Source organism: Adiantum capillus-veneris, chromosome 19 (genome assembly GCF_014529385.1).
Source record: "Adiantum capillus-veneris isolate H3 chromosome 19, ASM1452938v2, whole genome shotgun sequence".
Classification (NCBI taxonomy): Eukaryota; Viridiplantae; Streptophyta; class Polypodiopsida; order Polypodiales; family Pteridaceae; genus Adiantum; species Adiantum capillus-veneris.
In genome coordinates, this window is record NC_140949.1 from 142,316,130 (window position 1) to 142,388,218 (window position 72,089).

General features: G+C 42.7%; 1 pseudogene; it reads left to right on the plus strand.

The window, feature by feature from the left end:
- The first annotated feature begins 31,689 nt into the window (after positions 1-31,689).
- LOC147434995 (uncharacterized) lies at positions 31,690-54,128 on the plus strand (annotated as a pseudogene).
- Positions 54,129-72,089: the final 17,961 nt, after the last annotated feature.

The following is a 72,089-nucleotide window of genomic DNA, read 5'->3' on the forward strand; positions in this document are numbered from 1 at the left end:
GCGCTTGAGAGCCTGAGGCTGCCGCAAGCATGTCTGCACATTAGTCCTATCAGTCTTCCATAGTAGAGTGACAAGCTCTACTTGGTGTTTGGGAGACGTCGTCTCCGCAAACTTGATCTAAGCATGCATACTACTTCATTTTTGTGCACAAATAAAGAAAAAGAGAGTCTTATAAGACAAAAATTTTGTTTATTTTTAACATTTTGTACATTTGCTTACTCTTGGGAAGCATTGTAAGCATTGACAAGGTTTAGGTTATCCTTTAATTGTATGCCTTGCATCCATCTAGCATCTTCAAAAGGACAATTCTTAAACTTAATAAGATATCGTCGGATAGTCTTACTGCCTCTTAGTACCTTGTCTTCATGTCGGAGAATGGACTCGGGCTGCAGCACCTGTTCTTGGTCCTCGATCTCCGGTGGGTCTTCAATAGTTGGTTCTTGAGGTGGCTCTCCTTTGTAAGGCTTTAATAGGCTCACATGAAAAGCATCGTGTATGAGACAATGATTGGGCAACTTGAGTTGATAGGCCATCCAATTGATTGGCCTAAGAATCTGAAAGGGACCATAGTACCTTTTTGCTAGTTTAGCATAGTACTTTTGGTGACCCGTAGGATTCTTGCCCGTTGTGTGCCTTAATCGAGCCTTGGGAAACTTTAACAAGACCCAATCGTTTTCTTTAAAGTCTTGGGCTCTTCTGTGCTTGTCAGCAGCAGCCTTTTGCCTTTGCTGTGAGATAGAGATAGCATCCTTAATCTTTTGGAAAGATTCTTGTAGGTCTCGGCTATACTCATCTGCAGCGAAGATCTTCCCATGTACCTTAAGTAGCAAGGGACTTTTTGATCTTCCCTCAATTACCTCGAAAGGTGCTTTTCCCGTGGAAGTATGTACAGTGTTATTGTAAGCGTACTCCACTAAGGGTAAGTACTTCTCCCATTGGGATCTTTGATCTACTTCCGTTACATAGTCTTTTAGTAGATCGAGAATGGTTAGGTTAGCTATTTCACTTTGGCCATCAGTTTGTGGATGATAGGCCGAAGAGAAGTTTAGCCTTGTTCCTAAATTCTCAAAGAGACCCTTCCAGAAATTACTGGTCATTCTAGGATCTCTATCCGACACTATGGACATGGGCAAGCCATGGTACTTGAAAATTTGTGAAATAAAGAGGGTTTCCATTTGATGGGATTTGATAGTCTTTTTGACAGGTATAAAATGAGCTTGTTTACTAAACCTGTCTACTATCGTCCATATTCCCGTATTCCCATGGATAGACTTAGGCAATCCAAAGATAAAATCCATGGATATGCTCTCCCATGGTGAATTAGGGATTGGCAAGGGTTGAAGCAATCCAAGGTGCTTCCCTCTATCAAATTTTGTCTTTTGGCATACCACACATTTGGAAACATACTCTTGTATGTTCACTTTCATGGTAGGCCAATAGAAAAATGTTTCAATTCCCTTTAAGGTAGATTGAATATCTCTATGCCCCGCATAAGGTGGAGCATGAGATTCATACATTACTTTCTCACGTAGTGAGTTAGTAACGCATAGTCTATTGCCATAGAGAAGATAACCATCTTGTAAAGTAAATGGTTCTTCTTTCTTCCCTGATGCAAGGGCTGAAATCACATCTCTAAAATCGGGATCAATAGCATACTCATCTATCATTGAAGATAGATAATTGTGAGTTGCTATGGAAACCGCATTCACTCTCGGCCGTCTTGAGAGTGCATCAGCTACTTGATTATGCTTGCCAGCAATGTGAGCAATACGAAAATGAAATTGCGAAAGGAAATTTTCCCACCTCATTTGTTTGTCGGAGAGCTTGGTCTGCGTCATGAAGTACTTAAGACTTTGGTGATCCGTTCGCAGAATGAAAGGAGTCCCCAATAAATAGTGCTTCCATGAGTCTAAGGCATGTAGAACTACAAGGAGTTCCTTTTCGTATATGCCTAGAGCTTGCTCAACACGGTCGAGCCTTCGACTCTCATAGCCTATGGCGTGCCCTTGTTGGAGCAAAACTGCTCCAAGGCAATCACCACAAGCATCGCATTGGACCTCAAATGGTTTTGAGATATCCGGTAGTGTAAGCACAGGTTGAGAGATAAGCTTTTCTTTAAGCTTTTCAAAAGCATTGTTCTCATTAGAAGACCATGTATACCTAACTCTTTTCTTTGTTAGGTCATGTAATGGTCCCGCAATTTGTGAGAACTTTTCTATGAAGTGTCTATAGTATGCACACATACCTATGAAGCTTCTTAGTTCATGAAGATTCCTTGGTTTAGGCCATCCTTTTATTACCTCTAACTTGGATGGATCCATTTGGATGCCATCTTGAGAGATAATGTGACCTAAATACTGAATCTCTTGCAAGAAAAATTCACTTTTCTTTCGATTAACATAAAGTTTATTCTCTCTTAAAACTTGAAATATTACCTGGAGGTGTTGCTTGTGTTCCTCCAATGAATTAGAGTAGATGATAATATCATCAAAGAACACTCCAGTGAAGGTTAGATGAGGCCTGAACAGCTTCTCCATCAAGCGGTTGAATGTGGTTGGTGCATTGGTCAAGCCAAAAGGCATGACAATGTATTCGTAAAGACCAAATGTAGTACAAAATGCGGTCTTTACAATGTCTTGATCAACTATCCTTATTTGATGATAGCCACTTTTTAGGTCAACCCTACTGAAGTAGGTCGATCCTTGTAGCTTATCAAATAGGTCTTCTACCCGTGGAACGGGAAACCTATTCTTGATAGTGATCCTATTTAGTGCTCTATAGTCGACACACATACGATATGTGCCGTCTTTCTTTTGCACTAATAGCACAGGTAAGCAAAATGGAGATGAGCTTGGCCTAACCATACCCTTCTCAACGAACTCATGCACTTGCCGCATAATCTCCTCTTGTTGAGCTTGAGAAACTCTATAAGGAGGTTTATTAGGCGGTGAACTTCCTGGAAGAAGTTCAATTGCATGGTCATCATTACCTCATTTAGGAGGTAGCTCACAAGGGATGTCGTCAATAAAAACATCTTGAAACCCCTTGAGAAAATTGGATAACTCTAATTCCTTTTGGTTGCTTTTATTTTCTTTTGCTAAAGCATTAGGTTCATTTTGAGAGTCTTTAACAAAAATCATGTACACGGAAATAGAGCTCTTTATTGACTTGTTGAAAGCTGGTGTATGTACAATGGGGATGGTGTTACCCATTTCCTTAGCATCTATATACATGTCTTTTTCCCTGAACTTAAAGGAGATTCTCCTTTCGGAAAATTTAACATCGGCAGCCAGGCGGTCAAAACAGGGTGCCCCTAGGATTACATCCTCATGCTTGAGAGGAGAGATAAAGAAGTCCTCTTTGTCCACATAGCCTTGGACATGAAGCCTCAATTTCCCGATTAAGGGAGTGACTGAAGCTTCTTGCCCCTTGAAGGCACTGTCTGCGAGTAGGACATCTCCCATCTCGTAGGATTGTATTCCTAGCTTGGTGGCCAACTCTATAGATATAAAATTGTGAGTAGAACCAGGGTCAAAGAGAATAAAAGCATCATGTTCTCTTACCTTTCCCCAAGCATGGCATAGAGGAGATCCTTTGTGGTGAGTTTGGTGAGTGTCCTCCTCTTGGATTTCAACCAAGGAAGCTCTAGGAGGATCTTGGCGGTTGTTCTTTTGGGGACAAGCGCGGTATGCATGCCCTTGTTCGCCGCACTTGAAACACCGTTTATCCTTACGATAACGCTCAAGCTCTTCAGGAGAGAGTTTATTCTTACCTTTGTAAACTCCCTTCTCTTTAGCTTTGTTGGAGTTGCCCTTAGGAGACTTTTGGACATTGTCCTTCCTCTTAGGCTCATTGGAACCCTTGTTTTCCGGGGGCTTATTATTTCTTTTTGCCCCCGTTTGGAAATTGATTCGAGAGGTGACCATAGTGTGGTGTATTACCACCGATATGGTACATGGTCTTTGGGAGTTGACATACTCCGCCATTTCTTCGGTTAAGCCCGCACAAAATTGTTGCTTTTTCTCTCCAAAATCCAACTTTTTGAAGACAGTGGCTTTGAGTTGTAGGTCCCAAAACTTGTCTACATATTTGTGGATAGATTCATTGGGAGAGAGCTTTAAGCTTCGCCATTCGGTGAGTACTTTGTCTTTGGCATCGGTGGCCAAAAACTGCTTCATAATGGAAGCTCTTAAAGATTTCCATGTTCGTGGAGCTTCACCGTTGGCTCGTAGGCTAGACCACCATTGTCTGGCAGACTTTTGAAAGTGCATAGCTACATGGCGTAGCTTAGAGGACTCCGTGAAGCCCTCATCTCCAAACGCCGCATCAAATTGTTGGATAAAGGCCAAGACTTTGTCCATAGCACCAAAGGTACCATCATAGGTAAGGAAAGAGATGCTCTTCCCTCCCTCTTTGAATTTCTTCAACTTGGACGACCTCTTCCATGCGGCATAGGATTTCCTCTGGCCTCTTCTTTTTGATGGTTCAAAGGTTGCACCATCACTTTCTTCAGAAGGTGAAGAATTTGAAGAAGGTGGAGAAGAGGGTGAACTCTTTCTCGCCTTTTTCTTGTCTTGATCTTTGTCATCTTCACCATAGCTTTCATAAGAGGAAGAGGATGAAGAAGATGAAGAAGAAGGTGTCCTCTTTCTCGCCTTTTTCTTCTCTTGCTTTTTATCATCCCTCTTTGAATTATGGCGTGGAGAAGAGTGTGATGGTCTTCTCCGCTTTGGTGGTGATGGAGAGCGTTTAGCCCGCCGTCTTCGTGGAGCCATCTCCGTCGAGGTGGCGGGAGACTCGCTTCTTTCTCGTTCCTTCGGTGGAGGCTCTTGAGTTCTCCTTTGGGAAGGAGATGCATCATCAAGAAGTAAATTATTGAGCCCTTCATATGGATTCTCTTCTTCTTCCCGAATCGGAGAGAGACCTCTTTTGGTAGTTTCACAAGGAGGCTTCCTAGGTGTTCTCTCGTCATGGTGATGAGCTTGGAGAATCCCGTGAGCACGGAGCTGTCATTGCACTTCACTTTGGAGAGATGGATTGCCCATGGCTTGTTGAAGCCTAGAAACAAGATAGTTAACAAGCATTGAAGCATCATTAGTAGCTTGCTCATGAGCAAAATCAAAGTTATCAACATTAATTTCACTCTCTTTACTATTGTCATCCATTCTAACAACTTTTAGGTGTACTTTGGCACTTCAAGCCCTAGTTGCTACTCCTCTTTACCCCTTTAGAAAAAGCACTCAAGCTACTGTACCCGTGGCTCGGATACCATTAATTGCAAGGAATAGAAGAGAGGGTCTTTCGACACCAAAACAGCACCGGCTCTTGTCAAGCTTCTAATAGCTCAATAGTGGTTAAGTCGTAGGCAAGCCCCGTAGGACTCCACTATTAAGACCATAGCTCTCGATGGTGATGCCCCGTTAACTGCACGAAGGCAGGCGCAGTGCAAGGCTGAAAAATCCCTATTCTACTTACTCACAGGCAATTAATAATACCAACCATTTGTAGCTAGCTTGAGGACCTCCCTTCTTGAGCAAGAAAAGAGAAACCTTGAGCTCTGATACCAATGTAACATTTAATGGACTAATAACTTATGTGTAGCGGAAATTAGCATGAACATAGTGGGCATTTCATTAGAATATATTCCTAATGAGAATTACAAGAGTGCTTGGGTGGAGAGAGAAACAAAAAGCATAACACCTAGTTAGATAGCATCGACAATACTTTCAAAAGAGAGAGAAATTAAGCTATTGACAACAGTTGAGGACCGAATTTTCATGGAGCCGGTCCCCCCTCCAAAAGGCTTTGTATTATGGTTTCTCCCATCAAGAGAGACATTGTACAATACAATTCGTTGTGTTCCTTCAAGACTAGCTAGTGCAATGAAGATGGAAACTTCATGCACTGAGCAAAACACTTAAAAAACACAACTTGAATTATCCCCGCTCTCAGACCCAAGACCTAACACACCTTCGAAGATGGTGAGAGCTAGCAGGGTATGAGAGTAGATTGAGAGGAAGAAGGAGTATCTTACGAGAAAGATGTACATCTCCTCACATAATCACTCATATGTAGCATAGCTTAGCTTAGTAATTAGCTTGGTAGAGGAGATGAGCATGCATTGAAGCTTGGATCTTGGTTGGATTTGCATCCACATGCCAAGAGAGTGTTGATGTAGGCTTCTATCTCACAAGCTTGGAGTAGGTGATGAGTTCTCCATTAAAGCTTGGGAAGAGATAGTCTTCTCTTTCTTCACACATGAGCTTGTGTGAGTGTGTGTGTGATAATGCCTTGCAAAAATCAGCCCCCTCTCTCTCTTGGGCGAGCCCTCTTGCTAATTGCTCTTGCTGAAGCCTCATTGGCCCTCCCCAAGTCAAGCCAATTACAATTAAGCAGCATAAGTGATAGCCTTCTGACATGTGTCCCCCTTTCCCCTTTTGTGAGAGCTTTAGGTAATTAAATAATTGAACTAAACTCTCATTGGACCCCTTTGCCTCCTGGCCAATAGGAATCAGGCAAGCCATGGGGCTCCTGAATGCTCATTGGACCCCTTGGGAGACTGCCCAATAGCCTTCTAGGAGACTTAATTCTCATTGGTTTCTTTTATTAAATGTTTTTAAATTAATTAAACTAGATTTACTTTAGCTTAATTCTCATTGGTCCACTTCAAGGGTCATCCAATAGAAATTGGGCAGACCTTGTGGGTATCTGGCCTAGGGAGCTGACATGTGTCCCTCATTCCCTTTGTGTAAAGGGAGCCTGTGTGTGTGGCTTTCTCTCTCATCCCCTACCTTTAGGGCTCACCCCCTCCCATGTAGGGATGTGCAAAGACTTTTAGGGAACACACAAAGCATCCAATTTTCCCTAGGGTTGACCTTTGGACACAACCTTTGAATTTTGGAACCTTAGCATTTTGGAAGTCTTAATGGGCTGAACCTTAGGGTCTTTTTAGCCCATTGTTGCACATGGCTCTTTTGCAGATGGCCCCCCCTTTGGATCCCTATTTTCCCTCCTTTGGATCCCTACTGTGGCCGGTCTGCTAGCTTAACCAATATTCTAGCTTTTTCTCCCCTGGCCTTCCCCACATTAAATGATCAGTTTAATATGAGAAAATCATTTAGGAGAATTAGATATTGATTATTATGACATTGTATGCTCAAATCTGGATTTGGAGTGAAAAATCACACAGAAGACATCCTACGCGTAGGATGTCTTTTTGGCCTGTTTGACCCCAGACTTGACCCACTGCTTCCCCTTGATGTCAGCAACCTAGTGGTATGCTTGGATTTCAAAAGTCCCCAATTTTAGTTGTTCTTACCTTTTTCAGTCAAAAGTGCTAAAGTCCACTTTGAAGCCAAATTTTCTCACCCAAATGAGATGAAACCCCTCTCAGTCACTCAATATTTCATGCAGGTCATGCTCATGCATCCATCATATGGTTTTGGTCTTAAAATAATGCTTTGGCACAATTTGGGTAGGATGTCTGGCAATTTAAGTCTATCTGGCCTTATCCTGTCAAGATATGGTCCAATTTTCACTTTTCAATTGAAAATAGGGTAAAACCCACCTTCTGAACACACTGGTAAACTCAAAATCCCAAAATTTCCACCAGATTAGCATGTAGACATCCTACACGTAGGATGTCTCCTGGCTTGAAATTAATTTTTTTCATGACAGAAATGCTCCTGATGCTCTGCAGCTCTATCAGAAACACTCACAATAACTTTTGGACTTCACTTCAGCTTTCAAACACACGTTTGAGTCTTTTTGCGTCTTTTACAAACTTGTGATGAATTTACCGAGCAAGTATACATGCATGAAGTGCTCTAGATCCTGAATCATGATGTCCTACTTACTCTACTCCTACTCATCATGTGAAATGGTGTTTTGGTTGCTTTCTGGCCTCTCCGGACTCTCAAGCTCTCCTCTCACTGCTTCTACCACTCCAACTTGTACTCAAGAACTCAACTAATACCTAAAACTATCTTAGTCTACCTAAATCTACCTAAGTAGGCCAGACTCACACGCTCCCTAGACTCCCTCTAAGACCTAGAGAGTCCTCCACCCTCTGATCCTATCTAAATGCAAAACGAGACACTTGGCAAGCCAAAAATCCCTATCCTCAAGGACTAGTCTCGGTCACCTACTTAAGGTTTTCGTCCCTGACAGTGGCGCCAATGCTGGACGGACGACGGACGTCAGCACAACGAGAACTCACCTAACAAGATTTGTCAGCTAAGGACGAAGCTCGACCCACAGGCGCGTGGAAGCAAGTATAAGGTGTCAACCTACACTCAACCGACTCCTAACTAATTCCTACATCTCTACCCAATGTTTAAGTCGCAGCCTTCAAGAGTGCATAAGAGGAAACTTCCTACAATGCTTTCTAGAGCCTAACACCCATCAAACAATCTCGAAACACCACAGAACTTGAAGAGGACCCTACTCACTCCAATAGGTCGCTCTCCCTAAGGTCTATGAACCAAAACTCCAACCCAAAACACCCGGTGCAAAATCACATAGGATGTCTGGCCGAAATTTGTAGGTCTCCATTTCTGAAATCTAAAGTGCCTAATGTGTAGCTCTACTCAATGTGAAGGCGTGGATATGCTGCAATGCAAAATCGGACAACGTATGCTCACCAAATAACCAGATAAGGCTCGTAGAAGGAGCTCGCAAAATTGGACCGTACGCGTGCAATGTAAGTATTGGTGCGTAGCTCTCCTCGGGAGCAACACGTTGCACTTCTCCGCAGTCGATTCCGACCACCGGTGCACACGCAGCGTCAAGAATAAGATCTCACTCTCTCTCGTACACAGTACGCTCACTCATAGACAATAGTTTTTTCAAAATGACAAAAGGTTTTTCATTAAGGTAAAAAAGTGGTATATATACCTTACAATTCTCAAACCCTAAAGTTCCAAATTAACCAACTACTCAATCTAACTACCAAAACTGAGATACAATCTGGAAACTTCTATTAAGCCCCAATATTTACAAGGTGAAAAATCGGGTTTCCTCAATAAATGAATAATTACAAAAAATGATAATCTTCCGAGTAGTCAGTTTCCGTGGGGTGTGTCCAGCTTCTAACATAGGTCTTCAAAAATCAATTTTTACCCTAATCAGTTTTCATCACTTTTGACCTCTTATTTGGATTCCTAGTTCGATTTTTGACATGTAGAGTACCCACATGCCATACTTTTGTCCACCTTACTAACTTCTATGTGTGAAAAGAAAAAGGATTGTCTCATATTGGTAGCAGTTGTGGTTGCTTCCAACTATGTTATTTTTTGGTTTTGGTCCTATATGTTGTATATTTAGCTCATTCTCTTTCCATTTGGACTATGCTTGATGGACTTGAAGCTCAAAATCTTCAAACCTAGGCCAAAAGTGTTGGCTCTTGTCAGATAACTTAGATTGCAGGGATGGTTTTTAACTCCAGCCACGTCTTACCAATTTTGACACTATATTTGGGCCCCTCTTTGATTTTGTGATCTATAAAGTATCCACATGCCATACTTTCTTCCCTTGTATTGACTTCTATGTTTGAAAAGACAAAAGAATGTAAGTGTGACACCAATTGCAGTTGCTGCCAACTGTGGCCAAACTGAGTCAAAGTGGTATGGTTGGGTTCCAATTATGCTTTCCATGACCTATTTCATCAGGGATTTGGACATCATACATAGTTTTCTCTATTGTGAAACAAACCTTCAGCTAGTCATGGTCTTGTGATGGTTTTTTGTTCATCTTCAAATAGTCCTTGTAGCTTCATTTGGAATATTTGATGGGCCTTGATAGTCTTTTTGATAGGTATAAAATGTGCTTGTTTGCTAAACCTATCTAATATTGTCCATATTCCCATATTCCCATGGACAGACTTGGGCAATCCAAGATAAAATCCATGGATATGTTCTCCCATGGTGAATTAGGGATTGGCAACGATTGAAGCAACCCAGGTTGCTTCCCTCTATCAAACTTCATCTTTTGGCATACCACACATTTTGATACATACTCTTGTATGTTTGCTTTCATGACAGGCCAATAGAAATATGTTTGTATCCCTTTTAGGGTAGACAGAATCCCTCTATGTCCCGCATAAAGAGGAGCGTGAGATTCATACATTACTTTCTCACGTAGTGAGTTAGTAACGCATAGTCTATTGCAATAGAGAAGATAACCATTTGTAGGATAAATGGTTCTTCCTTCTTCCCTAGTGCAAGGGCTGAAATCACATCTCTAAAATTGTGATCGATAGCGTACTCATCTATCATAGAAGATAGATCATTGTGAGTAGTTATGGATACCGCATTCAGTCTCGGTCATCTTGAGAGTGCATCGGCTACTTGATTATGCTTGCCAGCAATGTGAGCAATGTGATAATCTTTTCTTTAAGCTTTTTGAAAGCATTTTTCTCTTTGGTGGACCATATATACCTAACATTTTTCTTTGTTAGGTCATGTAATGGTCCTGCGATTTGTGAGAACTTTTCTATGAAGCGTCTATAGTATGCACACATACCTATAAAGCTTCTTAGTTCATGCAGATTCCTTGGATTAGGCCATCCTTTTATTACCTCTAGCTTTGATGGATCCATTTGGATGCCATCTTGAGAGATAATGTGACCTAAATACTGAATCTCTTGTAAGAAAAATTCACTTTTCTTTCGATTAATATAAAGTTTGTTCTCTTGTAAAACTTGAAATATTAACTGGAGGTGTTGCCTGTCTTTGTCTAATGAATTAGAGTAGATGATTATATCATCAAAGAACACTCCAGTAAAGGTTCGATGAGGCTTGAATAGCTTCTTCATCAAGCAGTTAAATGTGGCTGGTGCATTGGTCAAGCCAAAGTCATGAGAATGTACTCGTAAAGACCAAACATAGTGCAAAATGTGGTCTTTACAATGTCTTGATCAACTATCCTTATTTGATGGTAGCCACTTTTTAGGTCAATCCTACTAAAATAGGGTGACCCTTGTAGCTTATCAAATACGGGAAAACTATTCTTGATAGTGATCCTATTTAGTGCTCTATAGTCAACACACATACGATATGTGCCGTCTTTCTTTTGCACTAATAACACTGGTGAACAAAATGGAGATGAGCTAGGCCTAGCCATGCCCTTCTCAACTAACTCATGCACTTGCCGCATAATCTCATCTTGTTCAGCTTGGGAAACTCTATAAGGAGGTTTATTAGGCGATGAACTTCCTGCAAGAAGTTCCATTGCATGGTCGTCATTGCCTCGTTTGGTAGGTAGTTCACAAGGGATATCATCGATAAAAACATCTTGGAACCCCTTGAGGAAAGTGGATAGCTCCAATTCCTTTTGATTGTTTATATTTTCTTTTGCTAAAGCATTAGGTTCATTTTGAGAATCTTTAATAAAATTCATGTACACGGAAATAGAGCTCTTTATTGACTTATTGAAATATTGCTTATGTACAAGAGGTATGGTACTACCCAAATCCTTAGCATCTATGCACATAACTTTTTCCCGGAACCTAAAGTAGATTTGCCTTTCAAGGAATTTAACATTGGCAGCCATGCGATCAAACCATGGGGCCCCTAGGATTACATCCTCGTGCCTATGGAAGTCTTAATGGAGTTGAACCTTAGGTCTTTTAAGCCCCATTGAAGCACATTGCTCTTTTGCAGACTGTCCCCCTTGGGATCCCTATATTTCCTCCTTTGGATCCCTGCAGAGATCGGTCTAGCAGCCTTACCAATATTCTAGCTTTTATTCCCGTGGTACTTCCCCATATTAAATGATCAGTTTAACATGAGAAAATCATTTGGGAGAATTAGATATTAGTTTTTATGACACGGACCTTGTTAGGTTATGCAAGAGGAGTGTCATCGGCATCTTTATGTTTCTATGTCTTGTGATATGCATATGTGAGCATTTGTGTTGCATTGTGATATGCCAACCATTGAATATTCCTAATTGGATGAGATTGCCTGGGTATGTAATTTTAGTGCATCAAGATACCCGTGGAAGATCAATGTGGTCTGGGTGTGATGGCTAATTTTACTACGCAAGAATATCAAGAGTTCTGATTTAGAAGAAAGGAGAAGCCAACTCCTTCATCAAAAGAGCTGAAAGGAGAAGTTAACTCCTTAACATAAAAAAGAGAAAACTGATTGTCCCTCGGATTGTCCTTGAAATGTCCCTCAATTTTTTTTTGAGCTAACTTGAGTTGTTTTGCAGATATGCTGTAATCGCGGACGATTGCTTTCTTTCAAGAAGGGGGGATGTCACAAATGGCTGACGTGTCCAAGCCCTGAAGAATGGAGCCAACTTTCAAATCCTGGCCGAGGGTCCTTAACTCTAAGAAGAACAAGTAACAGAAGAAGTCCTACCAACTCATGGGGACCCCGTCCGATGGGGCCCCTTGACATAAAGGAACTAAAATAAAGCAGAACCCACCCACACACACACATGTTAGTAGCAAGCTAACGCGAACACCATTTTTCAGAGTTCTCCTTGTAAAACAATTATTATTTTGATAAATCGAGAATATTGTAACTCCTATTTTCTTGGTCAACTTTGTAATTAATGAGCCGGGGCTACAAGCTTCCAGATTGTATCAGCCAGTGAATTCCCAGCTTTGGTAGAACTCCAGATTATTAGTTCTGACCACCCAAAAACCTTGGCTAAGGTATAAAAGCCAATTTTTGTAAGTTTTTAATAAGTTTTTGGATAAGAAATACACAGCGTGAGCTAACGACGCTCACTTCTCTCCTTCTCTCCTTCTCGTGCTTCCTACTCCCTCTCCAGTTGTCACATTGCGAATGCCTTTGTTGCATTGCAACCGCAGGTAAGAGCTCTACGCATTGACGTAAGCCATTCGCACTATTTTGTAGATTTTGGCGTTGCCGACCTGCGGACTAATTTCATCATAATTAGGAATTTACACTTTTAAATAAAAAACTAAGCATAGGCGGGGTATTGGGACATCATTCCTAAGCATTTAGATGAATTCTGGGTCAAAAATGACTAGGTCAAAAATCCGCTCCTGTTAATAATCGCGATTTTGGAACTTGACCTAAAGTGGGATTTGAGGACATAGGCATGTGTGCTTAGGTATTATAAACTTGTCCTAGAAGTTTCATTGCATTTGGATGTCATTTGATGCTATAACGGATGTGATTTGCTTGCCGATGAGCGATTGGCTTTTGGTGATTTCAGTCACTTGAGTGTATCTTGAGTTAGATGCGAGTTGTTAGTTGTTTTCTGAGAGATTGACAACCTCTTGTAGCCTCTATGCACTAGTCAAGTTAGCTTCGTCCCATGGTGTGAAAAATTAATCGTGATTCTCGCTAATAAGATAGGATAGTGAGGTTAGACATGCGTCCCACATTTGGCATCACTTCCGGGGATCGAAGAGACCTAAACTAGGGAAAAACACATGTGTATTGTGTAGTTGTCCTTTAACTTCCTCTAGGTTCGCCTAGAGTTCAAAACTTTCTTTTAGAAAATGCATAGCTTAAGATTGTCGTCTTTTGCTATGTAGAGGTAGCTTGGAAGTAATCGTACTTGCTTAGTACCTTTAGGACTGTAGGATTGTAGATTTAGATTAGGATTTGGAGAATGATTAGTAGAAGAGACAAGTCTTAAGATCAAGACTCTGAAAAACATAAAAAACACAAGAAAACAAGTGTTTGTGGACACTTTCCACAACCCCATTGCATGAGAATTTAGGAGTAGGGTAAGTAGGATCCGAGGTGGATTTCAGAACATTGCTCACTCCAAACAAATCATCTGTGAGTTGTTTATGTAAAGTTGCAGAATTTCAAGTCTACGGCTAGAAATAGCATGAAAAGACTCGAATTCACTCAATCCGACTAGAGAGTAAGCTTAAGAGTTGTCCGAACCAGTGGGTAAGCTCAAAGACACTTCGAGGTAAAAATTTCAAGAAGATGAGCAAAACTCAGATTATTTACTTTTTCTTGACATATTATGCCAAATTAAGTTTTGACTTGATTTATAGGCTTAAAAACAACATAAAAAGACTGTCTTTGAAAAAATTGCAAAAAAATACTCATTTCAAGCCTAAAGTTAATAATCGCGATTATTAACTTTCTGCTTTAAATTGGCCAAGGTTCATACCATTGACTCATTGCATGTGTACAAACAACTTTTGTAAAGGCCCAAAAGATTTGGATCACTAAACTGACAAAAAATAGGGTAAAAACTAAAGTTTTACTGACTTTTTGAATCTTGAGTATAATTTTGGGAAAAATTTATCCAAACTTGTTGAAATTTTATTCATAGGCTTATGTTGATGTGATTAACATGTGTGTATGCTCAGTTGACCAAAAATTTGTCAGAAGTAAATAATTGCGATTATTTACTTATGCCCTATTTTTCAACTTTTTTGAGCAAGTCTATATACAACTAGCTTCACCATGTTGTAATAAGCCCACAAACCAAATTTAGTAAGATTTGGACCACTGGAGTGAAATTGGTGACTAAAACTGCAAAGTTAGTCTACGGACAGATAATTGATGACCATTTGACCAAAAATTGTCCAAACTGGATGGAAATTGGCTAGTGACCTTAACTTAAGGTGCTTGATAGATCTGTGTCAAAGTTGGGATAAAAAATTGTAAAAATTTATCAAAAGTAAATAATTACGATTATTTACATCTGCTTCAGAACTTGATGATTTTGCAAATTTGAGTATACCACAAGGTCAAGCACGTCAAGTAGACCTCACAAATCCATTTTGGTGAAATTTGGATCCCAAAAGTGAGACCTAAGCCAGATTCTCAAAATCAGAGTCTGCGGACACCAAACACTTGATAAACTTGATCAGAATTGGTCCAACTTGTTGAAATTTTCTCAGAGACTCTAACAAGTTGTATACTTGCCAAACCTATCAAAAAAGTGCAAAAATTTGACAAAAGTAAATAATCGCGATTATTTACTTCTGCTATCCAAAGACATCATTTTGGACTTTTGAACTCATATAGTGATAGACCAATATAATATAAGGCCATAAGGCAATTTTGGGTTCAATCGGATCAAAATTGGTACAGATACACTCAATTTACAGGTTGCAGATTAGACCTTTGATTTTGCTAAAGTCGAATCTGAAAGTCAAATTTTGACTCCCATAGCACGATTTGAAGTGATACACAGAGACCAATCATGAGAGTTCTCAAGAGCTCTATTGTCTTTATAGAAGAATAGCTAACTTGATTGTTTTATACAGGAATCAGGTTGTAGACGAGGAATCAGTGGCTTGACAGAAAGTTGCAATTGAATCGAGTGGAAATTGACGACAAGTCAATCCAAAGGTGAGTACTCTATCCAGAGCTTCATAAGTCTATATGAACCTTAGATCTGGTTGTGTACTAGGAAATCAAGGCATACTCGAAGAAACCTCTAGTAGAGTATCTACCGAAGAAAGCGTGAATCAAGGCAATTCCTTGAACACAATTCCTGAACAAGTCTCAGACGCTTTTTCAAATTCAACATCCGAAATGTCTTCTTACTCGACTCACTTGGAAACCGGAACGACAGTGCGCTATAAGCATATACTATCTATTTACAAGACTAACCGTCATGGAACCCAGGTTTACTTGGACCATAACGAGGAGTATGCTATTCGCATTGATGACCACGGTATTGAGTTCGAAGGAGAGCTTAGGGAAAACAAACAAGGAAAAATGTACATGGATCGAAACGGAACTCAGTATGTACGGGTCGAAAGCCCTGATGTGATAGAAAAATGGGGGTTAGAAGTAAACACTATAATTCCATATATGTCAGTAAAAGAAGGACCACCAACTTTGGAATTCGAGGGATATGATCAAGTAGATTTGAAGCCTTTGAAACGGCTTATTACAGATAATCCTAGGATCGGAGTCTATTGTTGGGAAGATAGAAACATAAAAGATCTTTCGTGGACCTCTCATGCCAAACCAGGACAATTAACAGCCATGAAGATCATCTATATCTTTAAGATCAAAGATAAGGGATCAACAGACCTACCAACCTACCTGTTTAGGGATTGTTATAACAACTTTGTTATGATGACTCTTGAGGAGGTAGAACAAACCAAATACCAAGGGTATTCCATACAGGATTGGATATTGGGGCAAGGACCAGAAACAATTCCAAGGGATGAACACCGTGAGAGATCATCTGAGAGTAATGTGAAGAAACCAGAAACCACCTCATCATGTAGAAAACCAGGTGACACTAAGGCCAGTCCAGGGCTACATGAGTCACTATTTCCAACAGACTGGTTTGAAGGACTCGGAACAAGACCAACTCCCAGAAGACCGGGAGTTGAACCAAATAGACATGTCAGACTAGTTGATTTTTAAAAATGGGTCAAAAAATACAGTGGATCAGGGGATCCATATGACCACTTAGCAAGCTTCAAGCAAGTGCTAAGAGCAGAGCGTATATTCGATTTTCATACTCAATTCGAGGGGTTTGAAATGACATTAGAAGGAAAATCTTTGACATGGTTCCAAAACATTTCACCAAGGTCAATCATGGACTTGAACACATTAGCTCAAGGATTTGTAGCTGCTTGTTCCAAAACGGAGATTAAACATAATACGGTAGCTCAAATCTACAGCTTTAAATAGAAACATGGTGAGTCTGTTAGGGTTTGTTCAACTCGAATGAAGCAATACATTGCCAGATGCCCGGAGATGGAGATACCTGCAGAAGAACGACTTGTATCTTTGTTTTTGGAGGGATTGCTAAACAAAGAACTTCATGCTATAATTTATAGTAAAAAGCATACAACCCTAGAAGCGTGTGTATCTGATGCGATTGACCTAGGAGACAATTGAGAGATCTTCAATGAAGAAGATGTCCCTAAGGATAACCAAAGCGAGAAAACAACATCCACAAAACCAGCACAAGTGGGAATGGCTGCTGTGGCACCACTCTCGGCCATAGAAGATATGCTAAAAAGGATGAACGACATGATGAACAATATGCAAAATACCTATGAGAGGACCAGGACAAGGGATACCTCCACAGGGACAACCAATTAGGTCACAAAAATGTTGTGCAATTGAGGGTAAATGGACCAACCATGAGACCCACAAGTGCTACTTCAGACCAAAGTATGATGGGAATGTTCAGTACGTGCCCATGAGGCCCCAAGGACAACCCATGTACAGATATCAGCCTAATATGGCCCAAGCTCAAAGACCACCAATGGGTATGGAAAGACCTCAACTTGTGTTGGGACAATAACCTCCATATCCAGGACATAATGCAGTGCCTGTAATGTACATGCACCTGGAAGGAGTCATAGATGAACAAGCATTGGTGCTTGTTACACCCTATGTAGAGTCGAGTCCATCTACAGTAATGGTAGAAGGAGATTGGTATAGTCCACATACACTACCAATGGAAGAAACCATGGCTTATGCTCCACCAGAGCTCGCACCAATGTATTATGTAGCTAATCAAGGTGTCCGACCTCCCATGGGAAGACCCATGATGAAGCCTAGAACAAAAAATTGTCATAACTATGGTGCTGATGACCATTGGAAGAGCGAATGTCCAGAGCCTGACAAAAACCTTAAACCAATTGAAGCCTATTTCATACAATTTTGCAAAAAGGGAGGACACTTTCTGGAAGATTATCCTAAGAATCCTTTAAACAAGGAAAAAAATGTCGTAAACGTCGTCCAAGTGATTCCTAGTAGCTCATCAGAGAGTGAACCGATTGTTCCGATCAAGGTAAGCACTAGAGCCCAGGCAAAGAAAAAGAAACACAACTCCTCTAATGATTTGGAGAACACGAAAGTTTCTTCTCAAATAATGAAAAGGAGCAGAAGCAAAAGATATGAGATGAGAAAACAGAAACAACGGGGTGAAAACGAAGAGAAAGCAAAAATGCTAGCCCAGGACAAGTTGAAAGAAACTGGAAGTGAATTCAAGGAAACAACTATGAAATCTCGAGGATCCATTCTGGTTGATAAAATTTTGAGCCTATTAATGCTGCCTTGGAAGCCTACCAAGCAGGACTTAAAGCAGGCCAAAACATGGAAAACAAATGGAAAAAAACTATCCATCTCCAAACACGGAAGCAACAAAGCTATAGTCTTATCAAAATTTGGTAAGAATCATGCAAGAAATGATGCATAAACAAAAACCCATGCTTGAAAGTATTGCAAAACCTGAAGAGCTTGTGGTAGAAGAAACGAAAGCACAATTCGATGTGGTGGCAAAAAACCCCACCTTGAAAAAAATGAACCAGAGCTTATAGTGCTGAATAACGAAGATGTCTTAGACGGAATTCCATTCGTAGAGGAAGACTGGCCAGGACACTTATGGTAGAAGGCGAGAGAGATCAATGATAAGAGTCTAACTTTATAGTTAGCTCCTATAGAGGAACTCAAGTTGGATAACCTACCATCTGATATGAACATGGATTTACAATCCTTGTACACGGATTGCGGATCAGAAGCTTCAGGAATATCTAAACCATTGACATTAAAAACATTACCTTCTTACTTGGGAGATAACGAAGATGAATCCATCGTGTGCAAGATCACTCAAGTAAAAAGATCCAAACAGACCCTAGAAGCAAACACAATTCATTCAATCATGTCTACACCCATCCAATGCACTCTTACTTTGGAACAACTGTTGAAACTTAGACCATACTTGTGGAACGATTTACAAAAAACCCTAGAGAAGGTGGGGATAACGGGGTTAATCTCTAAGAATTTGGGAAAATTGAAAAATGAAATGGAAAACAAAGAGTATCGATCAGTTCCTATGAACAAGGTCGGAGAATATTATGAAGGGGAAGAAGGAAACACCACCCTCCCATGAAATATAATGACATTGAAACCATGGCAACACTGGATAGTGGGGCTGGCATAGCCATAGCCACTAAAGCAGTATGGGAATCCTGGGATAGCCAGCCATTAGACAAACGCAAATGAAATTGCAGTTGGATGATGGATACATTGAGAGACCACTAGGGCTACTTGAAAAAGTGATAGTCAATTCTTGTGTAATTGAATATCAACACACTTTTGCCATAGTAGACTTTGGAAAAAAACTCAACTATGAAATCATATTGGGAAGACCTTTCATGCAACAAGTACAACTTATTCAAGATTGGGGAAACCACTATCTGTACTTGAAGCAGGTGGGATCTATAACACGAGTCAATCTAAACGATCACACTTATAGATATGTCTTGAAAACACCCATCCAAGAGTTTGATTCAGTCTCTTCGGCTGAAACTAAACTTCCATCCTAGTTAGACAAAGACACTCCTATTTGGATGTGCGGAGCTTTAGAAAATGGAAGCTTTAAACGAGAGGAATGTATCCTAGAAAGGGAATGTACAGATGAAGCCTACATAGCAGAACCCTTTCCAGAGCATTTATTTGAACCATTTGAGTGGACTTAAATATTACCGATAATGGATGTATGTGTTAATACGTCTATGCCTACTCAATTTTGCAATGAGGATGGATACGACATAATTCCCATCCAAATGATGTCACTCCTCAATGTTGAAAACAGAGATGAGGAATCCAAGGACTTGATGAAAGCTCAACAAGTCTTTTCTGACCTCTATTATGATGCAATTGATGAGTTAGATGAACACTCAGCTACCTCAGAAGATTCGGGGTCAGAAAAAGAGCATACGAGAGCTCAGTTACTCATAAGGGGAGGGGAGGAAAAGTTTTTTGACTTTTTAAACCAGAAATCAAGAAGACAAAAATTGTATAGACGAAAGAGAGACACCAATATCGTGAAAACACGACCTATGCCATTAGTCTCTAGTAAAACACAATTCTTGATGTAGATAGATGCTAATGATTGTGTCAAGGACAAAATACTGGCAGATATCCTTCAAACAAAAATTCAAAAATGTCTCAGACATCGAGAAAAACAAGGAAGGGTACTCAAGAAAAATCATAGAATAAGAAACCACTCATGACCAGAGTCGAGCGGAAAAAAATAAATCAAGAGTTGAAAAAAGCTCCAAAGGAGATATGCACAACCAAAATGGAAACCACGGAAGAGGATGGTAAGGATGAAATGCATGTTCCATCCCATTACAAGAAGTATACTCTCCAAGATCGGAAAATCATAATTGAACAACCTATTAGGGAACTATGAAAACAAAGCGAATCTTACGAAGGGCCTAAAAATGCTAAAAGGGTAGACTTGGTTGAACCATGAGAAGAGCCTAGACTTGCTTACATTGCAAATGACCTAGCAGAAGAAGAAGAAAAGCTTCTCCTGAGCTTGTTAAAGGAATACTGGGATATCTTTGCTTGGTCTTACAAGCATCTCAAGGGTGTTGATCCAGAAATCTGTCAACATACTATACCCATGAGAGATGATGCGAAACCAAGTAGATAGAGACCATACACTTCTAACAAAACATTTGCCAGGAAGATCAAAGAAGAGATTGAAAAACTAAAGGCAGCTGAATTCATTTACGAAATTGAACACACAGATTGGGTGTCTCCAATTGTGGTAGTACCTAAGAAGAATGGGAAATTACGAGTGTGTGTTAATCTCAAAAAGTGTTACCATATACATGTGGTAGTGATGTGTGTGAACACACTAGGACCGCCGGGGCATTTTTTCCCTCTTTAGGAGGTTTTTTCCCCCGAGAATTGTATATACGCCCATCACTCTAGGGCTATCTATCTTTCCATTGCACACTAAGTAGCACACTCTCTATTGTGTGCCTTGAGCTTCCTTCGTCTTCTACAAGCTGTGTGTGTTTCTCTACAACCCTAATTCAAACAATTGGTATCAGAGCAGGTCACGTCCTCCCGAGCTTAGTCGCCAGCTGCTCCAGCACATGCCTGCTCACTTTCTCCGATTTCAGTGAGCTTTGGCGAGCCATCGCAGGTCGACAAAAATTTTGGTAAAGCTCGAAGAGCTTGGTCTGCTCATAATTTTGATTTGGGCTCATTTCGGCCTCCGTTTCCACTACAGGCAGTATTGCACAGGCTATTTCGTCATTTTGTACAGAATTTTTGTCAGTGTTGTTTTCTGCATAACATGTGTCTTATAGTCTTCTACGGTTTGTGCTATATAGCACAGGTTGTTCCCGCTCCGTTTCTCCTATTTTCGGGCAGTTTTCACATCAGGTGCAGCATTTACCATGGCTGACAACAACAACACAGATGTGTTCAAGATGTTTGCTGGTGAGGACAGGTTGGATGGGGACAACTACCCTATGTGGGCTTATATGATGCAACATGTTCTTGTGTCAAAGGGTGTCTGGAACATTGTGTAGGGCATTGATGTACGTCCTGGTTCTGAGGATGTAGGCGATGTTGAGGATGTTGCAGGTCTTGCTGCAAGGATTGCAGCTGTTAGAGTTGTTTTGCCTATGGCAGAACAAGCTCGTTGGGATGTTAAGGATGCGCAGGCTCATGCATTGATTGTGTTGTCTGTGAAGAGCACCATTGTTCCTCACATCCGTTCAGCAAAATCTGCAAAACAGGCTTGGGATATTTTAGCAGGTCTTTATGCAAGCCGCAATGAGGCTAAAATTTCTTTGCTGGGTAAAGAGCTGGAGTCGAAGATTATGCATGAGGAAGATGACATGGACACTTTCCTTGCTAGTGTCAAGGATATTAATGAGCAGCTTATTTTTGCAGGTGAAGTCATTTCAGACAGTTCCCTTGTGCAGACTGTTCTTGATGCCTTACCAATCTTTTGCTAGTACTTGGAGACTTATGACCCAAGGAAATCCTGAAGTTGTCAAGTTTGATGCATTATGCACATTGCTGTTGCAAGAGTCACTTTCCAGAAAAAACAGGACTAGACAGCGTGCAGTTGAACAAGCTTTTATTGCTTCTCAAAGAAAGGGTGGTAATAGTAATGCAGCCACTTCTTATGGTTCTACTGCGAGTGGAAAAAAATTTGTTCCTAATGCTTCTGCTGGCAGCACTTCGTCTGGAAATTCTGGTGATAAGGGCAAAAAGAAGATGCATTGCCATTATTGTAAAGCCAATGATCACTTGATCAAGTCGTGTCCTAAGTTGAAGGCCAAAGAGGCTAAGAAGAAAGAGGGTGGTTCCACTACAAATGCTGGTTCCACTACAAATGCAGCCATTGTTGAGTCTTCTGTGAAAGGAGACTGTAATGCTGATGTTGATGCAGAATGGGCTTTTAGCGCAGAGTGCACTTACAATCCTGCTGTCCATGATGCATGCTTGTCAGTTGTTGCAGATTCACATGTGTGGTATTTCGACAGTGGTGCTACAAAGCACATTACCTCACATCGTGAATTGTTTACCTCTCTCGAGTCAGTCCCTCATGGGAATTCAGTCACTTGTGCCAACAACGCCTCTTATCCAGTTCAAGGAGTTGGAAAGATTGTGCTCACTGTTGCTAATGGCATTTTCTTCACACTTGTTGATGCACTTTATGTACCTGGGATCAAGAAGAATCTCTTGTCTGTATCCGCACTTGCTAGACTTGGACTTGTAGTCAAATTTGTGGATGACAGATGTACAGTTCATGATCTCAGTTTGGGTGATGAAATTGTTGCATCTGGCCTTTTGTGTCGTGGGCTGTATAAGCTCACTTTGTATGACAAGTGTGGACAAAATTTTGCAAATCCTGTTCCAGATTCAAGGGCTATTTCAGATGCACAACTTTGGCATGCACGTTTTGGTCATCTGAATTTTGCCAGTTTGCTGCGTTTGCAGAAATCTGATATGGTTGCTTCTTTGCCGCCTCTTGAAGCACCTGTCAAACATGTTTGTGAAGACAGTATTTTGGGTAAGATGCAGCGTTCTAAGTTTCCAAAGGATGGTTCATTCGGCCACATGCAGGTTGCAGCTTGTGCATAGTGATGTTTGTGGCCCATGCAAACTCCGTCCTTGGGCAATTACCTGTACTTCGTGACTTTCATTTGATGATTACTCCAGGCATGCATGGGACCCCAACACCGCATTTTTTTGGCTTGAGGCATCATGTGTGTACTATGTACTTAACAGGTGTCTAAAAGCTTTGCAGTCTATACTCCATATGAAGCATTGCTGATAGAAAACCTTTATTGGAGCAATGTGCGTGTTTTTGGTGGTTAGGCATATGCTTTGGTGCCACAAGTGCAGTGCAGAAAAATGGAAGATAAGCTTGTCAAATCTTTTTATTTTTATCATATTTGTTGGTTATAGTGCTGAAAGCAAAGGTTACAGGTTGTATCATCCGCAAAAAAAACGTATTCTGGTCTCACGGGATGTAGTGTTTGTGGAAGATTCTGTTCAGCCCTTGCTATCATGTACTAGAGACAGTAATGTAAGCTCACAGGACATATATGACACTTTGTTGCCTCTTTTCAGTGGTGGAAATACGAATGTAAGTTCCAATGAGGCAAATGTACAGCCTATGGGGGTTTTTGAAAATGTTTTAGATCAGCCTATTACTGATGCGGATGTACATGATGTACTTGATGAGGAAAGGGCTGAAAATGAGGAGGCTAGAGGTATGCCAAAATGGCTGGTGCACACTTTGCGTGACAGTAAATTGGATGCACCTTTGTCTAGTCGTACTCGTTCAGGCTCTCGCCATGCATCTTATGCATCAGATTGCTATGCTTTGGCTGTGTCTAGTTTACATGATGTTGAGGAGCCTCTATCTTTTGATGAAGCACAAAATTCAGAAAATTGGATGGTTGCCATGCAATCAGAATATGATGCACTTATAGAAAATGACACATGGACTTTATGTGATTTGACTCCTGGCCAAAAGGCCATTGGTACGAAGTGGGTTTACACGTTGAAACGCAAGCCGGATGGTGAGATTGATCGCCATAAGGCTCGACTTGTTGCAAAGGGTTATGCATGGCAAAAAGGCATTGATTATGAAGAGACTTTTTCTCCCACTTGTTGTATGACTACTGTGCGTTTTCTATGTGCATTGGCTTCTCATTTTGGTTGGGATGTACATCAATCAGACATTGTTACTGCTTTCTTGAATGGTGACATATTTGAGGAAGTTTATGTAACGCAACCTCGCGGTTTTGTCATAAAAGGACAAGAGGACAAAGTGTGCAAATGTAACAAGGCTTTGTATGGGTTGAAGCAATCTCCTCGTGCTTGGTATGAGAAAGCTGACACTCATTTGGTCAAACAAGGCTTTCGTAACAGTCCAACAAAAAGCACATTGTATGTAAAGCGTGAGGGTGATGTATTTCTCATCGTGGTTCTTTATGTTGATGATTTGCTGATCACTGGACCAAATGAGAGACATATTGCTGAATTTAAGGCTGATTTGAATGCTACTTTCAAGATGAAAGATTTGGGGCTGTTGCATCATTATTTGGGTATACAGTTTAAGCAGTGTGATGGTGGTATTGCCTTGTGTCAGAAAAGTTACATAGAGACATTGCTATGTAAGTTTGGACTTGAGGATTACAAACCTATTGCCACTCCCATGGAAACATGTTTGAAGTTGAGTCTACATGATGCTGGCGATCCTGCTGATGTCACTCTTTACCAAACTGCTGTTGGCTGCCTCATTTATGTATGCAACACGAGGCCAGATATTCAGTTTGTAGTCTCACAGGTTAGCAGATTTATGCATAGCCCAGGGTCTAAGCATTGGAAGGTTGTCAAGAGGATTTTACACTACCTGAGTGGCACTTTACATCTTGGCTTGTTTTATCCCAAGGGGGGATCATTGCCGCCAGACTTACATGCTTTTTCGGACTCAGATTGGGCTGGTTGTTTTGACACGCGAGTGTCCACAAGTGGTTTTTGTTTCATGCTTGGCAGTTCATGTATGTCATGGTTGAGCAAGAAGCAACCTACTGTGGCCACTTCGAGTTGTGAGGCTGAGTACAGGGCAGTCTTCACAACTACGGTTGAGTGTGTATGGCTCAGACGCCTTATGGATGATTTGGGTGTTGGATAGGACACTGCCAACACTATCTACACTGACACTCAGAGCGCATTGGCAGTTGCGAGGAACCCAGTTTTTCATGCTCGCACAAAGAACATTGAGGTGCATTACCACTATGTCAGAGAGAGGCTCCCAGCAGGAGAGATCAGCTTGGCTTATGTGACAACACAGGACAACCTTGCAGATCTTTTCACAAAGGCATTGTCTCGTGAGAAGCTTGAAGCTTTCCGCAAAGCTTTGGGCTTACTCCCCTTTGTGGACTGATCATGTCCTCAGGGCATGGCACTTCCCTTTACTCATGTGCCAGCTCTCGTTCACCGCATCACTCCAGGGGGGATTTGTTACCATATACATGTGGTAGTGATGTGTGTGAACACACTAGGACTGCCGGGGCATTTTTTCCCTCTTTAGGAGGTTTTTTCCCCCGAGCATTGTATATATGCCCATCACTCTAGGGCTATCTATCTTTCCATTGCACACTAAGTAACACACTCTCTATTGTGTGCCTTGAGCTTCCTTCGTCTTCTCCAAGCTGTGTGTGTTTCTCTGCAACCCTAATTCCAACAAAAAGGTGAATGCAGCTACCATTAGAGACAACTTTCCTCTTTCGATAACTGAGCATGTTTTAGAACAAGTGGTAGAAAAAGAAGCTTACAGCTTCTTAGACGGATTTTCGGGATACAATCAACTTTTGGTTGACCCAAAAGATCAACATAAAACTGCTTTTGCAATAGAATGGGGTATATTTGCCTATGGGGTTATGCCATTTGGGTTAACTAATGCTCCAGCCACATTTCAAAGATTGATGAGCCATGCATTCAAAGAGTATCTTCGGAAATTCTTAGAAGTATACATGGATGATCTATGCGTACATTCGTCAATCCGAGCTAATCATTTTGAGCACCTCAAAAAGGTATTCGAGAAATGTAGACTTTATAGGATTTGCTTAAATCCTGAAAAGTGCACATTCATGGGAAGACAAGGGTAAATTCTTGGACATATAGTGTCTAAAAATGCAATAGCTATAGACATTGAGAAGATTCATGTCATTGCTGATTTGCCTAGATTAACAACAGTCAAGGGGGTACAAGCGTTCATGGGACATTGTAGATATTACCGACGGTTCATCTACATGTATGCTATAATTGCAAAACCCATGTATAGCTTGATTACACACTTTGAATGGACCGAGGCATGTGGAAGAATCCTTCATGAAGCTTAAGCAAGATCTCACCTCAGCTCTAATATTGAAAGCACCAGATTGGGATAAGGTATTCTACGTATATGTAGATGCTTCAAACATTGCTTTTGGTTGTATACTAGCCCAACCAGGAGATTGGAAAATTAACTTTTCTAATGCTTATTCTAGCCAACAATTGAACATGGCACTCGTGAGCCCGGGAAGGCCCGCTGCTGCTGCACACTCCCCCCCCCCTTGCGCCATCGCTCCCTCTCCCCCCCCCTTTTCTCCTCCTAACCCTCGCGCTGCCCTCAGCCTCCCCCGCGCTACCCCCCCCCCCCCCCCCCCCCCCCCCCCCCCCCCCCCCTTCGCCCTTGCGCCACCCTGCCCAGCCCGTCACCTGCCCATCCCGCCACCTCCTGCCCCCTCCTGCCCCCTTCGCCCTCGCGTCACCCTGCCTAGCCCCCACCCTGCCCAGCCCACCACCTTGTGCCCCCTACTGCCTGCCGCCCTCCCCCCCTAGCCCTCCCGCTGCCCCCCCCACTCCTTGCCCGCCGCCCTCCCCCCTAGCCCTCCCGCTGTACCCGTGCTCGCCCGGCTCTGCAACACCTTTTCTTCAGAACAGGTGTTCCGCGTTCTCGGCTGTAGATTTTTCTTCTCCGTCCGCTTCTTTGACTCAGCAGTAGACACAGATGGAGGCTCCAGCTCCGCCACAGAGGGACTCACTTGAAGCCCCCTCGCCCGACCCCGCTGAGCCCACCATTCGACTTGCTCTTTCGCCGACAGAGCAAGCGAGCCTTGCCGCAGAGGTAGAGCGCTTGTAGGCGACTTCTGTCATCTGCAAGGTTCTCGGCACCCGTCCTAGCAGAGGAGAGCTGCGAGACCTTCTCCAGGCCCGCCTTCTCGCAGAGGTGGACAATATTTTGGATGTCCAGATCCTCGGACGGGGGTACTACCAGATCGAGTTCGAGACTTCCGAGATGGCCTTCAAGGTCATAGCTATGAGTCCACTGGCTATCCGAGCATCACGCGCCCACTTTCGACAGTGGCGACACGGTTTTGACCCGACTTCGGATGTACTCGTAGAGGAGGCAGACATCCCCATCTCAGTCTGCTTTCCGGGTTTACGGAGGGAGTACTTTCCACTGCTCTCCAGGATTGGCTCCGCCATCGGGACTATTCTGGAGACACCTCGTACGGCAGCATCAGTAGCTGCCAAGGCGGCCGGCATCCCTTCAGTTCGAGTTTTGGTCAGAGATACCCACACGCTTCTGAAGGTCATCCTTTTGCCTCGGGTGAGTGGGGGTTGGTTTAGGCAGAGTGTGGAGTACTCGGGTCTCCCGAACCAGTGCTTCATTTGCAGACAGATGGGCCACCTAGCGAAGGCCTGTCCACGGAGGAGACCACGACCTGCACCTCAGCCTCAGCCCCAGTCTGCCAAGGCTGGGCCGCAGCCTCAGCCAGCGACACAACGCACAAATTCTGAGCCACCCTCCGAGCATGGGGCTCCAGCGGAGGAGGGGTGGCAGCAGGCCCGTGGCCGTCGACGCCAGGGGCCACAGCGACAGCCTGGCACTCAGAGTGGCCCTCAGGTGCCTACTCAGCAGCAGTGGGTTTCCACGGGGAACCGCTTTGGTCCTCTTGAGCAGGAGGAGCCTCCTACGCCAGCATTCTCTTTTGTTTCACCCTCACCAGCCTCTCCACCTTCAGATTTCCCCTCTTCCTCCTCATCCCCTCCCCCGCCTTTTGCTCCCGCCCACTCCCCACCTCGCCCCCTGTCTCTGTCGTCCCGCCCCGCTTCTCTTCTCCTCCGCCCCCCCCAGCTCCTTCTCCCCCTCCTCCTGCTTCAGTACCACAGTCGACTCAGGAGACTGGCCCCTCGCCGGCGGCTAGGAGATCTCTTGGCAGCGCTTTTGCCACGAGTCGCCTAGCGAGAGAGGGTCAGCCCTTCTTGCGGCCCCCTTTCCAGATTCAGACATCTTCCCTTGCAGCTATCCCTCGTGGTCTGACGATTATTGACCTCCGATGCCGCTGGGACTTCTTCGATTACGGATTCACTCGCTTTCTCGGAGATTCCGTAGCAGACCACGAGGTAGCCTGCTTCAGGGTCCACGCTCTGTTCCTCGCCGCTAGGGGGACAAAGGCCTTGGACTCAGCAGTTGGTTTGTCCTTTCCTCTCTGCGGTAGGACCGAGACAGAGTGGTCCCTTGACTCAGAGGTGGGATGGTTGCATACACAGGTTCTCGAGTTCTCTCACCACATGGGAGAACTTGGAGTTACAGATTTGCTGCAGACTTTGTGGCCACTGGCCAAGTTTGCGGTGACACCCCCAGACTCAGCAGGATGTAGGCACATTGTGATGTACTTTTTTGCTGATACACAGTGTTTGCCTTGCTATGTATACATACATGAGGACTCCTGGACAGAGGAGGTTGCTTTACGCTCGGCTCGCTCTGCTTGGGCTTGGGCCAGGCACTCACTACAGGCTCGCCTATCTAGAGGACGCTTGGATGCGGATTACTCCCCATCCAAGCCTACCTCGAAGATAGCTCGTCTTGCTGCTGCGACAGCATCTATTCTCTCTCGCTCCCCATGAGGATCGTCTCATGGAACGTGCAGGGATTAGGTGGGCCCCAGTTTCAGTGACAGCGGGGCCGATTGCGACAGGAGCTTCAGCGTTGCCTTGTGGGAGGAGAGATTGATCTCCTTATGCTCCAGGAGCACCATTTGTCTGAGAGCTGCATCCGGCGCTGTGGTCAGATTTTGCGTGGACGTTATGATACCTTTTGGTCAACTTCTTTTGGACCTGGTGGCATCTAGGGTGGGGTATGTATGACTATTGCGGATTCATTGCAGCAGGCCATTGTGGGCAGAGGGATTATTGTGCCAAGCAGGGCTCAGTGGATTACTTTGCAGGTTCAGGGTGGCCTTGTGGGCTTCCTGAACATCTATGCGCCCAATGTGGCGAGTGCTCGTGCAGAGTTTTGGTCACAGATTGTTGAGTCTTTGCCACAGGTTGACCATTGGTGTGTAGGAGGGGACTTCAACATGTTGGAGGACCCTTCTGACAGGATCGGAGGCAGCCATGCTACTATACATGGAGTCGAGTTAGCAGCTTGGGAGAGGTTGTGTATGACCTTGAGGGTCTCGGATACATGACAGCATTCTGGCTTTGTGAGGCCTCCAGAGAGTCTTGCCTTCTCTAGATCAGACCGCAGAGTGGGAGGAGTGAATCTATCATGGATAGATCGCTTCTACACTAGTGACCACTTCAGTGACTTGGGGGGATCAATGGGCATCCTGGCAGGGACATCCTTCTTGGACCATGCACCAGTGATCCTCATAGTGGCAGACAGGAAGAGGAGTGGGAGCACGATGCTTCGCATCCCAGAGCGGGTCTTGTTGGACACAGCACTCAGAGAGAGGGTAGAGGCTCTTTGGACAGAGGGCATGGACAGCCAAGCTCTATCGGCAGACAGAGTGGCCTTAGGCCTAGCTCTTAGGCCTAGCTCAGCTTAGCCACTTTTTTCTCCAGGAGTCTTTGGCTCGACGGGCCGCAGCAAGAGAGGAGGAGCAGCGTCTCAGACGAGGCATTGCTTCACTATAGAGGATGCAGGAGCAGCATCCAGACAGTCCATATCTGGAGGATCAGTTACAGCAGACTCGACAGGAGCTTGCTTGCACAGAGGAGAGGCGCCATGAGTTTGCCTTTCACCGACAGGCATCTCAATGGACTCAGGTAGGTGACAGAGTGACAGGTGCCTTTTTTGAGACAGTAGGACCTCGGCACTCGCATGCCAAGGTCACTCAGCTGAGGAGACCCGATGGGTCAGTTGCTTGTGAGCTTGAGGATATGCGTGCAGTTGCTACTGACTTTTACCGTGAGCTACTGATGGCTGAGCCCCAGTCAGAGAGACAGGATGCATACAGGGAGCAGGTTTGGGCGCAGATGCCTTGTCTTGTGACTGAGGAGATGCGCCAGAGGCTGGAGATACCTCTTCAGCTTGAGGAGCTGCATACGGCTCTTAGGGCCCTTCCTCGTGGTAGCTGTCCAGGTGAGGATGGGCTGACTCCCAGCTTCTTCTTGGAGTACTGGGACTTGCTTGGCCCAGATCTTTGTAGTGCCTTTCAGTACATTCTGCACACAGGAGTGATGCCGGATAGCATGAGTGAGGGCCTGATTTACCTCATTCCAAAGGAGGGTGGCTCCTTGGATGAGATTCGACAGTGGCGCCCCATCACCATCCTCAACTCAGCCTACAAAATTCTTTCCAAGGCTCTGAGTTTGAGGATTCAGCCACTTTTGGAGAGCCTTATACATGGGACTCAGACAGGTTTTGTCAAGGAACGCAGTATCCTTGACAACATCTTCACTTTCTGGGAGGCTTTTGCCCTGGCACGTCTCTGTGGGGAGGACCTTGTGATTCTTCTTCTCGATTTTGAGAAGGCATACGACAGAGTTGACTGGGACTTTCTAGAGGGCACGCTTCGCAGGATGGGCTTTTCAGATACTTGGATCAGAGGGGTGTCAGCTTTGTACAGACAGGCTCACAGTCAGGTGCTTTTGGCAGGAGGTAGAGGTGAGCACTTTATGCTCACACGATCGGTCAGACAGGGTTGTCCTCTTGCCCCCTTTCTCTTTCTGTTCTATGCAGAGGCGATGAGCAGATTTGAGGGGCTTAGCACTCCCGATACAGGGAGATGAGCTTCTGGACGCTGAGTTTGCCGACGACTCAGCCTTGTACTTAGAGGGCCAGGAGGCCAATTTACACAGGTGTGGGAAGGCTCTTGAGACCTTCTGCTGTGCATCGGGCGCATTGATCAACTGGAGAAAGATAGTGGCTTTCTTGGTTGGCAGTGCTCCTGTGCCAGAGTGGATGCCAAGAGAGGGTTTCAGGTGGATTCCCCCAGGGACTGCAGTTCGATACTTGGGTTGTCAGGTTGGTTTGGATTTGTCCCCCGAGCAGCAGATTGCTCCTCTTCTCCTGTCCATCAGGAGAAAGCAATTACACTGGAGTTCAGCACGACTTTCGCTGGCTGGTAGAGTAGTAGTTGCCAACCAGGTGTTGTTGGCAACTATGTGGTACATCACTTCTTGCTGGATCTTTTCGAGTTCTTGTATCAGCCAGGTAGAGAGGCTGATCAGGAACTTCCTTTGGTCAGGTCGCGACACTCAGGTTTCGCGAGCCAAGGTGGCTTGGTCAGTCATCACACTTCCTTGTTCTCAGGGAGGGCTTGGGATCATTGATCCAGCACAGCAGAGCAGAGCCCTTCTTGGGAAGTTCATCGTCAGAGGACTTCTTCCAGGCGAGGAGCCCTAGAAAGAGTTCTTGCTGCAGAGGCTTCGTGCCAGGGTGCCTCAGTCAGGAGGCCCTTGGCAACCTCCGACCAGATGGATCTTTACAGAGTTACGCCGAGTTGGTTTGAGCAGGAGACTGGAGGACCGATTCGCTGTGAGTTTGCTTCGCTCTTAGGAGCTCTTACGGCGTGGCCTAGAGCAGAGACAACCGACATGCACGGAGGAGCGCCTACGACAACCCCTCGTCTGGAACCCCATGGTTAGCACTCAGAGAGGACACTTGGTTGGGAGTAGGCCTCATGTTTCATGGGGTCCCATGGCAGTAGGTCCAGCGCACTCTCTAGGTGTCTGGCTAGAGTTCACAGGTTTGTCAGAGGAGGTGCAGGGTGTCCAGCTACAGGGCATGAGAGGGGTTCAGAGCATGTGTCAGGACATCTCAAAGTCAGCTCCAGCTGAGTGGCTCACGCCTCTCGAGCCAGTAGCACCCCGATGGATGGGAGCCTTCACACGACTGGAGGTTCTCATCTCAGTCAGGGCTTGTTCAGAGATTGTCCCAACCCTGTTCTTTGAGCTACAGGGTGGGGGACGTTTACAGCGAGTTATAGTAGAGGCCCCGCAGGTAGCAGAGTGCTGTTTCCAGAGGATCCGAGTTGTGGGCATCTGTGGGAGGACTTGCGTCATAGACCCTGACCCAACAGCTCTCGAGACAGGACACTGGAGGCTATGGGCTTGGGAGTGTTGTCCACTGGCACGAGTACAGTGGGATCCTGGTGAGTGGCTATGGAGGGACCCCTTCTCTTCTACAGTCCGCCCAAGAGTCCCTTTCTTCCAGTACACTATTCGGCTTGGACGTCATATACTTGCAACGCAGAGAGAGGCCCGCCCCGCTGCAGCACGTCATTGGCAGGAGGAGGGTCTCACAGTTGAGTTCTTGGCAGCTTTTTGGCAGAGGCTGTGGGACTCCAGACAGCCGAGGCGCGTCACTTTGTTCCAGTGGTTGGTTGCACACAGAGCCACAGCAGTAGGGAGCTGGCTTGTGCATAGTGGTCTCTCGGCCGCATGTACAGCCTGTGACCAGTTGGTGGAGAGTCAGTGACACTGTCTTTGGGACTGTCCTTCGGCCCAACAGGTGTGGCTACGAGTTCTTCGGCTGATGCCTGTCCTCTCCGCGGCTCAACAGTACACTTGGGGGGCAGCGGCTTGGTCCACCCTCACGGGCCCGGCACTACAGTTTGAGCTATCTTCCACCAGCAGGATGATAGTGATACAGGAGTGGTGCAGTGAGAGAGAGGAGTGCTGGGAGCTCATCAGCGGCCTAGCTCTTTGGTTCATCTGGCGGGCCCGTTGTTTCCTCATCTTTGAGGCTCGCCCTGTGCCACCAGCAGAGACTGTTCGTGACTTTTGGCTAGAGCTGATCCATACTCTCAGAGGACAGCTTCAGGGACTACAGGGTAGCTCCGACCGCATGCGGGAGTGCCGCGAGGCTTTCCTTCGACTCTGGCGCCCTGGGCCTTTCTACACCATGGTCCAAGGGCTGCTCAGATGGCACTACTATCCACCTGTGTGGCTCTTCCCTCCTCCCATTTCTTGATTTAGCCCCATTGTATATATGCTATTTTTTCATTGGGAGAGTCTCCCCATCATGCATGTTGTAGCCCTCTCTTGCAGAGGTGGATGTATCCCTATGGGCAGTTTTCATTAACTAATAGAAGGATCTTTTTCTTGGAAAAAAAAAAAAACAATTGAACATGGCAAAAAAGAATTACACCACCACCGAAAGAGAAGTACTAGGAATGATCTATGCCATTAAAAAGTATTACATTTACCTATTAGTCAACAAGTTTGTGTTCTTTGTGGACCACCAAGCTTTGTTATATTTGGTCAACAAGCCATGCAACACAGGGAGAATAGTCAGATGGTTCATCATTCTTCTCGAATTTGATTTCACTGTGGTTGTAAAAAAAGGCACTACACATCAAAGAGCAGATCATTTGTCAAGGATTATTTTAGGGGAATAAACTAAAGGTGTAGACGATGATTTACCAGATGCCTATTTGTTCTCAGTGGAAATGATACCTAGATGGTCGGAAAACATTGTGTCATTGATGACAATATCTCAAGTGGATTCACAAATTCCACTTCATATCACAATTGATTTAATCGAGCAATTGGCTATGTATCAATTACTAGCTGGAAGGCTATATAAAAGAAATCGGGACGGAATATTGCTTTTATGCATTAACCCTGAAGAAAAAGAACAATATCTAAGTCAAGCACATGTTACCATAGTAGACTTCACTTTGTGGAAGACCAAACTATGCAACGAATCTTGAGACTTGGAGTATTTTGGCCGACTATGAGGAGAGATTTTAGATCTTTTGTAAAAGATTGCCCTCAATGTCACAAACAGTACCCATTACTCATGTAACATTGTTTCAAATGTCACCTGTTCCTAAGTGGAGTAATTATCTGGTTACTTACTTATCGAGCCAAACATTTTCTGAGAATATGAGTAAACGCCATTAAAGAGAAATTGAAACTGAAGCAAGAGACTATGCTCTTATTGGGAACCAATTGTACCGGAGAGGTAAAGATCAACATTTGCGTCTTTGCGCAAATGAAAACAAGTACATTCTGATTATAGAACAAGCACATGTTGGATTAGCTAGAGGTCACTTTTCTAGTGAGACCACCGGAAGAGAAATCTTGATGGCAGGCATATGGTGGCCAACACTTTTTGCAGATGCCAATGTTCGAAGGTGTGATGCTTGTCAACGAGCAAAAATGCCAACACGAGTAGACAACATGCCCTTAAGACCAATGATGGGGGCTAGAGCCTTCGCAAAATGGGGTATAGATTTTGTTGGACCGATACAGCCACTTGCTTATAGAACCAAGCTCAATATATCATTGTAGCTACGGACTATTTGACCAAGTGGATCGAGGCTAAAGCGACTAAAAAAAATGATGCCAGAACCACTGCTGAATTCTTATATGAGTATGTATTCACGATATATGGACTGCCAATAGAGATTGTCAGTGACCGGGGGAACTCATTTCCTCAATGAGGTAATAGAGTATTTTCTTAATGAGTTTATGGTTATCCATAACAAATCAGCTCCCTATCACCCGCAAGCAAGCAGAAAAGATGAGCATACAAATAAAAATTATTAGCTCGGTACTGAACAAAGTGGTTAGTTCAGGAAGGACAGACTGGGAAATGAATCTCCATGCTGCTCTATGGGGTTATCGAGTTTCATTCAAAACAACTCTAAATGCTACACCCTTTAACCTTGTTTATGGTCTTGATGTCATACTGCCAATAGAATTTCTTTTTCCGACATTAAGGGTAGCGTAGAATATTGAGTGGACCGGACATGAATTGTCAGAAAGACTCGCAGATTTGGAAAAGCTAGACAAGCAAAGGCTAGCTGTTGTAGCTCATATCTATGCACAAAAGCAAAAACAAAAATAGTTTTTGATTCCCACTTAATCACAAAAATTTTCAAGAAAGGGGACTTAGTTCTAGTCTATTCCCTTAAGCAACACATTCCCAAGTTTAAGAAAAAGAGAAACAGACCATTTATCATTGAAGATGTATCTCCAAGTGGAGCCGTAAAATTGTCCACCCTAGATGGTGAACCAATGGCTAATTGGATTAGTGGATGTCGTCTAAAGAGATACAATTTGCCACTAACCAATGGATTGCTAAAGAGAATGCATGCAGCCAAACAAAGGAAGATCAAGCGACAAGAGGTTATTGATGAAGCCCAAGAGGAAGCTAGACTTCGGGTACTCAAGCGTAAAGCTGCTCTCAAGAATCCACAGATACCGATTCCCATCAACAATTTGAAAATAGATGATCGACAATGGAAATTACCTAACGATGCAGTTTCAAAAGATGACGACTAGTTAGATGGAATGGATCTGCGCATCAAAGTACAACTCAACAATCATAGCACCAATGCTTTGATAGACACAGGAGCTAGAGTGAATGCAGTCAGTTATTCCATATACAAGAAGGCAACAAGTCAAGCATTGACAACAGGAATAGTGACAATCAAAGGATGCAACAAGAATCCAACTCCAACATTGGGAGTAGTCAACTTGAACATGGTCGTACATGGATGTTCATGTCCTCATCAGTTTGTATGCTTGCCAGATGAACACATGAATGAGACGATGATTCTTGGAATTCCCTGGATGCGTACATACAAAGCAGTACTAGATTGGGATACGAATCAACTAAAGCTATCACCTAAAGGTGGGCAACTAATTGTTCCAATTGCATCAAGCAAGGAGGAATGGAAAAGAAGCAATCAGCAGACCAATCCACGAAGCCAATCTTCTCCATCCCCTCAACAATCAAATGCTACATGTAGCATTCAAGGAGTCAGGCATATTTGGGTACCAAAAGCACAGCTCAAGGATAAACCAATTCAGATTTGGGTGCCTAAAACTTCACCGAAGAAACAAAAGAAGGTTCCATGGATTCGAACACAGAATCGAGTATCTCCGAGCAAGGAACCTAACATGAAAAGGGTTTGGAAGAAAAAGGAGCACTTATCTTCTCCACAAACCGTGAAACCAATCAAGCAGTGGCGAGTTAAGTCTCAACAGACTCCACCACACCATGCAACACCAAGCTGACTGAATTAACAATGGAGAGAAAAGCTCGACAGCAGTCGAAAGTGCTACCAACAGCTCAAGCAATCAACGTGCTGAAACACCCTGATGGTACAATCAAACAGAGAGCACAAAAGCTACAAGATTTTCTCTTTGGAAGACATCAACAACAAACCTCGACATCAGAAACCCTTGAGTCAATTACTCAAGACCCAGCTCCTACACAACATATGGGTTTGAATTGCATTAATCTTCATATCATGGTAGAGCCAATCAGGGCTATGCATAGACACAATTGTTCAACCCATGTACGCAGTCGTCCCGGAGTACGCCACCTAGGAGGTGTGGAAGGGCACTAAGTACTAAGTAATTAAGGACAATGTTTGAAGAGGGAGGAAAAAGTTCCATGTTAATGTGTGATTTTTTGCAAAATTACCTAATAATTCCCTTATAATTCATCATCAAGGAAAAATTCACTGATAATATCTTCTCGATGAGTTTAAATAGTGTATATACTATCAGAAAATCATAAAAAATAGTCCTTTTTTGGATAATTTTCATCATTTTTGGTGATAGGGAGGCTTAAAAATGGAGAAATCCAACAAAAAACAATAAAGCTGTATTTTTCAAGGGATTTTCTTATATTGGATTTTTATTATACTTTTTTAGAGCATTTTGCTATTTTCTTTGATTTTTTCAAAGAAACATATCAAAATTAATAATAAATAGCAGGGAAGCTCAAATGGAAAAATGGAAGACACGATGGTGATCAGAAAGACAAGGCAGACAAGCACAAAAATTTTCAATGAAATCAGAAGACGGAAGCAGGAAGACTAAATTAGGTGACCAGGCCTACTTTTGCAAAATTCTTACAGAATGAGCTACAGGAATCTGATCATAGAAATTTTTGAGTCTAACATAGATTTCACGGCCTAGTAGGATTCAAAATCTGGGGAAATTTGGTTCGGAAAGTCCAGGTATAGATATCCATGGTAGGCTAAAACCACCTCATGTCCACTTGGAGCCTTTGCAGAGAGAGATTTCGGCCTCTTTCTTGCGACATTTTCGTAGCCCACAGTTGACCATTTTCAGCACCGTCTCACACGAGACATGAGGGGTAAGTTCTTTACTCAATAATGATCCATTTTGTACGGCTGGTAGCTAGTCTAAAGCCTTAGAAAAAACCCTAGAAACCGAGTAGTGCACGAAGACCTACAACCTAAAACTGACCATAGTGGCCTGCCAGCTTGACCAAATCGGATGGGATTTGAACCATAGCATGCCCTAACATAATAGAGCCTTTCTATACCATCAGATGACCATTCGGCTGGGGTCAAGGGGGTCCCCAGTAGAAAAGTTAGGTTTTTGGCAAATGCCAGAATTCCGACCTGACTCCACAGATGGCTTGCTAATGAGGTCCACATACAATGTATATGATTGGTTTGGTGAAATCCATCAAGCAAAGCCCTCGAAAAGCAGAAAATGTCTCGAAGGTTACAAAGCGTCAAATTCGACATACGAGGCCAAACTGACTCCAAATGAGCAAGAATTAGATAGGTAGCTTCACGACTATGTTATGGACAAGTCCAAAGCCTCAAAGTTGACCGACCAATCCAACAGACAAAGTAATAAAAAAAAACCGGTGATTTCAGAGTCGACAGAGCACAAAGTGATGTCGGCATGACCAAACTTGACCAAATTCAATTTAGGACTTGTATTAGGTGTATGAAACATGTCTAGGTCAAAATTTGTGGGTTTTGCAAAGTTTTTGTCACTGAAGTTAATAATCGTGATTATTTACTTTTGCATCAGTTTTGCTTGGAGATTGTCAAATCACCTCACCTATCATGTGTACACACCTATTACATGCCATAAATCAAGCATGAGCCAAAATGACAACCCATTACTTGTAAAATTGCTAGAAAACGCCAAGAAGTCTTTGCAAGCCAAAATTTGGGTTATGAACAACTTTTCTTGATCCAAATCACCTCATATCTCATACCCAAGGTCTATAGCATGCTTAGAACCAATTTGTACCAAAAAATGTCAATTTTGAAAGAAATGTTAATAATCGTGATTATTTACTTTTTGGTCAAAATTGGGGAATTTTGATATTTTGCCATCATACATCCAAAGTACATGTTGTGATAAGCCCACTAGCCAACTTTGAATCAATTTGGAGTTCAAAATCTCAAATTTCCTGTATATCAACTGTTTCAGAGACCTAAAGCCAAAATCTGGTACCATTTTCAACCTGTGTATCCAAATGAGCCCATAATTCACTCAGAGAATTTATTGGGTATATACTTCAAGCCTATAAAGCCAAGTGTGCAAAAAGTTGGAAACTTTCCTCAGTTGTGTAAATAATCGTGATTATTTACTTTGGTTGCAAATTTTTGTTTTGACCATACAATTTTGTTCCTTGCATGCTTTTATGCATCTTTGCTTGTTCAAAAATTGATTTGAAGCAATTTGGACCAGATTATCAACATTTCAGTTTAAAAAGACATTCCGGAGAAAAATCCGACAAATATGCTAACTTTGCACTCTATTCATTGAACAGGAGCAATGCAAGCAGCGGAGAGGGCCAAGACGAAGTGAAACCAAAAAGAGAAACTACAAGAACTGCTTGCATATCAACTAGACCTGAGTCAGTCGAAGCGGCAAAGGCATCCTACCTTTCTAAAGAACAGCTGGTAGAGCACCACACTACGGTCTTCACTGGCAGGTTCAAGAGTGAAGAAGAGCATCAAGTGGAGTTGCAACTCCTACCTAAAGAGGTCTATGATGTAGCTGCCAAGCCAGAAACCAAAGAGGCTAACCGTAGGTTAGGGCTCAGGCATTTCTACGAACAAGAGCCTTGCGGAGTGGACTTTCAGAAAGCTTACGAGCTTCTATCCACCATCAAAGAGGACGGAACCACACAAATATCCGACACCCAAGGGAACAAGGTCGAGGTAGTAATCACCAAAGAGATAGTGGTAGAGGCACTCAGATTGCCCACTAAAGGAATGACCATGCGGGCAAGAGACAAGAAAACCGTAGGCACATTTACCAAGGAGACAGCCGCGGCTACATTTGTTGATCTTATCCACAAACAGGTGGAAGAGCCAGCCCGTTTGTACCATCAACACTTTCATTTTCTGGCAAAGAGGCCACCAAGGTACACTACACCAAATCACGCCGTGGCCACCACCTTCACTCAAGTTCTTAAGTCAACAACAAGGCAGCCTGTGGACCACGCACAATATGTCTTGACAACCTTGAAGGGCACCAAGAAGGAGGGAAAAATCACATACTTGGGCGCACCAGAAGTGTTGACGAGAATAGCCTATCATGCCATCGGCATGGCCGACAACCTATCGCCTGCTCCTGATCAGAATACATGGATCTTGGTAGCACAACCCTCTCCACGAGCTACAAGGTCAGGTAAAAGGTCAAAGAAATTAGATGATGAGTCAGCTGACAGCTCACCAGATCGGCACAACAACGAGAGCTCTGACAGCGAAGAAAAGAGAGCTCGGAGGGAAGAGATGAGGAGGAAGGCTGTGCCTGCCCACCAAGAGGAGCCAGCTCAAAAACAAGCGCGTTTTGAAAGAGAAAAACAGGCTTACCAACGCAGTACGCAAGCACAAGAAAAGGACTCAAAAACGTGGGTACCCATAGGACTGAAAGGACCTCGAACAAAGCATCATACAAGAAAAGAAGCAGATGATCCAACAGATTATTTAGAAAGAATGTACCAAGAGGCCAAAGCCCTAAAGCTGAAAGAGATAGAAGAAGCGGAAAAGAAAGCTAAGGATACGGCTACACAAGAGCAAAACCAGGGATATCCTTGACCCACCTCACCGCCTCCGGAACAACAGGACCATCCCTTGCCTAGCCTACCACCATCAACACCAGGCAAAGGTATCAATGAAGAAGCAGAGACTGAAAAAGAGAAAGATTGTGAGTCATCCCAACAAATAGAATCTACACAAAAAGCTGACCACACCGCGAACATGAGGAAAAAGAAGCCGAGCCAGAACAGGAGCAGGCAGCAGAAGAGACTCAAAAGTCAGAGGAAGAAACTGATAAGGAAGTAGGTACATAAAAAGAGCATACCACTACACATGAGACGGAGCTCGAGCCAGAGAAGGTAGAAAGGCCGCCACCTAAAAAGACAGTAAGGGTTGAGACCACACCATCTACTTCTACTCAGCTTGAAACTGTCGAGGTATCAAAGCCTCAGGATGACCAAGAAGAAGAACGACCATCTACCTCCACAGAACCACCAGCAATTACGACGCAGCAAGAAGCAACACATGAGGCTGCAGATACATCCCAGCTGGCAAGACAGGAGGAGTGGCAATCAAATGATGAAGTTATAATACAGGTCAATGAATATGCACGCCAGATGCAGGAAATGACAGAGAGACTCCATTCAGCAGATTTAAATTGCAGCACAAAGGCCAAGGAATTAGAAATGGTGATCGACGCTCTTCAAGGAGAGCTCGAAGATAGGATGATTATCATCACTGATCTCCAAAGGCAAGTGCAACAGCTGAAGGCAGAAGCGGAACATCATCAAATAGCCAGTGATAAACAACAAAAAGAAATGGAGGATTTAGTTGACCTCCTCATCAAATTATCTGATGCCTACAAGGTAAACGACGAGCAGCTGACAGAAGTCACGAATGAACTTCTTACGACCTCTCTGTCAGCTCAAAAAATTCAGGTGCAATTAGATGTCGCCAATGCTTCCCTGCAATATTTTGAACAGAGAATCAATGATCATGCCATTTTCTTACGGCAAATCAGAGAAAACCAAGTCGTGGCCTCGATCAAGGGAACTGATGAATGTACAAGGAACTTGAAAAGAAAAACAAGGACTTAGAACTAGAATTAAAGCTTGAACATTCATAGCGCAGAGACTTGGCACTAATGCGGGTTCAAAGAGAGGAGGAGCTCCTAAAGGAGATAGCAGAACTCAAGCGGATAAATCAGCTCCTTAGAGATGGAAAGCCAGACACGCAGGAAGAGGCAGACACTTCAGAGCCACCACAAATAGACATTCCCTCGGTCTCGTTTGCTGAATTTGAGACGTAGTCCACAAAAGAGCCGAGTGGTGATGAAGATTTTCAGATTCACACCCGATTCACATCACAGATGCAGATACAATGCCAATGGTCCAGCTATCAAAAGCTGAAGAAGACGTACTGAAGGAGAATATCACCTTAGAGGTGGATGAGCAACGAAAGGCCACTATGGATTGGGAGTTGAGAGTTTTACACTCTATCAACGTCACTCAACTCACTCCCAATCAAATCAACGCTCAATGGCACCAACTATCCCTTCCGTATCCTCTCATCAAAGTAGAACTTTTACAGGTAAAAGAAAGGCTGTACAAGGATATGCAAGAAGATGGCACAGATAAAGACCACCCAAAGTGGCGGTTAAGCTGGCTGAACAAGAATCCGAGATACCTAATTCTGTTCACAAGAGCACCTGCAGCCTTACAAAGAGATCCAACATTCTGTCTTATACCCATAGTAAGGACATGGCAAGCGCATGAAGCACTGCAGAAGAAGAGGCCAACTTAGCTCAACTTTCCCAGGCTGCCAGCTCCAGGGAGAGGCCAAGCGACACAGGAATACATAGTGAAAGCCCTAACGGGCGCCATGTCATTCTTCAAGAGTCTACTAGATCTCTCCTGTGCAATGTTATATAAGATCTGCAGGATGCTACTCACATGCATACAAGTTTTCAACGAGCCTGAGCAGACAGGAGCCCCATGGCTCTCATTCTTGGAAGGAAACAAAGGCTTATGTTACAATTTGAGTGGGAAACCTTCAGAAGAAATCCTTTACGGATTCTATGCCAGATGCATGTTCCTGCCCTTGAATAATATGCTAACCTTTGAAGAAGCATTCTACACTGGATTCTTCACCTGGCAGGCAAATATATTTGCGCTGGTGATAAGAAACCTCACATCCAGGTTTATAGGCTACTCAGCGGTGGAACTGAAGAATCAAGTCACCATGCAATTTCTGCAAGTGCATGACAAAGAACGAAGAATCAAATATCAATGGCACTGGAAGCACTTAAAGACCGCCTCACGCGCCCTCAACCCGAAGACTACTTCAGCCCATAAAGCTGTGTCAAGGGACAACATAGGCGAGGAGGGGGGAATGTTATTAGCAAGCTAACGCGGACACCATTTTTTGGAGTTCTCGTTGTAAAAGAGTTATTATTTTGATAAATCGAGAATATTGTAACTCCTATTTTCTTGGTAAACTTTATAATTAATGAGCCGGGGCTACAAGCTTCCAGATTGTATCTGCCAATCAATTCCCAGCTTTAGTAGAACTCCAGATTATTAGTTTTGACCACCCAAAAACCTTGGCTAAGGTATAAAAATCAATTTTTGTAAGTTTTTTATAAGTTTTTGGATAAGAAATACACAATGTGAACTAACGGCGCTCACTTCTCTCCTTCTGCGCTTCCTACTCCCTCTCCGGTTGTCACATTGAGAATGCCTTTGTTGCATTGCAACCGCAGGTAAGAGCTCTATGCATTGACATAAGCCATTCAGAGTATTTCGTAGCTTTTTGCGTCGCCGACCCGCGGCGACCCGCGGCCTAATTTCATCATAATTAGAAATTTACAGTTTTAGATTAAAAAACTAAGCATAGGTGGGGTATTGGGGCATCATTTCTAAGCATTTAGATGCATTCTGGGTCAAAAACCACTAGGTCAAAAATCCACTGCTGTTAATAATCGCAATTTTGGAACTTGACCTAAAGTGGGATTTGAGGCCATAGGCATGTGTGCTTAGTTCTTATAAACTTGTCCTAGAAGTTTTGTTACGTTTGGATGTCATTTGATGCTATAACGGATGTGATTTTCTTGCCGCTGAGCGATTGGCTTTTGGTGATTTCAGTCACTTGAGTGTAGCTTGAGTTAGATGCGAGTTGTTAGTTATTTTCCGAAAGATTTGACAACCTCTTGTAGCCTCTATGCACTAGTCGAGTCAGCTTCGTCCCATGGTTTGACAAATTAATCGTGGTTCTCGCTAATACTGCAATAAGATGGGATGGTGAGGTTAGACATGCATCCCACAACACGTGCATTTGATGACATGATAGCAGTACAAACGCTTCAAAAATTACGCTGACAATTCTGATGTGGTAGGCTGTATAGATTTCCACGTTTTGCACTGACATGCTGATGTGGCAGGCTATACGGGTTTTTGGAAATTACGCTAGCAGCTTTTGGGCATTGCTTTTGGACCAGATGCTTTTGAGTTTAAAGGCTTTTCATGTAAAACTGCTTTTGGGGCCTAGGGTCTTTAAATATGAGACCATGTACTCATTCTCTGGCATCTTTCCTAGAGAAGGTGCAGAGTCTAGTGTATCGGCTTGTACCATGTGTTGATGCAATATAAAGAAATACCGAAAGGGGCGCCAAGGTTTGGGGCCAATACTCTCTCGGGTGGAATTCCACCAGTCCGTGTCTCGTGTGATCTCTCTCTTTCAATTCAGCTGTTATTGAAGTGCTAAAAGTCTATTTAGTCTATTCTTCTATATTGGCATGTGGTGCCCGTCTTGTGACATCGTTCCATCCACAGACAGATGGGCAATCGGAGATAGCCAATTTAGTGGTTTTGAACTTGTTGAAGTCCTATATCTCTGATCATAAAACTCAGTGGGAGAACAACTGGGAGAAGTACTTTCCTCTGGTGGAGTTTGATTACAACAACACAATTCACACGTCTACAAGAAAGGTTCCATTTGAGATTGTCGAGGGTGTTAGAAAGGTCCCACCAAATCTAAGTATCAAGGACAAGATTTTTGAAGTAGATCAATAATACATAGGATCTAGACACTGCTTTTGTTAAGATAAGGGAGTCTTTGCAGAAGTCTCAAGCACGGCATAAGAAGGCAACAGACAAGTATCAACATGACTACGTGCATACTAAAGAGGCCCCCCGACCCCTCTTATATACTCCCCATGGGAAGCGCCCTACCCACACATTGAGCTTTACGACATATAAAAATAGAGCAAATTGGGGAAAAAGAGAGAAATTGGGGTGCTAGAGACCCCTAGGGAACGAGGGAAAATCTACAATGCTGGGGGAAAACCTCCCACCCAACAGGAGCATATATGGCCACGTATAGAGCCAAAACAGGCCCGAATAGGTGATAGGGAGTGAGGGTTGTTTTGTGGTTGTTTTGTCACGTATATCCCGACATGAAAAAACTACCTCATTCGGGAAAATCACAACCACAAAACAACCCTCACTCCCTATCACCTATCCTTAGCAGATACTGAGACAGATTTGACGAATCCAGAAAGATGACAAGCTCTAATACCCTGTCTCAGCTCCCAAGAAATAGATATTGATTCAAGAGATGTTGTTAATTAATGGGAAATAGGCTTAGCATATCATCTCCCCTATCTATACTTGACCTTGCAGCCAGCCATCTCCCCAAAAAGCATGCTTGTAGTATACATTTAGCATATAGTGCTAGAATGCATTGGCCAAGCTAGACACTAGTCGATTTCATGAGCCAGCACACCACCACCACAGAAACAAGGGCCATTGCATGGTGATTTGTCTCACAAATAATTTGGCCAATCAGAGACGATGTCACTGGAGAGAGGTGCCATCTCTCTCCATCACTGTCGCAAGCATGAATTTCGTCCACTCTATGGCAAGTACAAAAAATAGAAATGTACAAAGAGGGATGCTATTATGCCAACATAAGGCAAGCAAATGAAACCCCTTAGCTGGCAAGCAAGTACGGTCACTCTCATCGTCCTGCAACAAATCCACAAAATACAGAATGTCAGCCACATGACCCGAGAAGCTCTCGCGTCGCAGTTAAAGGGGAACCTACAAAAGCCTCACAAAAACGTACATGGGACTACTAAGTCCAAATAATAAACCCGCTGGAAGGCTCGATGCTCAGAACACAAGCCTTTCTAATACACTAAGCAGAACCTTTTGAAGAAAATATAGCTAGCATTCTGTTACTTGACCGCCCTTGGACTGCCAACAGTGGTGCTACCACAAGAGAAAATAGCAATTGTTACTTAAGACGCCTATAGCCAAAAACACCTTAAAAACTAAAAAAAAATCCAGGTTAAAAAAACCCTCCTAGTGAGGGTTAAAAGAGCCTTGGCAACTACTATAGGAGTGAGGAGGGAGAGGGTATCCACCAAAGTCTCTGAAGGATAGGCACCTCCAAGATGTTGTGAAAAGCAACAATGGCTAATGAGTAAGGCTTTATCTCTACCTCATAGTTGAGGATGACTATGATTTCAAGAGAGAGGTAATGTCATAAAATATAATCATCTAACCAACCCAAATGATTTTCTCATATTAAACTAATCATTTAATGTGGGAGAATAAACAGGAACAAGGGTTTGAATATAGGTATGTGCTTTCAAGTCTATCTTGACACGGGGCCAATGGTAAAAGGGCCCCAATGAGAGATGATTTGTCAAAGATCAAGTTAGGTAATGGAGCTTAAAGACCTTAGGGTTGGCTTCATTATAGAGTTCCAAAGCTTAGTGTTAAAAAGTCCTTTGACGTTAGGTAAGCTAGGGATGAGCTTGAGGTGGGAACCCGGCCCAAGCTTAAGGTGCTTGAGGTGCTTGTAGTTCTTGATGACTAAGGTCCTTGAGGTGCTTGTTGTGCTTGCTGACTAAGGTGCTTGTTGTTCTTGATGACTAAGGTGCTTGAGATACTTGCCGTGCTTGCTGACTAAGGTGCTTGATGTGCTTGTCAAATAGGGAGCTTGAGGTGCTTGTGGGAACACCACCCAAGCTTGAGGTGCTCTGTCATGCTTGCTGACTAAGGTGTTTGGGGTAAGGTGTGCAAAAGTCCAAACCTATCCCTACAAGGAGGGGGCGAGCCCTACAAGAGGGGGGTAGAGAGATAACACACACACCCTGACACAAGGTAATCTTGATACAAAGAATGCATTTAGGACACTTGTCAAGTTCATCCTCATGTTTCACTCATGGTGTGCCTAAAGCCTACTGGTTGGCCACCGAAGGGGTCGAATGATAATTTAGCAGAAGTAATTGACTATTTTTGCATTTATCAAGTCCTCTCTCTCAAAGGGGAAAGGGGGACACTTGTCCCAAGACTACTCTTGTTGCTTGTAATGCATCCTACATGTGATTGGCGTGTTTTGTAGGGGTCCAATGAGCATCAAGCTTGAGCTACAAGGGGGGGTCGACCAAGGAAGCTAGGGGCATGCTTGAGGGGTATACTCTCTCACACTCACTCACACACACTCTCATTGTGTGAAATGCAAAGTGCAAAAGCTCCATCTCATTCTCTAAGCAAGTAGAGAAGTTGAGAGCCTACACCAGCACTCTTGGCTATGGAATGCAAATCAAACCAAGAGCCATGCTTCAATGCTTAAGATTTCCATCTTCATTACCGAGCTATTACGTATTCTAGCAAGAAGAGTGATGATAAGTGAGGAACTAATTCTTTCTCCTATGAAATGTTTCTTCTTCGTCTTCCCTACCCTCATTCCCTGCTAGCTCTCTCCACCTTCGAAGGTGTTTGAGGCCTTGGGATAGTTAATGCTTTCCACAAAGCTTATGTTATGCTTGTGATGCATGAAAATTTTCTTCATTGCATCACCTAGGTCACAATGAACACAAAGATTGTATTGTACCAAGTCTCTCTTGATGGGAGAAACTATAATACAGATGCCTATTGGAGGGGGGACCGGATCCACATAAATCCGTTCCTCAACTATTGTCATGTTCTCTAAATTATCTCTCTTGCAAAAGAATTGTTCTTGCCAAGTTAGCTAAATGCTATGTTTATGTTGCTACCATCAATTAAGTTCACCCTCTATGCTCACAAAGTAATTTCACAAAATTACTTTCTCTAATTTCCGCTACTCTCAAAGTTAATAGGCCATTTCCATTACAGATCGTTAAGCTCTATAAGGTGCAGGCTTTAGCAAGTCTGTTAATTAGTGTAGTTCTGTAATGTGCAGTAGATAGTGAGCAGGTTGATTATTCTGTCAGTGTGCAGTGTGTTGTGTTAGGTAGTGTGTGGGTAGTGCTAATTAGTGTTAATTAGTTTTGTTAGCTGTAGGTATCTTAGACAGAGCTGCAAGGTGCAACTGTGTGCACACATGAGGTAGGATCTATGCGTGTGAGCTCAACACCCATGCAGCACAAGCTTACCTTATCCACATAAATTTTCTTCGAAGAAAGTTATTTTTTTCTATTTTTAATTATAAAAAATGCTCGTAAAATCTCAGACCAAAAAGAAAATTTTAAAAAAAGGAAAAAAGAAAGCCCAAGTCCAAGCCCAGGCCCAAGCCTCAACCCTCAGTCTTATAATATAGTAAATACACTACTATATTAAGACTACCCCCTCAAGATGAAGGAATGGCATGTGGGACAGGTCCTTCAAGTCCTCCACCCTTCTCTTCACACTTACCCCCTTGACTTACTACTTTCAGCCTTCTTCTCGACTAGAAAAAGGCTATTTTTAGGATTTCAAGGGCCTTAAGTAATCGAATCGGGAGTTGTAAAGCACTACACATCCCTATACCAAGATGCTCCTTTTGAGCTATTACACGCCATATTCCATGGCTTGGTTAGAAAAAAAACCAGAAAAACAAAAAATTGAGAGTAAATTTGGGTTGCAATACACCCAAAAAAACTAGGTGAGTGGCCTTCATGGGAACTCACCAACACTTCTAGAGTGACAAGGTCACATGCACCTACGCTCTGGTTGTGTGCTAGAGGAAGATCATATAGAGAGTGTCTCAGTTTACGCGAGCACCCATTATTCCTCCACATTGGGTTCTAGGCACTGAGCGGGAACCCAAGGTAGCGTCACTCAGGTCCCACATCTTGCATCTAGTGACTCTTCCTCTGACTACGATGTGATGGAAGGTTACCCAATGCCCAATCCTGACAGTTCAAGCCAAGACATGCATGACATGCATTGCAGTATTATTACATGTGTAAAAAGGACATTGATGTTGGGGAAGATTCCCCTTATATGGATGTTCTACCTGGGATGACTAAGTCTAACAATGTGGATTGGCTTCCACCTAGAAGAAACCATAGACACTTGGGGAAATAAGGGGATGAACTGGGTAACACCTGAGGCAAATGAAATGCCACAACTTGTACCTTTAAATATGATAGGAGCAATGCATATAGTTTCTGATGACCTACCAGATGAAAGCTTGACTGACATTGGAACCAGTACCGTCTTGAAAGACTATGGCCCACACGATTTGGAGTCAAAATCATCAATTGAAATTGACTCTGAGGACAAAGAATCTGAGTTAAATCTTGGTGCAAATGTGGGGACAAACCATTCAAGGCCCAGTGGTACCCTTGATGACAATCTATCTTGGAGAGGAGAAGACACAAGTAGCGATTCATCTAGTGACTCTTCACTGGAGGAAGGTTGTAATAAAAAATTAGAGAAGAGGAGTAAGAGATATAAGAGGCGACAATATCGAGCCAATATATGTGCTAAGATAAATGAAAAGAAATCTATCACAAAATGGCTCGGTTATATGGGGGCATGTGATGCTCATCATAAGTTGGTAGACAATTGCGGTGAATACCTTCAAAAGTGTCATGTGGTTCAGTCCACAACCCATTGACATCGCATAGCTAGAAGCTACAGAGAAGCCAAAGTTGAGTCTTATTGTAAGGAGACGCCAAAATCAAGAGCTAGCTCAACAACAAAAGGAAGCGGAAGAGAAATCACAGTCCAAAAAACAACAATACCCCATAGATTTACATCTTGCACCTGATCATTTCAAATCCTACACCACGGAGAATCGTAAGGTTGTGTATACAAAAGCTTAGAGAACACCTATCGATGGAAGTAATGGAGTCTATGATGGTCCAGTGATAGTTAAGGAAATAGAGTTAGCAGACCCAGGTGAGGAGTTCAAAACCTGTTTTCATTGCCCAAGATTTGACAGAGACTGAGGAATATGTACTCAAGGAGCTTCTCAAGGAATTTTAGGATATAATTTCTAAGATATATCATGTTATGAAAGGTGTTCCACCTTCTATGGGGAAAGAGGTGTCATAAAGCCTAGAGAGGGACCCTTGACAAAAAGGGACCCCAAAAGAAAAATTGCGCAGGTCAAAAAACCCTAAAAATTTGAAATTTTTGAAAAGTCTCAAAAATGACCGTTTCCCCTCCAAAATTGCCCAAAACATAACCAAACATCAAAAAGTCACTTTTTCTCTCCAAATTCCCTCTCTCCCACAATCTTCTCTCCCCTGCCCCCTCCCCTCCCCTCCCCTCACTTCCTCTCTGCACTCAACCCCACCATAGCCAAAATCTCACTCTCCATCTTCTCTAGGTCTCCCTCCCCTCCCCCCTCCATTCTCTCTGTGCTGTGCAGCCCACCATAGCCCAAAGCTCATCACTATCCTCCTCTTCAGTTGTCCCCCCTCCCTCTTCTCACTCTCTCTAAAGTCAACCCCACCATAGCCAAATTCTCACTCTCCATCCTCTCTAGATCTCCCTCCCCTCACCCCTCCATTCTCCACAATGCAGCCCACCATAGCCCAAAGCTCATCACTATCCCACCATAGCCAAAAGCTCACCCTCCATCCTCTCTATCTCTCCCTTTCTCCCCTTCATTCTCTCTCTACTGTGTAGACCTCACTATCCTTCTCTCCAACCCTCACCCCCCTCCCCCTTCCCAATCTCTCTCTACTGTGTGGCCACCCGACCTCTTCTCAAGCATGTCCACCCATACCACGCATAGACGACCCAAGTTGGAGATACAAAAGTTCATACTGCACAACACAAAGAGCTCGAAGGTGGAATGGATCCCACTTGTATTTAGCAAGGCTCATGGGTCTACATGCAACCGTTCAGTGTTGGTCCTCATGGATTACAATGTCGAGGCATACTGGAATGCCATTGGAAGTGAAGACTGATGGCTTTCAAAACAAAATCTGGAATGGTGTCCATCACTCAACATGTGTATAGTGTACCTGAGATCCACTTGCAGAGAGCTTCAAACCAATTTGCACCTCATTGTAAGTCTAATGCTAAGTCATCTTATGGATATTTCCTCTTTAATTTGTATGTGTTCATATTTTTTGACAACGGTATTTGTGAACGTATTTTTTGATTCAGCTTACTTGCAAAGCAACCGCTTGAATGCCTCTCGGGTACCTTTATGGTTGTGCATGCTATAGATAAGAACTAATCTATATAACTCAACAATGTATACTAATTTCAAATATAGTAGCTAACACCATATTTGTTGTATTACAGGATGTTATTGTAGTGTATGCTTGGGCTCAACTTGGTTTGGTGTCAAGTGGAAAGTGCGACTTCTCCAATCAAAAGCTCATTCTAAACAGTCTTTGTTTGGTGTGTATACTTGTGGATATGGAGGTCCATGGAGTTATCAATGATGAGACAAGCCTTGCTAAGAGCATAGCAATCGCCTTAGTCTATATTCCATTCAATGTATTTGATCCAGTACATAACATCCCAAGCTATTATTGTAGACAAGCTACAAACTTTGTAATGAAACTACTTGAATAGAAAGCACTCTTGTTTCATTACATTTTTGTCCACTCTAGTTAATCTTCAACTATATGATGTTGTGCTTGTGATCAATTTTTGTTTCATCTAATCTTGTATGTGTATTGTGCTTCCTGCCAAATTTTTGGTGCTCATAAGTGAATTGATCAAGTAAATTGATTTTTTGGTAGCAAGTACCCCTTTGCAATGTGCCTGCATGTAGATCTAGTAAGCCATCTAACCTCTAACGTCAGGTTTGATTCATTTTCTGTTGTATGAGCACTTAGAGTTTATCTCAAAATGGTGGCAAGCTTTAAATTCTTAGAAGAATTCCATACTCAAGAATAATCTAAGCAAGATAGAGCAATCATATTTCCTTGTGTTGCAGGCATAGACATGAACCTCCTTTGGCATTGAAAAAACATTTAGTTCATGAGCACTCAGAGTTTATCTCAATATATTTGGTAGGCTTCAAATTTTTGAAACAATACACTCAAACCTAATCCAAGAAAGATAGAGCAATCATATTCCCTCATGTTTGCAAGCACACACATGAATCCCCTCTTGGCATTGTGCAAACACTTCGTTCTACCTTTGCCATCAATAATGTAATGGCATTCTATTATGTTGTATTTGATATGAGTTTGTGTAAGTTCAACCATAAGTTTGTGTTCTTTGAAATCCCCAAGGAAAACAGAGTATGAAATGAGTTTGATATGTTGTATTTGATATGAGTTTGTGTAAGTTCAACCATAAGTTTGTGTTCTTTGAAATCCCCAAGGAAAACAGAGTATGAAATCAAAATAAAGAAAAGAGAACGAACAAACAAGATAGAGATAGGGTATATATATATATATATATATATATATATATATATATATATATATATATATATATATATATATATATATATATCGTACATAGATAGATGGAGGATAAACAAATAGACAGACAGATAGATATAGATAAATACATTAATAGATAAATAGATAGATAGATAGATGGATAGATAATTCGATAGATAGATACATAAATACATAGATAGATACACATGCAAATAAAAAACACAAAGATAGATACATAGATAGATAACTAGAGAGAGAGAGAGAGAGAGAGAGAGAGAGAGAGAGAGAGAAAGAGAGATAGAGAGACAGAGAGAGACCCTTTTGGAACTCAAGGGCATTGCCCCTTTATTGAGGATACACTTTTATGATGGACAAATGACATGATACATGGATCAAACCCAAGACAATTTATTCCTTGTATTGATTGCTAATTGAGTATGCACCATGCAGACTTTGAGCCATCTGTAGCAGAGAATGAGTAGAGAATGCATCATACACATGGTGAGCCATCTATAGCCATTTGTAGTAGAGGATGAGTTTGCTTTTTCTAGATATATCATATGAGCTATAGTTTTGTAAAATGCTTCTTTGGATGGATGTTCATGGTTATCTTGTAGGCCCAAGGCCACCATGCCCAAAACTAAGCAAGCACAAAGAGTAGGAGGCAAGGCAGGGGGTGCATAGTCCTTGGGAGGCCCAAATGCGCTCCCTTGTGGCAGGCTTTCTTTGGGCCTCCCAAGGACTATGCATCCTTGTGGTAGGCTTTCTTTGGGCCTCCCAAGGCCTATGGAAGGCCCAAATGCGCTCCCTTGTGGCAGGCTTTCTTTGGGCCTCCCAAGGACTATGCATCCTTGTGGCAGGCTTTCTTTGGGCCTCCCAAGGCTTTCTTTGGGCCACCATGCCCAGAACTAAGCAAGCACAAAGAGTAGGAGGCAAGGCAAGGGGTGCATAGGCCTTGGGAGGCCCAAAGAAAGACTGCCACAAGGGAGCACGGGCTTTCCATAGGTCTATGGAAGGCCCAAATGCGCTCCCTTGTGGCAGGCTTTCTTTGGGCCTCCCAAGGCTTTCTTTGGGCCACCATGCCCAAAACTAAGCAAGCACAAAGAGTAGGAGGCAAGGCAGGGGGTGCATAGGCCTTGGGAGGCCCAAAGAAAGCCTGCCACAAGGGAGCGCATTTGGGCTTTCCATAGGTCTATGGAAGGCCCAAATGCGCTCTCTTGTGGCAGGCTTTCTTTAAGCCTCCCAAGGACTATGCATCCCTTGCCTTGCCTTCTATTTGTGCCAGCTTGCTTTGGCATGGTTGACATGGTCCTATAGGATGTTCAAACTTCACTCAACCATGCAATAATAGCTATCTCATACCATGGCGCGTTGCAAGCCCCCCTTTGATTTTCAGGATAGTGCCCCATAGTGTGTATGCTCTAGTTTTGGTCTCGAAAGAAAAAGGGGGTGCTTTGCTTGGTTGTACAAGAAACTTTTTAGTCTCACAAAGGCCTACTAGTGAAACAAAGCTGAAGCAAATGGCCAAAACATCCACAAAAGGAGAGATACAGAGAGAGATAATTGATTCTTAAAGAAGATACCCATAAAGGAGCCAATATTCTATTAGTACAAAACACTACTCTATAAGTTTATGCAAAAAATAATTGATCATACATGGCTAGCTAGCTGTAAGCAAAGAGATATTGGGGGGGGGGGGAGAGAGAGAGATAGAGAGATAATAAAGGTTTTCTAAACCCATCCCATGCCTCTTTTCCATCCAATGCATGAATAGGCACCCTTGCCTCCTCTCCTAAACTAACCAACTAGCCCCTACCTTTGAAGCATTGGTTGATATAGTTTTGCATCCTCAAAAATGCTACCATGATGCAATTACATGGCCCATCTTGATGCAGGCTTATGAGTGATGGGTAATCCTCCCCACTAGCATAATTCTCAACATTGGTTCAACACTTTCTATATTACTTATGAACCCCTAGAATTCACCAAGAATTTACCGTATTCATGTGACACACTTGTATAAGCATCAAACCCCTCAGTAAGAATCAAATATTTAAATAAATTGCTACATGGAAAATAATTTGCAAGATCAAAGATTTCATATATTAAATCCATAACGCTTGTTGTTACAAAACCATGTCCATTGTAGACCACCTCAAACATGATTGAGATTACAAAGTAAAAGCTATGTTGATAGCTTTGGGCATTATGGATACATGTTCAACATGTATAGAGTAAAAATCTAAATTCTTTAAATGTTGCCTCAAATACACTCAGGTTTGAAACCAGTGCCCTTGTGTAAAGTAACATCACCATTGCTTGAAATACTTGACCTTCCTATGCTTGGGATCCATCTCTGTCTCATGGCTATGGAGTTTCCACCTGTGGTGCAGGGGCACCCTTCTGTGTCCTTCCAACTAGAAAGTTTATGATGTGACTCCACCTTACATGAAAAAGAAATATTCTGTTCCATAACTTGCAAGAAGTTGGGTATGCTAGAGTCTTTTCCATAGCTTGTGTGATGGTTGTGTATTAGTGTTGTGGGATGCAATAGAGACAAAGGTGGATGTGAAGACAACTACATTAGCTTGTAATCATGGTGGGCTTGGTTGATAGGGGAAGTTGAGTATGAGGGAAGGGGTAGGGTCAGGGGAGGGGACGTTGACATTGAAAAGGAAGATTGAGGAGGTAGATGAAGAGGTAGTTGCTGTAGATCTTGGCTTACAGTAGACTTGGTATTTTTGAGAGAGGACAGTGAACAATGGAAGAGGGTACATGGATAGAAATAAGAGAGGAGAGAGGAATGTGACAGTGAGACGAAGGGTTTAGCAGGTAGATGAAGAGGCATATCCAGGAGTGTGTGAGAAAGAGAGGGAGGGTTTAGTAGGTAGATGGAGAGGGAGATGCAAAATTCTATAAGAGTGAGAAAGAGGATTTAGCATTTAGATGAAGAGGGAGATGCAGCAGGTCTTGGCTATGGTGGGCATGGCTACTTTGAGGAAGGGGAGTGAGAGAGACAAAGAGGAGACATGGAGAGAGAGAAAGGGATTTTGGAGGCAAAAAATGATGTTTTGATATTAGAATAGGTTTGGGGTCACTTTTTGGGGAGAAATGACTACTTTTGAAAATTTCAATAAATTTCAAATTTTTAGGGTTTATTTTTTGCCGCGTTTTTAAAAAAACATGAAAGGTGGGGTTCTCTTTTTGTACAAGGGTCCCTCTCCCTCTTTATAACACCCCCTTTTCTCTAGGAGATGCTGACAAGCTAGAGAGAGAAGATAGCCTCTTAGTCACTACTTACCCCATCTTTTCTAGGCTTGAAGGATAGAAAATGACCTACCAAAATAGCCCCCATCATTTCCTTTGTCTCCCTTAATCACAACATACTTACTTAAAATTAGGGATTCTTACAAGGCCCATGGAGAGTCCATATTTTTCCTAATGGCTGCGGACTAATTTCATCATAACTAGGAATTTACACTTTCAAATAAAAAACTAAGCATAGGCGGGGTATTGGGGCATCATTGCTAAGCATTTAGATGCATTCTGGGTCGAAAACAACTAGGTAAAAAATCCACTGCTGTTAATAATTGCGATTTTGTCACTTGACCTAAAGTGGGATATGAGACCATAAGCATGTGTGCTTAGCTCTTATAAACATATCCTAGAAGTTTCGTTAGGTTTGGATGTCATTTGATGCTGCAACGGATGTGATTTGTTTGGCAATGAGCGATTGACTTTTGGTGATTTCTGTCATTTGAGTGTAGCATGAGTTAGATGCGAGTTGTTAGTTGTTTTCCGAGATATTGACACCCTCTTGTAGCCTCTATGCACTAGGCGAGTCAACTTTATCCGATGGATTGACAATTTAATCGTGGTTCTTGCTAATACTGCAATAAGATAGGATAGTGAGGTTACACACGCGTCCCACAGTCTTCACCCATAACAACTTGGAACAATTGGTTTCAAAAGGTGACGACATTTTTCCAAAAGGTATAATCTACCCAAGGAAGGGGGGAGTGTTTGCTGACATCCATCATTCAGTTGCTTCCCTCTTAATCTTCCTCCATGACCTCTCAATCTCCCAATCTTAGGGAATGTATATATATAGCTCTATACTTAAGAAAATAAAAATAAAAAAGTAAAAGAGCAAGAGCCACCCAACAAAAAGCTAGAAACCTACAAATTCTAGTACATGACCCAAAAATCATAATAACACATTATGCACAAGGATACAACCTTTTGACATGACCATTATAATATTTTCATACTAATCAAAATCTATCTGTGTGTACAGATATGGCTAATATGCTAGAGTCATTCCCAATCATATCGTACCCTCTTTACTTTTTACAAGTGTTTCACATAGTCTACCCGATGCTTGCCTATGAATGGGATTTGGTAGATACGCTAGCGTGTGAGAAGAATTTTGAGGAATTAGAATGGATGATACGTCTCTTGACCATGACTGATCCCTACTTAGTAGAGAACGTATCTCCGATTGCACAAGCTTACCCTTTTGACCAAGATGACTATACACGCCTAGTGACATGCTTAGTGAACATATGTGCATCTAATGATGAGGAAGATTTACATGATTGCACGGATGGCACGTATGGTCTCACGAATGATGAGTTTATTTTTCTTGACGATGACAAGGATAGGGGTTTAGACTTAGGGCTACCCGTCCATCTATTCAATATCATGTTCCCTTAACCCTCTAGGGGGGTGTAAATAACTAGGTTAGGGTTATTTATGTTATTTTGATTGTGTTAAATAAGGTTGGTGCCTCTTCCCTCTGATGTGGCTCCTTGAGGTATTCCTTGTGTTTTCTAGTGTATACAGGAACGTGTTGTAGTAGTTGGGATTTTGAACTTCATGCAATCTTTGTCTAGTTCACTCTTTAGATCAAGCTCGATCATCAACACGAACATGTGTTTCTTGTCTATTATCATTGCCTCTTGTCTTTTTAGCATCCATGTTTGTTTTGCTTTAACTGTGATTGGTAGCACAATATTCAACACATTTTCTTGGTATTAAACATTAGATTCAGTATAATTTTATATCATAGTCCCTTGTCTAGGTTTATGAATCAAGAAGTCTAACTAAGCTAGTTTGATCAGGATGGACATTAGACATCTTCTCTTAATACCATGGGAAATTCCTTCCTAATTGTTAATGGTTACTTTAGGTTCTTAATCCGATATTATGAAGCATTGTGTGTAGTGTACTAGTGCTTTCTAGTAGGCTTAATCCCACTTGACCTTTAGTTTCAGTATTATAAAAGGAGTTCACTGTTGTGATGAGCTTGGGGAGGGTAACAATGTCAATATAACCCTCCAAAGTTACAAAATTGAAATGTAGTGAAAAAAAACAAAAAAAAGTACCAACAATGTAAAATATGAAGCTGGAAGAGAAATCCTAGCTTGATTTGGTACTTCACGCACATGTATTGCCTATGGTACTAGAGCCCTAGAGGTTCCCTGAGAGGCAAAAAGCCCAAAGCATACAATATAAGCACACACATAAAAAATTGAATCAATGTGAAAAACACTTTGGGGGGTTAAACAAAGGAATAATTTAGGCAATGATTTCATATGCAATTCCTTTTATCGTAGATTAACTAGAAGGTCTTGTAGGTATAGCCTCTAGTCATCCCTCGGACATAAAATACTTTGGTCTCGCGATTAAATAGCTTAATTGACCAGAGAGAATTGAGAAGCTTGCCCATGGTATTAACAGTTGATCTCTAGTGCGTCTCGACCATTAAATTAGTGACCCTAGACTTGTTTATTTTTTTACCTTTACAAGTGCTTATGTATTTGATTATATTATAGTTTAATGTTTACTACTGAAAAATTGTTTAATATTCTATTACCAATCAATCTGTGTGCCTATTCACTACATATGCTTTTTAATTAATTATGAGAATGCAATTACTGTGCCATTTTCTGGTTGATTTTGCAGTGTTTGAAGAAAGCTAAAGACATTCAATCTCAGATGCTCTTCCACCTCGATGAACGGGCTTCATCTCACTAGCTTTTGAGGACGGAATCTACATAAGGAAGGTGGGCATGTTAACCACTTACAGACACCCTATCACCTTTGACGAACGCCTTATCACTTTATTTGAGTCATGGACCGGCCTTGTCAGTCCTATAGGTGCGTAGGTGATCACCGATGAGAGGTGTAACACTCATCTTATTTTTATAGTATTTTTGCTATGATCGGCCATTGTGGGCATCCATGTGTAAATCGGTCAGATTCACATAAAAGGTCCATTTTGACCTACAATCCTCATTCTTGAGGTGCATGCTAAAGAAATTCTCTTGCTCTACCTCTACCTTCTTATCCATCGTGTGCTCACGGGTGTGTGTGTATGCTCACGTGTGTGAGTGTGTGTGTGTGTGTGTGTATGCTTGAGAGAGAGAGAGAGAGAGATAGATAGATAGATAGATAGATAGATTTTATTATCGTCCTCGGAGGTCAAATATGACCTATGGGACCAAAGTTACATGTGATGTAGTATGTGTATGGCTGATGAGTGACTCTCGATGCTCCAAAATTGTAGTGATGAGAGTCGCAATGGAGAGCCCACACTTTGGCTGGGAGAGGAAAGTGTGTAGGTCTAAGTTATGGCTGAAAATGTGAGAGAAGCAAGTTCGGATGTGATCAAAAGCTGAGCACTCTAGTAGTGTGTGGTACTCAGACTCTCGAACTTGCAGTGAGCATAATGTGCACAATCGATTTGACTCTTCTCCATTGCCCCAACGCCCTATCTCGCATCGAAGGAAATGGGAGCTAAGCCGAATTGCTGCGATAGTGCGTATCGCGGACAAGGGAATAGGCTCAAGCATGTAAGTGTGAGTACGGTTTCCTCTCTCAGCGAAGAACATGGTTTTGTAGTTGGGGGCAATATAGGTGGTGTAATGTATGAAGCGTGACCCACCGGATTTCTCCCAAGCCGTAATACATTGGCATTGTAGAAAAGCTTCATTCACTTGAGAGTCAATTGAAGCATCATGTAGCAAGTGTAATGCATCCCATCTCCCAAACCACTTCTTTATGTCTTGCATCCATCCCGTGCTCAAGATCTTGCTTTTATGCGTCTTTTGAACTTTTTTGCTTGCTTCCCATGCAATTGTAGGAAGTCGATGTGAGGGGTTTTGACGCATCTTTATCATGTACTCCACAACCCTTTCCATGCCCATAACCTCAATTGGAAGAGATCCCGACTCAAGAAGTAGGAGCATATATGGTGTTTGTGTCTTAACTTGGAGAAAGTTTGTAAGAAAACGCTTTTGGACATTCTCAAACTCTTTCCAAGTAGACTTTGAGATGCTCCCGCCCCACACTTCAACTCCATAAAGAATAACCGGTGTCACCAATGCATCAAAAAGATACTTCTTGAGAACCCAACACTTGATGTTTCCCGCATTACACATGTTCTCAAATGCATAATATGCTCTCTTTCCCGCTTCCAAACGACGCATAGCACATTCATGCCACTTGTGATTGGATGGAACCTCAAGGCCAAGGTACTTAAAGCTCTCAACAACTTCAAGTGTCTCGTTGTTGTACACAATGCATGGCTTCTCCTTATGGTTGGTTTTCACAAGCATAACCTTTGTTTTGGATTCATTTACAATCAGCCCACTATGCAAGCAAAAGTTCTCAAGGACAACCATAAGCTTTTGTGCATCTTCTAAAGTGTGTGCTAGAAGCACTACATCATCCGCATACAACAAAAGCATGATTACCGCATTGCAAATAGTGACCTCTTCAATGCCTTCTTCTTGCATAAAGTCAAGTACCATTTGTTCCAATTGATCGATGCATAGACCAAAGAGAGTTGGTGACAATGGACATCCTTGTTTAACCCCAATAGTGCTTACAAAAATTTCTGAAATTTCTCTTCCCATGCGGAATTGACAAATCACCTTCTCATAGATTCGAGAAACCGCAAGCATAAACTCACTTGGCACTTGGAGTTCTTCCATCCTTCTCCACAAGTTGTTACGTGGAATCATATCAAAGGCTTTCTTAAAGTCCAAAAAACAACAATACAATCGCTTGCCTTTCAACCGACTTTCCTCCATGAGAACACGAAGAGTGACAAGATGATCAATGGTGCTATGGCATCGACGAAAACCCGCTTGTCCCTTTGCACGCTTTTCGTTATCTTCAGCCCAATCACTCAATTTCATCTCCATTATGCACCCAAACAACTTTGCCATAAGAGACCCAATCATTATAGTCCGGTAGTTGCTTACATTCTTTACATCCCCTCCTTTATGCAAAGGCTTAACCCAATTAGTACTCCAATCATAAGGCATACCATGTTGAAGTGCAAGGTTGAACATATCACACATCCACTCATGGGTAAAATCTCCCGTCCATTTGATCATCTCCGGCTTGATACCTTGAAGATCTCCCGCTTTGCGAGTGGCCAACTTTTCAAGCCCACCGCATACATCCTCAATAGTAAAAAAGGACGGCATACATGGGAGTGAACCATAAAATGGCATTTTTTCAGTATTTTCTTGCTCATATATTTGCCTACAATGTGTGTACATATCCACTAGACTCAAGTTACCAAAATTCTCAACCCGCTTGCCTGTCAAGTTTCTCCAAAATCTTCCACATGCATGTGCCTTTTCTTGGACTTGAAATTCTTGTTGCTTTACTTCCCATCTTCTTCTCTTCTTTTGAATCAATGCCTTGTATGCATGCAAATGACTTTGATAGTTGTCTTTGTCCATAGTTGCATCAAGCTTTATCAAGGACTTTCGAGCATCTTGACATTCTTTATCAAGCCACCTTTTGCGTGATCTATCTTTGTTGATACCATGGAGATGCTTTATGGCAAAGCATTCTTCCGCACAAGAACAAATAGCTTTCTTGAAAGCTTCCCATTTAGTTTCCAATGGTGCATCACATTGAAGCTTTGTCATCCATAATTTTTGCTCAACCATTTCAATGTACATTGGTGCCCGTTTGAAATCCATACATAGTGATAACTTCTCTTTCCTTTGGCTGAGATTATCATGCTTAGTTGCTTCTCCACATGAAAAGTCAATACATAAGGTGCGATGGTCGGATTCCAGGGTCCATTGACCAAACATAAAACTCTTTATGCGATACATGATGGCTTCAGAGAGTAGCATATAGTCAATCACACTATCCCCATTATGTCTCCTACATGTAAATCCATTGGTTCCACTCCACAAAGATACACCATTGGCAATGAGCATACCCGTGCTATTACACATGTGTAAAAGTAACTTTCCATAGTGATCCGGCTCTTTCTCATCCATTGAAGTACGATCATACAAGTGACCTTCCTCCAACTCCCTTGAAATGTATGGCATATCAAATTGTTGAGTATCATGTTGCAATGTTTTTGTGCGAGCATTCATATCCCCAAATACAATAACATCACCTTCACCTTTGAAATAAGCAATGTCCTCTTCCAAATCAGAAAATGGTTGATCTCTATCCATGCAAGCATAAAAGGGAGAATCATGATGAGGAATGTAGCAACCGGCTACAAAAATGGGTGCTCTTTTTGGTTTCATAATTTTCAGCCATACATAACGTTTGTACTTGTCATCTTTCACAATTGATACAAAATCTTCCAATCCTTTCTTAACCATACATGCTAACTCTCCTTGTCCTCTTCGTTGCTTGAGATTCTTTGACCACATCAATGAATGTACATTGTAATCCTCCAAGCCGTTAATCCTTTGTGTATCATGCTCCCAAGTTTCAACAAGAAGTACAACATCGGCTTTGCTTGTTAGTTCATCAATGCCAACCCCCGCATTCCATGGGTATCCATTACAATTCCAAAAGCATATTTTCAATTGTAACTCGGTCTCATAGGTCACGCATCCCTATTTGCTAGAGAGACTTGCCTCCTCCTTGGGCACATTTTCTTCATGAGAGATCTCCTTGTTTTTATTATTCTTTTCCTCATATGCCTTGCGACGCATATTTTGTTGCTTAATAGTGCGATCTTCACATACAAAACATTTTGTATCCCTCAAATAGATCCAACTATTATCAAGGATAATCTTTCGCTTGGTCTCATCTGGCATGGTGCATACAATTGGCCGTTCTCCCGAGCGAGGAGCTCCTTGCTTCCCCACTCTATGTGCTCCATAGACCATAACTCCGGACATGCCAAAGTGGGTTTTGAAGAAATCTTCAATAACAATGGCAAGAGAAGGAGGTGTCTCTAACTTCTCTTCGGGAATTCCACGAATAACAATGTTCTTGGAACGTCGCTCCCGTTCCTTCAACTCCTCCACATCCACATTCTCAACATTCTTTGTTTGAACCATAGCTTGCATGAGTGAGGAATTAGAAACCACATTGCTACCACATACATCAGCCCAAGACTTGTTTGTGCATACATTTTTCATGTCGCATACATCCCGGCTCATAGTGTCAAATTTCTCCTCTTTCAATACATGGTCATGCTCTACTTTGCTCATCCGCTCCTTCAAAGCATTCAAGTCCACAAGAGAGCGTTTATATTCCTTGACTTCCTCTTCAAGTTGCATCAAACGTGTTGTTTGCATGTCAAGTGTCCTCTTGAGATTCTCATTCTCAACCACAAGTACCCTTAGTGTGCCATTCTCCATTGCAAGTGCTCGTAAGTCTTCGCCTTGTTTGTTTACGGTCTCTTGCAATGATACCAAGTACGCCATGATCATGGTTTCCGATGTCGTTGGTTGGGTGGTTGTGTTGCTATCTCCACACTTAGGAGATTTTGGATCATTTTCCACAATGGTTGTGGACCTTGTTGAAGAAGAAGAACCCTTGCGAGTGCCGGAAGACATTGTATGTAAAATAGGAGATGAAAATCAATTTTGTTGAATCTGTTCACTTCGGAAATGCTGCTACAGAAACGCCTTCCATAACTCTGAAAATTTCTGTCTTTACATCAATGCGTAGAGGACTTCGTGCTCTTCGATTGAGGCTATAGATCACCCAAATCGGAGTTCGGATGAAGAAGTTATGATCAAAAGAGTGGACTGCTGTCTACTAGGTCAAAAAACGGCTGCACTGAGAGAGAGAGAGAGAGAGAGAGAGAGAGAGAGAGAGAGAGAGAACCATAGAAAGGGAGAAGGAGAGAGAGAGAGACAGATTGAGAGAGAGATAGAGAGAGGGACTCCAACTGTCAGAAAGAGAGAGAGAGAGAGAGAGAGAGAGAGAGAGAGAGAGAGAGAGCATTGTGGCGGCATTAGAGATGGTTCCTTCTTCTTCGTGGCATGGAATCCTTCACAACAACAAGCATTGAGAGGTGAGTGACACACCATTGCCCCTTTGATCTTACTAGGATAGTCTAGTTGTGTGCTTGCAGCCATTTGTGGCTCGCACCCAGCCTCCGACACGTGCGGTAAAAGTGCACGCGCACACACATGTGTATGTATGTATAAAGATAGAGGGAGGGAGACAGAACATAGCCTCACACAACATGCCATTCACTAGTGTTATGTTAATTATAAGTGTTTTGTTAATTGAAAGACTCCACAATCATCAAGTATGTGTCGTACCTTTTTGGAGGGTCCGTTTTGATGGAATCTGACCAAGATGCTTTTTGGAAAAGTGAATACAGAATGGAGAAGGAAGTTTGGGAGGAGAACAAGTGGTGGGAAACAAGAAAGACTGCAGACAAAGAAAGAGCTACGAGGTGATATGTCACCAAATAATGACGGAGACTGGTAGGTGGCCGAAGCACGAGAGTTGGGTAGACGGCACAAGGAAAAGCGGCTTCTACATGCAGTGCAAGGTGGTCACCTTTTTGGTTATCTGAGCAAGTTCAAAATTATGCTCCAATCCATGTGAGGTCAAGACTGGTGCTCAGAGGTTGAGTTGCAGATTTTGATTGGTAGTCATAGCAATGGATTATCAAAGATAAGTGAATTTGTGAAGATTTCATGTAATGAAGCAGTAAGGACTCTGTTCATGATGTCTGTCAACTTTGCGTCGGGTGCATGAGCCGGGGAGGGTTCGCAAGAAACTGTTGTAGGAGACGCATGCAATAGGCTATGGTAGGGGACGCCTGGCATGGTGGCGTCGTCCCGCTTGCGAGGGGAGGATGTGTTGTGTAGATGAGTGGAGGTTCTTTTCGGGTTGGGGAAGCATGGCCAGTCTTTGCCTTCCATTGTGGACAAACTCATTGCACTTGTTAACCCTCACAAACACCCTATCACCTTCAACGGATGCATATTATTTATTTAATTGAGTCATGGACTGGGCTTGTCGGTCCAATAGGTGTGTAGGTGATTGCCAATGAGAGGTGCACCACTTATCTTATTTTTATAGTAGCTTCGGAACGACCCTAACCACTATGGGTGCCAATGTGTGAATGGGCCAGACTCTTATAAAAGGTCCATTTGACCTAAAAATCCTCATCTCTGAGGTGTAAGCTAAGAAGTGCTCTTGCTCCATCTCTGTCTCCTTCTCCTTCGCGTGCTCACAAGTGTGTGTATGCTTGAGAGAGAGAGAGAGAGAGAGAGAGAGAGAGAGAGAGAGAGAGAGAGAGAGAGAGAGAGCATTGAGGCGGCGAGGTGGTTGAGCGTGGCATTGATAGCGGCTCCTTCTTCTTCGCAGCACATGATGCTTCACGACGGAATCATTGAGCAGTGAGTGACACACCCCTACCTCTTTGAGCTTGATAGGCTCTTCTAGTTATGTGTTTGCAGCCTTTCGAGGCTCGCACATAGTGCATAGGCAAGTTCCCAAATTTGAGACGTATAACAAAGCCTACATTTTGGGCGCCGCTATCGGGGAATGCCTTGCATTAAGCTTGAGGAGCACTCAATGCTACCTTTGGAAGTATTTCTTCCATCTATTTTCTGTTTTTTGTTGTGTTGTGTGAGGACTGTTAAGTGGCTACAATGGGCAGATTAGCAGGTTTTTGTTAGCCACCCACTGTTAAGTGACTGTAAAGGACAGATTAGCAGGTTTTTTTAAGCTACTGTTAAGTGACTATAAAGGGCACATTAGCAAGTTTTTATCAGCTTTTGTTAAGTGGCTGTAAGCTCTATTAGTGCTACATTGTACTGTTTTTGTAAGTTTTGCAAGATCTGTAATGAGCAGGTGTTAGTAGAGCTGTTAGTGAGTGTAGACAGTGAGAAGTAGAGTGGATAGTGAGCAGCAGAGTTAACTGTCTGTGAGTGTGTAGTGTAGGTATTTGACAATGTGTTAGCAGAGGTAGTTAGCGTTAATTAGCTATTAATTAGATGTGTTAGGTAAAAAGAGGTTAGACAAAGCTCGTAGGAGCTGTTGTGTGCGCGTGGGAGCTCGGCGTCCACACGGCCACATTATCCTCATTTTTTTTTGACAAAATAAATAAATTAAAAAACCTTATCTTAAAAGGAAGGGATAGGGATCAAACCCAGCAAGACGTCGAGTGACCTTCTTAGTAAACATTGGTGCCTCTAATGATGAAGAAGATTTACATGATTACACGGATGGCACGTATGGTCTCATGGATGATGACTTTGATTTTCTCGATGATAATAATGAGGATAGGGGTTTAGCCTTAGGGTTACCTCCCCATCTCTACAATATCCTGTTCCCTTGACTCTCTAGGGGGAGTGCAAATAATTCGGTTAGGGTTACTTATGTTGTTTGATTGTGTTCAATAAAGGTTGGTGCCCCTTCCCACTAATGTGCCTCATAGAGGTATTCCTTGTGTTTTCTAATGTGTACAGGAACGTGTTGTTGTTGTTAGGATTTGGAACTTCATGGAATCTTTCTCTTCTTCACTCTTCAAATCAAGCGTGATCATCAACACAAACAGGTGTCTCTTAACCATTAGCATTGTCCCTTGTCTTTTTTTTGCATCCATGATTGTCTGCTTTAAATGTGATTGGTAGCACAATATTTTGCACATTTGCTTAGGTTAAACATTAGATTCTATATAATTTCCATCATAATCCCTTGTCGAGGTTTCAGAATCAAGCAGTCTGACTAAGTTAGTTTGACCAAGCTAGGCGTTAGAGATCTTCTCTTAATACCATGGGGAATGCCTTTGTGATAATCAATGGTTACTTTAGGCTCTTAATCTGATTTAGGAAGCATTGTGTGCAATATACTAGGGATTTTTAGTGGGATTAGTCTCTATTGACCTTTAGCTTAAGTATTATAAAAGGAGTTTACTACTGCGATGAGCCTGGGGAAGGTAACAATGTTATATGACCCCCCAAAAGTTACAAAATTGAAATGTTGAAAACGAACAAACAAAAAAATAAAAAATGCCACAATGTAAAATCTTAAGCTGGAAGAGAAATCCCAGCTTGATTTGGTACTTCACTCACATGTATCGCCTATGGTACTCGAGCCCTAGAGGTTCCCAGTGTGGGCACTTTTTCTTGAAAAGCAAAAAACCCAAGACATACAAAATAAGCACACACATCAAAATTGAATCATTGTGAAAATACTTTGGGGTTTCAAAGAAAAGGAAATAAATCAGGCGACCATTTCATAATCAATTCCTTCTGTCGTAGCTTAACTACAAGGTCTTCTAGGTATAGCCTCTAGTCAGCCCTCGAACATGAAATACTTGGCTCTCGCGGTTAAATAACTTAATTGACCATAGAAAATTGAGAAGCTTGCCCATGGTACTAATAGTTGACCTCTAGTGCCTTTCGACCGTTAAATTAGCAACCCCATACTTGTTTAGTTTTTGACCTTTACAACTATTTATGTGTTTGATTATATCAAAGCTTAACGTTTATTGCTGACAAATTGTTTAATATTCTGCTAGCAATCAATTTGTCTGCCTACAACTGCATGTGCTTTTTAATTGTATATGAGAATGCAGTTACTGTAACAATTTTGATTGATTTTGCAGTGATTGAAGAAGGCTAAGGACATTCAATCTCGGATGCTCTTCCACCTCGACAAACGAGCTTCATCTGAATAGCTTCCGAGGACGGAATCTACATCAGGAAGGGGGCATGTTAACCCTCACGGAAACCCTATCACATTTGACAAACGCATATTATTTATTTTATTGAGTCATGGACCGGGCTTGTCCGTCCAATAGGTGTGTAGGTGATTGCCGATGAGAGGCGCACCACTTATCTTATTTTTATAGTAGTTTTGCAACGATCGTCCACTATGGGCGTTCATGTGTGAATGGGTCAAACTCTTATAAAAGGTCCATTTGACCTAAAAATCCTCATTCTCTGACGTGTAAGCTCTTGCTCCATCTCAGTCTCCTTCTCCTTCGTGTGCTCACAGATGTGTGTGTGTGTGTGTGTGTGTGTGTGTGTGTGAGAGAGAGAGAGAGAGAGAGAGAGAGAGAGAGAGAGAGAGAGAGAGAGAGAGAGAGAGAGAGAGAGAGAGCATTGCGGCGGCATCGGCGACGGCGAGTCGATTGAGTGCGGCATCGACGGCGGCTCCTTCTTCTTTGCAGCACAGGATCCTTCACGATGGAAGCATTGTGCACTGAGTGACACACGCCTATCTCTTTGAGCCTGCTAGGCTCTTCTAGTTGTGTGTTTGCAGCCTTTCGAGGTTCGGACACAGTGCACATGCAAGTTCCCAGCTTTGAAACGTATGGCAAAGCGTATCATTAAGAAGAGAATGGGATGTAGGAGGGCCTCTTTATTTGCCATGAGCTTATGAAGGTGATTAACATTTTGACGAATAGGTGTACGCCATGTGTGCAAGAATGGTGGGTGTGTAAGAGATGTGTAAGAGTGGTCAAAAGATGCACTTTTTCTGCCAAAAAGGAGGTGGACAATTTTATGATTTTTGGCCTTCCATAACTCCTACATATGATCTTTGATTTGAGTGGAGATCATAGATCCGCAATCTACACGTCGAGCTCTTTCTATAGATATGCTACATGATATGGTTTTACCCGCTAGATTTTAAATTTCATTTTGGGGGGAAACTTTGAATTCAAATAAACTAGTTGTTTTGCCTGTTTGAATTCAAAAACTGTCCTTTGCTTACTTTCTTAATACTAAAGGTTTGACTTCCTTAAACTACCAAATAAAGAGGCCCTCCTAGAACCCATTCTCTTCCTAATGCAACACTACATATTTTTGCACTCCGAGGTTTTGATGAAACCCCTCTTGCATCTGGGGGTAAAACTTGCACGCCTTGCCTTATTGATCTAATGTTCATGTAGCATCCCAATAGAGCGGTGGTGTGTGGCAGGACCTCCAATCTGGTGGCATTGGTTCCACACATGGGATGGGGCTTGGCCCCCCTGGTGTTGGCCTGCTGGTCTACGATGGTTGTTGTGCTGCCCGTGACTCCATGATGGTGCTTGGATCTTCTCAAAAGCCTGAAGTTCAGTGAACTTCTCCTGTGTTGGTGGTTCTTCTGACTGGCGGTGCTTATGTGTGTGACGACTTGAGGTGATGGAGCTTTTGGATCCCCCCTGCTTTGGCTTTATCCAATATGCTTGTCTTCTTCATTTTGGGGGCTTCAATGCTTGATGAGGGTGTATTGGGTGGCAGTGGATACATCCCTTGTGGCACTCAAGAAGGGATTGCTCTTTTCTTGATGGGTGGCTCCCTATGTTAGCCATGCACTCGCGATTATGGTGTGGCATCCATGGTTGGTTGTCATTGTATCTATGGTGCCATGGCTCGTTCTGAGCATGGCTGTCTCTTGTAATTTTTTTGTTTTTGCTAATTTATTCTACTCACTATTGTGAGTTTTGCCAAAAAAAAAAAGCTACACCTCCATAGTAGTTCACAAGTGCTTGTCCTCACAAAAGAGATAGTCAAGGCTTTTTTGGATCTTTCAAATGGTGAGAGTGGAAATGTGATTCCTCTTCATCTTACACTCAGAAGACTAATTTACAATGTGAAAGAGGCATTGATGGTGGTCTCCAATATGCTGCCCAAATTGGCCAAGCTTCTTTTTGACTTTCTAAAACAATCTTTAGTGAAGAAGTAGCATATGAGTACATTTGAATGTTTTATTATTTTTGGCAAGAAAAGGCTAGTGGAGGAGAGGTTGCAGAATGGTGCAAAACTCTCAGCATCCCATCAAGGTAAGTTATTCTACTAGCACGGCCGACGGGCTTCACCCGTCTCTCTCCCTCTCTCTCTCTCTCTCTCTCTGCATCGTTGTGCTCCGAGAGCTGCATGCCACACCCTCCGCTTGAAGGAGCTTCTGATGCATGGAGGGGGGACCGGAATCCCTCCCCCCATTATAAGTAGTATAGATATTGACTTGTTGTATTGTGTTGTGTAAGTTTTGGCACATATGGTGCTTGGATTGCGGCTTTATTTCTTTTTGTCTGGATGTGAAGCTCTAGTTTTTTTTTTAAAAAAAAAGCTTGGGGAGTGTTATAGTACTACACCCTTTTTTTTTTTTGGTTGCAATACTCACAATTGTTAGTTATATATTACTTAAGCAAAAATAATTACATGAGTAGCCATCTATACTTCTATACTTTATATAATGCAGCTTTAAATTTTCAAGGCCAAAGAACTCCTCCGTGTGTCACTCATTGGTTCACTTAAAAAAAAGCTTTACAAAACGTCTAATCTAAAACACACGGAGGGTTAGATTTAAAATACAAAATTTGACACACAAGGCCTCAACATGGACTATAGGGTTGAGAATTCCAAGGCTATGATGACCAAGGATATGATTGACAAGGCAAAACTTTTCTCTGAAGGTGGTTAGTGGGAAGGGATCGAGGTGAACGACAAACTTATCCCCGGGGTGGGCTAGCTTAAGGCTGAGTGACATCACAAGAGAGCTGGTGCGAAAGTGCAATAGAGCACCAGGGGCACTGGAATGGGGTGAATTAACTAGATACTTATAGAACTCCATCTCGGAGCAGTACCCCTAGTCGTCGAAAGCTGTGTGGGTTATCTTGAATCCTTATTGGAGAGAAATTGCAAGAAGGATGAATAATAAGGAATTCAATGGCTCAGCCACTTTTGGGATAGAAATAGCAAGTGCTGGAGATTCGCTGACCAAGTGGTTGCCCAGTTTCAACTCAATGGCACTGAAAAGCTACTTGTAAACAGGGTTATAGAAGGCCTAGACCATGTTCTCATGCCGATCTGTGAATCTACTTTTGAGTGGAAAGCTTGGAAATGGCCCATGAGTAGCTAATTCTCTAAATCCCATACCAAGGGCATTTACAAAATGTTAATTCATGAGGCTGATTGGTTTGCCCCTCTAAACAAGCACTAGAAGAAGCAATGGTCAGAGGCTCGATGGGTAAAGGTCTTGAAGAACATCTGGAATCCATAGTTGCCTCAGTTTATGAAGATATTTTTGTGAAAGGTAGTTTGAGGGGCCTTACCTATAGGCGTCAAGATTCAAGCGCATGGTATCGGACCTGATAGATGTTCATGGTGCAGATTGGCTAGCGAAGGCCTCGACCACCTTTTCATGGAATGCCCGGCTATGAGAGGCCTTGCAGGAAAAATGTGCGAATGGATACAAAGGACGTGGATAGGGTTTTTCAAGAGGGATTTGTGCCTTGGTGGCAAACAATTTCAAAGTTCTCCACTTCTAATTTGTACTCAAATTGTCAGATATTGTTTCTTCATTAATATCTAGAAGGCCAGGAATTGTCGTGTCTTCTATAGCAATCTCTCCTGGCCAGCTTCTCAATGATTGTATAAGAAAGCAGGGATTTAATATATGTGGTAAGTAAAAGGTATAGCTCGGATGATTGGCTTAGGGAAATCCTCGCCATTTGATCTTGCCATGTGCAATAGCAAGCTACTAGATACTTGTAACTAAGCACTGTTGTAACCCTTTGTCCCGCAAGACTCCGCCTGAGCTTGAGGCTGATTTGTATATCTATTGGTGACTTTATAATACAATCACTTATAATTGTGATTTTTGAAAAAAAAAGATTTTAAACACAAAAGTGAAAGGTAAGATTGCAGAAAGTGAAAACCTTTCAATTCAAAGGCAAAAGGTTGTCTACTTTATATAAGGTAATCTAAAATAGAGGAAGGGTTGTTGACTTCTTTGTTTCCTTGGCTAAATAGGATTAGGATTGGGCTGTCATGATCAAAGATATGATAGAAGCAACTAAACTTGGCTCGAAGGGTGGAAAGTGGAGAGGGGTGGAGGTTCATGACAAACTGCTAGCCCCGGCGTGGTCTACCTTAAGACTGGGGGGCAACTCAGGAGAATTGATAAGAAAATGCAATAGAGAAGCAAGATTCTTAAAGTGGGGGGAAGAAGCTAGATACTTCAAGAACTCCATTCTGCATTGGTCACCCTGGCTTTCCAAAGTTGTAGATCCGCCACAAACTCCCTATTGGATTGAGATAGCCAGGAAGCTGAATAATAAGGGTCTGAAGCGACTTGGGCACTTTTGGGAGAGTGGCAACAAGAGTTGGAAAACCATTGACCTTATGGTTACCCAGTACCAACTTAATAGCTTGGAGGTCTTGCTTTTCCACAAAGTGATGAAAGAGCTTGACAATCTAGTGATGCCACTCTGTGATTCGGAGTTGGACTGGAATGCCTGGAAAAGGACCGGAAGCAGTCTCTTATGTAAACCCCATACTAAAAGGATTTATCAGAAAATGATGCAAAAGAAGAATTGGTCTAGCCCTCTTAACAAGCTATGGAAAATGCAATGGCTGGAGGAAAGGTGGGAGCATGTAATGGAGAACATATGGAAGCCAAAGGTTCCGCAGCACATGAAGGTTTTCGTATGGAAGGTTAAGTGGGGTTCTCTACCGACGGGAGTGAAGATTCAGGAGAGAGAGATTGGGTCAGATCGATGCTTGGGGTGCAGGTTGGCTAGTGAAGATCTAGCCCACATGGCTTGCCCAACTATCAAAGGCCTCGCAGGGGAAATATGCAACTGGGTCCAAAGAACATGGAAAATTAGTTTTTTCAAGACTGACCTATTCCTTGGAGGTAAGAATTCAAATAGTCCCGCACTCCTCGTCAGCACTCATATCGTTAGATACTTCTTCTTATATAATGTATGGCAGACAAGGAACCGCTGTGTGTTTGAAGGAGGTTTTGAGGTGGCAAGCTTCACAGAAATTATACAAGAAAGAAAAGTGCTAATATGGACACTCGAGCGCAAGCAACACTTGGAGGATTGGTCTAGGACTACTTGTGCCCTGTTGTTAGCAGATAGAATGCCTAGGATGGGGGAAAATCTTGGTCATCGGTAAATAAAAGATCTTAGCATGAAGATTATGGATCTTGCATATGAAGGAGGAGGGGGCAGGTTGGTATGGGTGGCTGCCCTGATAGCCGATGTAAGTATGGTCCCTTGATGATGTCATGGCTTAACAAGAGGATGACAAGACCTTGTAATTTTTTGGGCTGTTCAATATAATTCACTCACAATTGTGAGTTTTGATGGCTAAGTGTCACTGGAAAGAATTATTAAAACTAGTAAAAAGATTTTTATTTAAAAACAACATGAATCCCTCTAAACCATGGTAGTGGGCCAAATGGGAGTCAATCGCTCGACCAGTTGAGCAAGGAGGTTTCAGAATTCTTAACCCAATTGCCCACGTTGAGGCCATGTGCACCAAATTTATGATCTCCTTGGCTAAGCAGGACCAAGTCTGGGCTATCATGACCAAGGATATGTTAGATGCAACTAATCTTAATTCTAAAGGTGGGAGCTTTTACATAAGGTAAATGTATGAGCCGAAGCGCACCTAACAAAAAAGATAATTTTGATGGAGATTT